We start from the raw sequence: 71,029 nt of genomic DNA on the forward strand, positions 1-71,029 counted from the left end.
CTGCAAGAGCCTGCCCCCCCATAAAGATCCCACTCCACAACATTCCTATATCTAGATTTCTAGAAAGGCAGGAGGACCAGTTGCAGACCATTGATGATGTGCTGGTGGTGAAAGAAAGCCTACAATATCATTGGCTACAGCCAGCTACGAAAGGGGTGTGTGGGCTCACAAAACAATAAACAACAGTTAAGCGAAATAAGGATGTTTGTTGCCCCCCCCCCCCAAAACACGGTCTTAAATAATGAACAGATCAGTTAAAACATTTCAGTACTTTTTTCCCATTTCAAGTACAAAATTGAGGGGAAATTAGAAAAGTAAAGTTCTATACACTACAGGTGCTGGGGCTTTGGAATTCCAGATGTAGTAATCTGAAGAAAGCAATTCTCGAGCTGAAATTGAAATAAACACACACACACAGAGAGAGAGAGAGAAAGAGAGAGAGAAATAAGCTACTATACAATATCTCAAAACACACAAAGGCACAAATGATTAAAATACATTTGAGATTGTAATTTCATCATTTAAAAAAACATGTTTATACTAGACATAATAAATATATCATATAGTTGAAAGCTACATTTTGGAGCGTGTTGGCAGCCATATGCTGATGGCACACAGCTCTATTTCTCCTTCACATCTGCAGGTGAGGCAGTGGAAGCGCTGGACCAATGTCTTCCCTCGGTAATGGACTGGATGAGAGCCAACAAACTGAAGCTCAATCCAGGTAAGGCTGTGGCTCTGTTAGTGGGCAGCTCCCTAGACCAGATGGATGAGAGGTGCCCAATTCAAAGTGCTGGCTTTGTCCTATAAAGCCTTAAATGGCTCAGGACCGCAATACCTAAGGACTGCCTCTCCCCAGATGAACTGACCCAGACCCTGAAAACATCGGAGGCCCTTCTTTGTGTGGCCCCTCCCCGAAAAGTCCGGAGGGTGGAAACACAAGAACGGGGCCTTCTCTGCAGTGGCTCCCTGCTTGTGGAATGCTCTCCCCAGGGAGGTTTGCCTGGTGCCTTCATTATATATCTTTAAGCGATGGGCAAAACCTTCCTTTTCCCCCAGGCTTTTGGCTAATTAAATCTATGGCCTTTTAATCTCTCTGTGTGTTATTGTTTCTGTTGCATTTTGGTGTTTTTATAATGCAAACTGCACTGTGATCATCGCATGACGGGTGGTGTAGAAATTTAATTAATAACAATCATGATAAATTCTGCAGAAGGCAATTTTGAAATGGAGGCCCCACGGCAAGTTCACCTAGTTACACCTTGCTAAAGGTGTCCTTCTGTTTTAACGTAAAACCAGCGGCAGATGTGACCCTGCTCACCTGTACTGATCTTTGGTTTTCCTGAGGAAAAGACCTGGATGGAATGCTGGTCTGTGTAACATCCGGTCAGTGTGAAATCCAGGATTCTAAAATAAAGCTAAGCGCAGCCAAGCAGAAAACAGTAAGATGTACAGATCCTCATTTCTGTTCAAACACCTCCCTGTCCCCATAGACTAGGTAGCATATACCGTATTTTTCTGTCTATATGACGCCCCCATGTATAAGTCCCCTCTATTTTTGGGGACTCAATTTTAAGAAAATGAGGGGAGGTGGTCCAAAGTTGTTGAGCTTCTCCCCCCATGCATCTGCGGGCAGGAAACACTCCCTAGATCGTTTCTCGCGCGCAGCGACATCGGAGGAAGTTGCGCTCCCAATCGGCTGGCTGGCGCGCTGCTTCTCCCCCCCTCCCATGCCACTATCTGTGTATTGGACGACTGTAGTTTTTTGACATGATTTTTGAGTCAAAAAACCTCGTCTAATACACGGGAAAGTATGGCGGATCTAATCTTTGCACGGGGACGCGGGTGGCGCTGTGGGTTAAACCACAGAGCCTAGGATTTGCCGATCAGAAGGTCGGCGGTTCGAATCCCCACGACGGGGTGAGCTCCCGTTGCTCAGTCCTGCTCCTGCCAACCTAGAAGTTCGAAAGCACGTCAAAGTGTAAGTAGATAAATAGGGACCGCTCCAGCGGGAAGGTAAACAGCGTTTCTGTGCGCTGCTCTGGTTTGCCATGCTGGCCACATGACCTGGAAGCTTTCTGCAGACAAACGCCGGCTCCCTCGGCCTATAGAGCGAGATGAGCGCGCAACCGCAGAGTCGGTCATGACTGGACCTAATGGTCAGGGGCCCCTTTACCTTTACTTAATCTTTGCACAAGGAGGTAACTTCCTACAGCTAGTGAAGGCTCTCACACCCCTTGAACTGTTTTGGTATTCCTGCACATAAGTGAGTAGAATTGGATGACAGGAGCGGACAATGCCCATGTCCGTTTTGTTTCCTAACATCTACCCATATCCAGGTTGAAGGCCCTTACAAAGTTTCTTGATGAAATGTGCGCAAGTCCGTCCATTTTTTTTGAGGGGGGGGGGCGGCGACACACAACTGCACAATTAAGACCCAGCTTCTCTTGAAGCTGACGACTTACTTTGATGTAAGTGGTGCTTCCAGTACACACAGGGTCAATCTGCTGCTCCTGATTCAAGGCGCCAAAAGCGACAGTCCCAGAAAGGGAAATTTCCAATGACTTGGGGAATTTTTGTCCTTTAAAAGAAAAAGAAAGGTTTCAGAGTTGTAACAATAGCAATAGCATTTATGTAAGACTTCTAAGAAGGGACGCGGGTGGCGCTGTTGGTTAAACCACAGAGCCTAAGACTTGCCGATCAGAAGGTTGGCGGTTTGAATCCCTGCGACGGGGTGAGCTCCCTTTGCTCGGTCCCTGCTCCTGCCAACCTAGCAGTTCGAAAGCACATCAAGTGCAAGTAGATAAATAGGTACCGCTCTGGTGGGAAGGTAAACAGCGTTTCCGTGCGCTGCTCTGGTTCGCCAGAAGCAGCTTAGTCATGCTGGCCACATGACCTGGAAGCTGTACGCCGGCTCCCTCGGCTAATAAAGCGAGATGAGCGCCGCAACCCCAGAGTTGGTCATGACTGGACTTAATGGTCAGGGGTCCCTTTACCTTTACGACTTCTAAGAAGGGTGTGTGTGTGAAGCCCAGCATTTGGAGCCCATGAGAACCAGCTCCTAAAGGGACCACTTGTAACTTGAAAGAACTGTTGGGGCAGCCCCACCTGCGGTACTTTAAGTCCTGAGCGAAGGCTGAAAGAAGCCCAGCCCATCGATCTTTAAATCAGTCACCCTCCCAACTTCCTGTCTGGTTTAAACACATGGATCTGGCCACACCTGCACCTCTGCTTTGGACCTAAATCCAGTTTACAGGCAAATACTGCCCCAATGCTGTGAAGAAGAAGAAGAAGAGGAAGAAGAAGAAATTTTAGGAGTAACTGTTAGTGGTTCCCCCTGGCTTGAATGCACAGCTCATAACCAGCAGGAGCTCTGTGGAACTCCCTTCCAGTTGAGGTCAGACGGAACCCACTCCCTGTTTATTTATTTTATTTCGTAAAATTTATACACTGCTTGATTGTAAAAAAAGAACCACACACACACACACACACACACACACACACACCCTCAAAGTGGTTTCAAAAAGAGAAAACAATAAAACCAAGAAAAAGGTGCAGCCATACTTTAAAACGTACAAAAATTAAAATACTGAAACAGATTAAAATTTCCTCAACTTTCCAAGCTTATTTCTAATGTTTTTAGCAGGTGCTGAAAAGAGCATGGGGAAGGTCTCACCAGGCAGGGAGGTCCAAAGTTTAGGCACCGCAGCACTAAATGACCGAGTTCTTACAAATGCGGCACCTTCAAAACTTACTTTTTTTAAAAAATAAAATTTTTTGCAGGCATTTTAACTGAATTCTGATTTTGACACATTTTTGTCTTATTGTATTGGCTCACCAGTACGCTACTCCGAGACAACTGTGAGTAAGTGGTATACAAATTGTTGAAATAAATACATTGCATCAATTAGGAGTGACACCTCACATTGGAATATTCCAGGCGCTTCACATTGTTAAGGTTTATTTCAGTCCCCCTTACAGCAAGCTTCATAATGTAGGTCAGTATTTTTTATCCCCATACTGCAGATGGAGGCAAGAAGGACTGAGGCGGATAGAATTGTTTGTGGTTTGCCTGAAGGCAACATAGGAAGGGGCTGCAGGGCATAGAGGGAATTCGACAACCAAGAGGAAAATATCCTCAGGTGCCATTTAAGATTTTCCGAGGCTGAGCCAAGGTTTCAAATTTTGGCTAACCCAATTATCAGAATAAGCAGTTCCAAGAATTAAGTGTCCCGTATCTGACAAATGCAGCTTGGGAACTTGTTCACAAAGTGAGGCACCAAGGACGCTAATAAAGCACAATCCAGCTCTTTTCGTGGGAATCAGAGTAAATGGGAACTACAATAGGCCTGTGAAATAAATCAGACTGAGTGCTGAGAATTATTTGCTCAAGTCTATTCAAGGAGTCGCTGGCCGTACATGACATCATGGGCTGTCCCCTGAGTTCGCTAGATGACATCGCGGGAGACTGCTGCATCAGGAGAGCGAGGAAAATTCTTAGGGACGACTCACACCCTGGCCAGCACTTCTTTAAACTCCTACCTTCGGGCAGGAGATACAGAAGTATAGTCAGCCGCACCAACAGGTTAAAGAACAGTTTTTATCTGTGGGCTGTTGGGCTGCTGAATGGGAAAAAATAGTGGTGTAATTGACTTCCGACAAGCACACAGAGCGCAAACAAGACTGAGTGTATATGTGGTGGGGAGGGGGGCTCGTTTAATTTCACTGCACACAGGTGGTGTAGTGACAATAAAGGTTGTATCATCATAATCATCATCATCATCAGTCGGGTTACAGACGCTTCAGGTTGCGTTGTTTTGGGTTACAGACCGCTGAAACCCGTAAGTACTGGAACGGTGGTTGTGCATGCGCAGAAGAGATAAATGGCGCTTTGTACATGTGCAGAAGCGCCGAATCGCAACCTGCACATGCACAGACGCGCAACGCTGCAGGTTGCGAATGTGCATCCCGCACGGATCACGTTCGCAACCCGAGCGTCCACTGTAGTATTATTATTATTATTATTATTATTATTATTATTATTATTATTATTATTATGTCTCCATGGGGGCCTCTCACCCCAAATCCAGCTTTCTGGCTGGTTTTTCTTTAGATGTGGTGATAGAAGCTCTTGCCACCCCCACCCCCCGAAACTGTGTTGCCTCCTGTCTACCTGCAAGACGCGTGTGCTTTAGGCTCAGTGGCAGAGCATATCTAGGGTCGCTGGTTGAACCTTTGGCATCACGGATAACAGGGACCCAACTGAACTCCCTAGACAGCTGCCGCTACTCTGCAGGGTAGGGCTTTTTGCAGGCACAGTCTCACTAGAGGGTCCATTCCGCAGGATGTCCATTGCACATCTTGGCTGTGAGTCCTGGAAGACCCTGCTCCCTGCCTTGCAGGCCTTTTCCCACCTGGCCTGGGAGGGCCCGGCCCGGACTGACTCCAGCTACAAAAGCCGAGGCTGCTGAAATGACTCTTGGGCTGATTGCTTAGGGAGTTTTGATATTGATTTTTTTGTACCTTCATTATGATTTATGTGGAAATTTGGTTGTGTACTTTATTGGTGTTTTCTTCGTTGCTTATGACTCCTTCTCTTGTGTGTTGAATTCTGCAACATTTCCTCCCCGCACCCACCCACCTTGAGCATGGTTTTAACTACGGAAAGGCAGCATAAAAAGAAAATGTTGCATGTATGTAGAAACTGGACCTTTACAGTGGTCACACTTATACTTTAAAACTCCTTCCACTTACAGGCACCTATTCTCTACTGCCCTTTTGGTGCCTAATGAAGACCTTTCATTTTAAGAGGATATTCTTATCCCAGACTGCATCTGTATTGGCTCTGACATTGCTTTTATATGTGAAATTATTTTTTATACACAATGTTACTGTTGATGTTTTTCTCGTTGAACCGCTTTGAGATGCTTCATAGAAAGCAACTCTTAAATGAAAGGCAATAAGCAAAATCTGTTTGTGGCCGGGGCAACCCAGCCGGGTGGGCAGGATATAAATAATAAAATTATTATTATTATAAATTTAAAATGTCCCAAGGCTATTCCTTAGGAACATAGGAACCAAATAGAGGAGGAGAAAGGTTAGTTAAGGAGAAAGCAGGAAGGCAGAGCAGAGAATATGGAGGAGAGGGGCTGTGATGGCCGAGAGGAGGGATAGTGACAGTAATTTATGAGTGCGCCCTTCAAATACACTAGCTAAATAACCCTAATGATATCTCTGTGGGGAAGGTCAGAATTATCATTGCCCCCCACATTACAGCAGGGGAAACTGAGGGCCAGTTGGCTGCCTAAAGTGGGATGTACGGAGTTTTTGCCTGAGATGAGAGCATGCCTGGCCTGAGTTCAGAGCTCACACTCTTGGTCACCAACTCTGTGCTAGAGAAGTAAAAGAAGTCCTGGTTGGCAAAGCCCACCGGGAGGGAAAAGGCTTTAATGAGGACTTGGCTGATCTTCCCATGGCCCAAGAGTGGATGGAGCAGCCAGCAAGGTGGCTGTGATGCCTTTTCAAACAAGTTCAGTAAGCAGCCATCCTTCAGTAGGAAAGGTGTGTGTGTGTGTGTGTGGATAGGTTTTATCTTACCTATGACCCAAACCAGCAAGCTTTTCTCTTTCGCCACCTCCAGCTGGCCGTAGCTGACTTTGTATTCCAGGTGTGTGATGGGTCCCCTGTCGCCAACAGAAGAGCAAACCCTGTTACAGCAACCTGGGGCTTACCTGGAACCCCTTCATTAAATAACCAGTAACAGTACAGCCATGGTTTTCCCAGTAGTGATGTATGGGAGTGAGAGCTGGACCATAAAGAAGGCTGATCGCCGAAGAATTGATGCTTTTGAATTCTGGTGCTGGAGGAGACTCTGGAGAGTCCCATGGACTGCAAGAAGATCAAACACATCCATTCTGAAGGAAATCAGCCCTGAGTGCTCACTGGAAGGACAGATCCTGAAGCTGAGGCTCCAGTACTTTGGCCACCTCATGAGAAGAGAAGACTCCCTGGAAAAGACACTGATGCTGGGAAAGATGGCGGGCACAAGGAGAAGGGGGCGACAGAGGACGAGATGGTTGGATAGTGTTTTCGAGGTTACCAGCATGAGTTTGACCAAACTGCGGGAGGCAGTGGAGGACAGAGGTGCCTGGCGTGCTCTGGTCCAGGGGGTCACAAAGAGTCGGACACGACTAAACAACAACAACAACAACAACAACAACAACAACAGTACACAGTTTTTGTACAAGGTGAATTGGGTGCAAATTAAACATTTGCACCAGCAGATGACGTAAGCAGTAGCCTTCGTCACTCCTCCGTTATAAATGGTTCCAGCTGTAGGGTGAGTGGAGACACCTCTCCCATTTCCATCACATTGGTAAAAGGTGAACTGCTGGTCCAGTCCTTACTCATTGCCCATTGTGATGAGCAGCACTGAGCAACATCTGGAAGGTCAATGGTTTCCCAACATTGGGCTAGATATGATGTGTCCTATGCTCTATTTCAAGCCTCGTTCCAACGACACCCAAGGAGGGAAACATGTTGGTTCTTGAAAATCCCACTCCCAGAAAAGAGGGGACAAATGCATGATTCTCACCTGTTGAGGAAGGGAATACGGGCCTCACAGTACTCAAAGGTGTTTTTCACACTTTCATGAAGCTTCAGGTGAACGGTGAACTTCCACTGTGATTCTTCCTCTTTCAGCTGATAAAACCCCAAAATTGGTGGAACAGGCACCTGAGCAGGAGGAGAGAGAGTTGAAATCCTTATATTCATATTTTAAAACCATTCTTATGCGTTTTATCAATTGATGGTTGTAGGCTTTTTTATGGTTGCGGGTTTTCAAGTTGCCCAGAGGCCTCTTTGGAGGCATGATAGAGTGCAAATTCTAGAATAAAGTAAAATAAATAAAATTAAAATGGGTTGACAGCTTCCAGATGTCAGATATAAACTCTCTGATTGCTAAACAGTAAGATAATTAGGCAGAAAGTGCTTAATTCTGATGGAAAACAGGAATTAACAACTCATTTGCAAGCTAGATTCTCTAAACCACCGATCAGCAGGGTGCTGGAAATATTTCTAGGATGGAGGCCAAAAACTTGCCCAATGCCACACTCAAAGCATGTAATGAGATGGAGGGCCATTGCTAACTTGCAGATGAGAAGAGACCAGGCTTTGTTATGAGAGACCATGTTATTATACAGGAAGGTGTGATTGAAACTTTGCCTTCCGTAGATGTAAATCTCTGCACGTGCGGCTGCATTTAAAAACAGTCCGGAAACCGCAGTCGGTCCGGGAAAGGGGCGCAAGATTATTAACCGGGACTGATAATTTGATGATATTGCACCTGGGCTGTGTCAGTCTGACAGCGCCCAGCTTAAAAGTGTTGCTTTTAACCCTTAAACTTCACATTACGTGGTGCCATGCTGTAAATAAATGAACCAGAACAAGACGGGCACATTTGATAAGTATTTTTCAATGGATAACTGATCAGGCAGGCAGGTCTCTTGCTTCTGCAGCCTTCATAAATCTGGTAAGTGTGCCAGTCCAGATTCTTTCCTGCTCGTAGAATCTTAGACTTGCAAAGGATCCCAAGGTCACCCAGTTCACCCCTTGCAATGCAGGAATTACAGCTAAAGCATCCATGATAGATGGCCACCATCCTCCCTCTCCTCCCCCCACGTCTTCCTTCTCCGGATCAGGTCCTGATCACTGCCACTTCATCACCAGTGGTGCCAGCTGCTTCTTATCTTCACTGCTCTTGCTGCTCACTTGGTCATCCTCACCAGGCCAGAGGGTGGGAGAACAGCGAGGAGGAGGAGGGCCAGGGGATCTTGGCGCTTCTTGCTGGGGTACTGACTCTGGCAAGTGCCTGACCCCGCTGCCGGATTAACATTGCAAATCGTGCAGCCTTACCTGGGAAGTATAAAAGCACAGGTCGAAGGGGTCTGCAGGAGGTATTAAAGGGAATTTGTAAGGCCCGCTGAAGGCAGAGTCGTCCATTACGTCAACGCTGCTGGAAGTCAGAACGGCGGAGTCGAGGGACGTAACGCAAGGGTGGGCCAAAATATCCTGGAGAGGAGAGCCGTTGGCAGGGAGGTTCAAGCTGATGGTCACGTTGGGAGCCGTGCCTTCGATGTCACACTTCAAAGACAAAAAAAAAAAGAAGTCTTCAAAGCATCCCTAGTTATCCATGAGAATGGAACAGACCTCCTTAGAGAACGGACCACTTCACAACCTCTTAAAAAGGCTTCCCTTTAAATAGCTATAATAGCGGGGACTCGGGTGGTGCTGTTGGCTAAACCACAGAGCCTAGGACTTGCCGATCAGAAGGTCGGCAGTTCGAATCCCTGCGATGGGGTGAGCTCCCGTTGCTCGGTCCCTGCTCCTGCCAACGCAGCAGTTCGAAAGTACGTCAAAGTGCAAGTAGATAAATAGGTACCGCTCCAGCGGGAAGGTAAACGGCGTTTCCGTGTGCTGCTCTGGTTCGCCAGAAGCGGCTTAGTCATGCTGGCCACATGACCCGGAAGCTGTACGCCGGCTCCCTCGGCTCGTAAAGCGAGATGAGCACCGCAACCCCAGAGTCGGTCACGACTGGACCTAATGGTCCCGTTACCCTTTAAGAGGAACCTCCGACCTTCCAGATGTTGCTGACTATAACTAGAATTGTATTATCCCTTTCATTACTATTCTTACTATTGTAATTTATTACAAGTACAACCTACAATGTCTGAACTGAGACAGTGCCTCTCAGCTCGCAGGGCTATTATGAGGATGAATAATGCAAGCACCACAGGATGAAATCTAAACTCTGAAAAATGATATCAAAATTAGCAGTGGCATCTTTTAACTCTTTATTCAGCCAGCAAAACTGGGAGGGAGATATGCAAGAGAATATCTGTAAAGCGAGATTTTCAGTTTGGTATAGTTCACAAATCTAAAAAAAGAAGCATTTCCTCTGCGGCATGCTGAAGCATTAAAAATATTAGGTTCAGCTTCCCCATATGCCAAGATAAAAATGAGCTGAATTTTTGCTTTTCCAGGGGCATTCATGTGTCAAATAGGTTAGAGAGATTTGCGCCAGAAAGTGTCTCACCTTGCAAGTTACAGTTCCATAAACCTGCCACATGTCTGACACGTCCCTTTTGTCATACTGCACAGACTTGACTTTTTCAGTAATGCAGACATTAACTTGAGGCTTTCCCTTGTATGTGCTAGTCCTCCAAGCTGGTGGTTTCTGAGGATGGCTACTTGGAGCAACGTGATTGCTTTCCAATGACGAGCCGTTCAAGTTCATATCCAGCGGGGTGCCAAGAGGACAGCTCTGCATGAGCAAGCCTGGGAGCTGGCCAATTTTGGAAGTCCTCTCTGCTTTGCTCTTCTGGCTGGAGTTCATGAAAGCCAGCAGCCCCGACAAGACCGCAAAAGCCTGAGAGACCCCGCTGATGCTGATGAGAGGTGGGCGTGGTGCCAAGGGCTGCTCTACCAACGGGAGGCCGACGTAAACCAACCCGCTCTTCTGGAAGGCCACCACAGGCCAAAGTTCTCCGCTTTCGGTCTGAAGGGCATAGACCGAAGTCTTGTTGATTCGGGAGCAGCCATCCCTACGCTCTATGAAGCTCTGGTCTTCATCGGCCAGTCTCAGCTCGAAAAGCAGCGCTTTAAGGAAAGGGCCGTCTTCAGGCACGGCCACATAACTTGCTCCGTTGAGGCATTTTGCTCGCTTTTCAACCGTGGGGTAACGCCTGCAATGTGGAAGCACACAGGTTGCAGGAAAGTTAACATTACGTTGCTTGAGACATTCAGCCCAAACACTGAGGCCCAGCTCCGAGGGCCTTCTGGCAATTCCCCCACTGTGAAAAGTGAAGTTATAGGGAACCAGGCAGAGGGCCTTCTCGGTGGTGGCGCCCTCCCTGTGGAAAGCCCTCCCAGCAGATGTCAAAGAGATAAATAACTATACGGCTTTTAGAAGACACCTGAAGGCAGCCCTGTATATGGAAGTTTTTAATGTTTGATGATTTATTGTGTTTCTTTATCTGCTGGAAGCCAGCCAGAGTGGCTGTGGCAACCCAGATGGGCGGGGTACAAATAATAAAATTGTTGCTGTTGTTGCATGCTCCAAATTTGTCTGAGCTGCATGGCACCAAACTGACCCAACTCCTAAGGGGTTGGTTCACCAAGCTGCTTGAGGTGGAGGCTTCATGAAGACAACTATCCGCACAATGGCTGTTTTGGCACAATCCTTTTCTGGGGAGAAATCACAGCATGAATCAGGCCATTGTACACACAGGCCTTCATCTGAAGTTCCACTTCACACAAGATGTTATCTATACCCAGGGGAATGAGGCTTTGCAAGCAGTCCAAGGCTTGAGTTGTGACCCAATACTTTGGTAAACCTGGAGCCCTGCCTGTTTACAGTTCTATTACCAATAAAACAGACAATTCACTTGTTTCTGTGCTCATGTCCTTTTCCAGCCCCTTAAATTTGAGAAACCTTTACTGCTGTTTGTAGGCTCTGATTTGTCAACTGATTGTCAACTGCTTCTGTATCTTCCTTTATTAACTACAGCTCCATAGTTAATTCTCCCCTTATTCAGAGGAGTAAAAGAAATATCAAACCCTTGTAATATCCACGGGAGAACAGAAAAACCTTTTTTTTTTATATTAAACAATTGGATTTAACTACTACGTTGCACAGCAATTATTTTTTAAAGACGCCACTGTCAGAAGCTCAATTTCCCCCCATCAAAATTAATTTAATTCCAAATATCAAGTTGACAGTGTCACTTTAAAGTACAGTAGGAATGAACAAAAGGGGATAATTGGCATTATGTGGAATCGGTGTTTGAACCTGGCATGGTGGAAGGTTTTTATTTGTTGTCTCTAATTCCCATTTTGGCTGAAGGATGGCTGAAGTATTCCTGAGTCTACAATGCAGACTACAATTACTGCTGAACCTCAACAATCTCAAGCACAGTTTGTGTAGAGATTTTACAGAACTGGCACGTGCTCTTTATGTTTCTCTTTTTAACTCTCCCAATGCTCATGCGAAAGTAACAGAGAACTGTGAGTGAAAGTGCGTGCAATGTTCACATGCTCATCACGACTTTGTATACTGGGACAGACCCGTCTTCTCCCCACATCCATAACATGGGCACTCCAGGCAAACTCTTCCCCTCCTTTCTGAGGAAGCAAAATTAGGTACAGTCATACCTCGGGTTGAAGTTGCTTCAAGTTGAGCGTTTTCGGGTTGCGCTCCACGGCGATCCAGAAGTAACGGAATGCGTTACTTCTGGGTTTCGCGCATGCGCAGATGGTGAAAATGACGTCATGCACATGTGCAGAAGCGGCAAATTGTGACCCGCGCAGACGCGGGTTGCGTTCGCTTCAGGATGTGAACGGGGCTCTGGAACGGATCCCGTTCATATCCAGAGGTACCACTGTACCTGCATGACTGCACAACCATGTGCCATATACATATTTTATGGAATGTCACATGCGTAGTGATTGGAGAGGAGCTCGCCACTCCTCCACCATGCAAAAGCATGCCTGAAACCCTAGACAGCTGCTGCCAAACAGTGTAGACAATATTGAGCTATGTGAACTAATGGTCTGACTCAGAATAAGGCATTTGTTCATATGTAAATGCAAGACCCAAGAATTTGGTCCCCGTGGGAAACAGGAGGAAAATGGTATAATATTGGAGGCAGAGTACACATTATGTTTAGGACACTTGATATGGTTTCTGAGGTCTTTCACTGCAATATGGAGGAACACGTCACCAACCTGTTTTATGCATTGTTCGGAGTGTTGCTATTCTCAATAGCCACTCCAGAAAAACGGGGAAGGGCTCCATGATTCTGCTTGCAACTGAGTGTTCCACTGTTTTCTGCTAAGCTCCATGAGCTCCAATCTCTTTTTTCCAGCCATGAAGCTGGAGAGGAAGCAGAGCTCATAGTCAATTACACTGGCCTTTGGAGCAGCTGAGACACAAATGCACAGAGCAAGTTGCCACTAGGGTTTTGTGATTGCAGCCTTGCACTGGTGACAACCACATTCTTGGTCCTGTTCAGGAAGACAATGCTGTATTAGAGAAATAATGCTAAATAATTGCCTCCTGTGGGCCCCACCAATGTACCTCACCACCCAAAATACAATGTTACTGTACTGTGCATCCGTCACACAGAGGAGCCACTATCAATGCAGTGTGCCCGCAACGTATGCACATTTAGCTTATGTGCATTCACCTTTACGTGCACATAATAAAAAGTGGATGTCCAGGAAAAAAAGTCTCTGGCAATCCTACCCACCATTGCACCCAATGTCTTTTGACTATAGGCGATTTTGGCTTTAGGCGCAGTCCCCAGGATGCAACCTGTGCGCGGGTTGCAGGCTTATTGTATAGGAAGAATATAGGAAGCAGCCTTTTTGCCCAGTATTGTCTTTTCCCCCAACACATTGACACTATAGAATTTTAACTGCCATGACTTTCGAAAAGTATCTTGGCAATTGTAGCTCGGGTTTGTTAGAGCGCTATCCCATGCAAACGCTCCAAACTACAATTGCCTGGGATCTTTGGGGAGAGGGAATGTAGTGTAAATACGCCCTTTGTTTTCAGATGCCTTGGCTCGCATGCTAGGAAACCAAAATCACAGTAAGTCACAATGTCATTGGTGGGCTGGTTCCTCTAAGGGAGATCACCCTCAGTCTTTATCTCAAGCTGGCAATCCCAGGGGAAACTGGGCAGCAGAAAGGCTACGCAGGAACAACAACCACAGAAGTTGTTTTGCATCAGTTCAGACTATTCGCCCATCCAGCCCAATACTGTCTACTCTGACTGGCAGCAGCTTTTCAAAGTTTCAGGCGGAGGAGGGTCTTTCTCATCGAATCTGCCCAATCTATTTTGACTGCAGATGCCCAGGTTTGAACCTGGAAACTTCTGAATGCAAAGCACGGCGTTCTGTCATCGAGATATGACCCATCACTTACAGAGATGCTCCTTACGCGATGGCTCAACTCACAAGAGGCCGTTCTGCTTCACAATGGCTGAGAGAGGGCAAGGAAACAGCCACTGGGTGGTGAAAGGAACATACTGACCAACTCTTACGCAGGTTCACTACAGCGTATTACCTGGAAAACAGCACGGTGCCGCAGGACCCTTGTTCGTGGCCGACGAGCCAGAGTCCCCTCAAGGCCATTGCGGGTGGCTTAATGGATCGCAAAGGATCACCACGTCCGTGACGGCCACGTAGCCTAGGAACGTCTTCTTGCAGGCATCATTCGGGTGGCAAGGGAAATTTCGGATCCGGAACCGCCCAGCTCCTCAACCCCAGAGCCACTGCTAGCTTCTCCCCTGTTCCTCAACCAGAATTTGGCCCACAGGTTAGGGCACCCTTCTCACTGGCCGTGCCCCAACCCCAAATCTACTTAAAAAACAACAACCACCCTCCGAAGATTCGCTTCCCCGGGGTAGCAGGCCTTCAAAAAGTCGCAGGCGCCCCAAACAACGCCCTAGCTTTGCAAATCAGCAAAGGCAACGCTCCAAAAGCGGAGACCCCCTACCACTTCCAGGCTGAGGACCCCCAACCCCACTATCCCCTTGCAATGGGGAGTGTGCACCCTAATTGCACCCTTGCAATCAGGAAAAAAAGCAGACACAAGGAACCAGATCTCTCTCTCCCTTTTTCTGTCCCAGAAGCTCTTGCACAAACCAGTGCAGAGAGTAGGGGGTCGGGACACCCCTTCCCCTATTCAGAGCTCCCCTATTTAGAGGGTCTTCCGACCCCTGGAGCAGATTCCTCCCCCCCCCCCGCCCTGCCTTAAACTCCCCAACAGTCTTTCAATATATATATATATGGAATATAAATATATATATATATATATATTCTCACCTTCCTACCCTTGTTACCTGAAGGAGACCCCCCCTCCCCACTCCACTCCGTGGGATACCCTCGCACCCCACTTTTCAAAAGCCCCCCACTGACAGGCCTGCGCCCCTCCCCTCGCCCCTCTCCTCCGGAGCGGCCTCCGCCTCCTCAGCCCCCTCAGGCCGCCTTCCTCCGCCGGGCCTTCCCGCTTCCTCCCAGGCACGGCTTTGGGGCCTAGCCGGCGGCGGCGGCGGCGGCGACGACAGCGCCGGCAGCAGCAGCAGCTGACTGGGGCGCCTGTGCCTGGGCGGAGCCGCCTGGCAGGCCCCGAGGAGCCGGGGAAGCGCCCAGCCGCGGCCTGGCGAGGGACGGTTTCCGGCGGAGGAGGAGCAGCAGCAGCAGCAGCGGGAGGAGGAGGAGGGCTCGGGACTCGGCCGCCTCCGCCGAGAGAGGCCATGGAGGAGGCCTGGTCCGGGCGGCGGGTGGCGGGCCTGCGGGGGCGGCTGAGGGACGGCGACGGAGCAGGGACCATGGCGGCCGTCACGCCCGAGCTCTTCGAGGTGAGGGGTTGGGGGGCGCCCCCCGGAGGTAAGGGGAGCGGCCCGGGGCGGGGTGAGGTGGGAGGAGAGAGGGAGCTGTCACTGGGGCAAGATGGGGGGGGGGCGAGAGAGAATGGGGTGTGTGGGGTGATGCCCGCTCCCCTCTTCTCCTCATGGGGTGGGGAATGTCTCCCTCTCGTGTGGGGGTATATTCCTCTCATCATGGGGGTATCCCTCTCCTTATGTGGGGGGCACAACCTTTCCTCATGTGGGGTGGCACCCCCTCTCCTCATGTGTGGGGGGGATATCCATCTTCTCATGTGGGGTGGCACCCCATATCATGTGGGGGGTATCCCTCTTCTCATGTGGGGGGCACACCCTTTCCTCATGGGGGGGATATCCATCTTCTCATGTGGGGTGGCACCCCTTATCATGTGGGGGATACCCCTCTTCTCATGTGGGGGGCACACCCTTTCCTCATGTGGTGGGGATATCCATCTTCTCATGTGGGGTGGCACCCCTTATCATGTGGGGGGCACACCCTTTCCTCATGTGGGGTGGCACCCCTCATGTGTGGGGGATATCCCTCTTCTCGTGTGGGGTGGCACACCCTCTCCTTATTTGGGATGATACCATGTGGGGTGATACCCCCTCTCCTGCAATGGGGCACCCCCTAGGGAGGGAGTGTTTTCTTTGAGGTGAGGAAATAGGCAGGTTGTTTCTTTGGTGGGATGGGGGGGTCTTGTCCCTCCGGGGAGTGAAGTATTGAAGGCAAGCAGAGTGACAAGGGGTGGTTTCATTGATTTAGTTATCGCATTTTCTATACTGCTTTTCGTTCACACGAATCCCGGAGCGGCTTACGGACAATGAGTGATAGCAGCGTAGAATGTCACAAACGCAGCATAAATCATATATTAACAAATCACCGGAGAAGCAGTCGCAACCTGCAAAAAACGCTGTTGACAAAGCAACAGCTAAGAAATAAACAAAACACCAGAATTAAAGCAAATGTCATATGATTAACAAATCATACGATCTGTCTATAATCTATTAACAAGCATTTATAATCTATACAATACTAACAACATAGCAAGAATAGCAAGCAAATAACAATAATAATAGTAGCAAGCAAAAAATAAGCAAAACCCTATTAAGTTCATACATGGAGATGAGGGGAGAGGAAGATTGGTGGGCAAAGTCCCAGCCTCAGGCGGCAAAGGGGTGCAAAAGGCATGCTCCTTTGTCTATAAACTTGCCTTTTTCTATGCCTGCTGAGGGAGGAAGAAGGTTTAGGTTGAGCTGATTTTGGGGAGGGGGAGTGTCACTGAAGGGGAGAGGGAAGGAAAGGCAAGGGGTGGTGGAAGGGAGCTGTCAGTGGGGCAGCAAGGGTCTCTGGGGAGAGCAAAATGGGTGTGTGTTTTGCAGGGAAAGGTGGGGAGGGGCAGCTGTCAGCGATGTAGTGGGGTAACATCTTGTGTCTGTTAGGTCAGAAACAGGGAGGCATAAGGTTGGTCGTAGAGGGAAAAGGATTTTTTTTGGGGGGTAAAAGTGTCTAGTACCTGGACTTTCCCCTCACCCCTTACTTTGACAGCCACGTGAAATGGAGAAATGACCCCCCCCCCTCCCTGAGATGGAGATGCAGCGACAGGCAAAAGATTCTCCTGCTGGGTTATTTGCTTGTCATGCAGCTGTTGGTGTTGATGCTTTACTAGGATTAAGTAATAATAACAAATTGGGAAGCCTCATATGTGGCACAGGGCGAATGAGATGGGGAGCAAGAGATTGTGAACGGTGGGTGGAAATTGGGGAGCCACTGTTTTGGAGGTGTAGTAGGGTGGGTGAGATGCTTCATTGGGTTGTGTCTGCAAAGATGACGAAGTTTAGCCAGAGAGACAAATTCAGAACAATAATAGTAACAACAACAACAACAACAACAACAATAATAATAATACAGTAATAGGCAACCCCCCCCCCCCTGGAACTGGTGGCATTGCTGCTGTTCCCCCCAAAATACTGTAGGAGAACTTCTAAGGTTATTTTTATTGGAGGGGAAAGGTCTTAAGAGTTTGTTTGATAAATGATGTCTTAGCCCACTTTCCTCCAATATTGAGGTAATCAGGGCATTGAACAATCCCTGGTCCAGTGCTGACGGGACTGAAAGGGCAGAAAGCAAGGAGGCCAGGGTCAGAAAGAACCAACAAATTCCATTTTCATCTCCATCCTCTTTCCTGATGAGTTCTCCTAAGGCAGCAGACTAAGGAGGAGGAGGCTGACAGCCAGTGCTTGTAAATAAGAAGGCTGGCAGGTGGGGGAGCGCCCCATCTGCCCTGTTGGAACAGCCTCCACTGCTCTAGCCCTGAATATTCTTTGCAGCCCTAAGCTGCCGAAGAAGTCATATACTGATTTGTATTAAGAGATGGTCTATGGTTGCCACTCTTTCTTTTCTTGGCATGTTTTTCCCCTTGGGCCCATAACAGCTGCATTTCAGGCAGAAGTGCAGCCGGCATGGAGATGGGATTTCATTTGCTGCATTTCCTCCACTTCTGTAGCTGTTCAAGGACAGGAGCCCTGCTAGGAAAGAGACTGGCTAAAAGTGACCAGTCGCACCTTAGGCCGGACACGTTTCTTTGAAATACCCTGCAAACGGATGCATGTGTTTATGTTTACAGGCCACAAGAAGCAGCTGCCATATTTTATTAACTTTTGTAAACATTTCTCCTCCACCTTTCAGCCCATGAAGTGGCCCCAATCATCTTCCAACTTAAAGATAATATATACGATAAAAGCATGGCATGTTAAATAGCCTCACTTGGTCTGTTAAATTTATATCCCTGTGTTTCAGGTTGTGAGGTGGTTTTCGTTGTGAACAAGTGTGAAGATGCACAGGGGTATTTTTTCTTTGGAAGAACCCCCAGTTCCAGAGCCTGGCTGTAACTGTGCCTGTAACTTGGCCTAAGCACATGCGACCAAAAAAAACCTTGAATTCATTCCTTGTTTTACCCTGCCTCCAAATTGATTCCTGCGTAGCAGAGGGTTGGAATAGATGACCCTCGGGATCCCTTCCAACTCTACAATTCTATGATGCTGTGAACGCTGCAATATTTATCTGTAAATGGGAGGCATGCTAAGGAAGCATAATCACCAGGAGAAGCAGCAGTGAAAGGAAGATTGCATTCATTGTGTGATGGTTCAAATGGCAATTCAAATGCCTAGGGACTGGCCTGCCAGGCAGTTTGAGTAACCCAGACATAATGTAACACTGGCATGCACCCATCGTACTGTAACATGACCTCTGTGATTAGTGGAAGAGAGGGGGAAACAGATGATTTCATCTGTGCAGATCTATCAACCATCCTTAAATACAAAGAGGTTTCCAGAGAATGTGAACCTTGGATCTCCAGGTCTGTGGCGCTCTGCGTACTTAGCTGGAGAGTGTGTCTCCTGAATTCAGTTGGGCTTAATTTCTGAGTAATGGTTAGGGTTGCACTGTAAATGTACCACTGTGGTAGACAATTTGCCACTTGCCAAAAGTTTTTAAGAACTTTTGGCATGATTACTGGCTTTACAGTTAAGTGTAGGCCATACAGAGTCTTCCAGTTTTGCAGGCAACCCCATTAGCTAGCAATGCAATATGTATTGTTATTAGATTACAGAAAAAGTGGGCAGTGTAGAATGTTCTCACAGTTGGCAGGTATGCAGAAGAAATTGACCTTCCATTTCCATCCATTTCACGACCACAGTGGACCTTGCCCAGCACATTGACTATCATTTGGTGGCCTGCTTCCCACTTCATTGTGCTTCATTGTACTTACCTGGGAATAAGTCCTGGGCACTCAGTAAGGTTGGGTGCTTCTGTAGAGGTAAAGGGACCCCTGACCATTAGGTCAAGTTGTGACCGACTCTGGGGTTGTGGCGCTCATCTCGCTTTATTGGCCGAGGGAGCCGGTGTACAGCTTCCGGGTCATGTGGCCAGCATGACTAAGCCACTTCTGGCGAACCAGAGCAGCGCACGGAAACGTCGTTTACCTTCCCGACGGAGCGGTACCTATTTATCTACTTGCACTTTGGCATGCTTTCGAACTGCTAGGTTGGCAGGAGCAGGGACCGAGCAACGGGAGCTCACCCCGTCGTGGGGATTCGAACTGCTGACCTTCTGATCAGCAAGTCCTAGGCTCTGTGGTTTAACCCACAGCGCCATCCGCATCCCTGGGTGCTTCTGAATGGGGACTTAATATTGTAAATGGGTATTTGGATATTGCAGATGGGTTGCTGGCAACAGGATTTTTTTTTAGCATGTTGGGTTTTCTTCAGAAAGGGTAAATCTGGCTTAATTTTGGGGTGGAGGGAAGTACAGGCTGGCTTTTATGCTAATAATGTTGTTTGGACACTGTGAGCTTGCACACTTGAGGAGCACCAATCTAACAATAAACCCAGGTCTGGAAGCAACCTTTTTGCTTTGTCGACTCACATGTGATTGTGGTGCATGTCTCTCAGAGTGGCATGCTACGCAAACAATAAAACACTATGTTAAATCTGTTCAGATTTTAGGGGCCAGTGAAATCAGTAAATCCATAAAACTACAACTGGCTGATATAAAACATGCCAGATTGCCCCTAGGAAAACAAAAAAGCATTTGCCTGCTGCTGAAAATACATCAAGGTTGGCACCAGGCAAGTGTCTCTGGGGCGGGCATGCTATTGACAGAGCTTCACAGCCAAGAGCACTCTCTCCCCAGTCACCACCTGCCTAGCGTCACATAGCACAAGGACCAAGAGGAGGGCCTCAGAAGATGAACAAAGGCTCTTGCTGAAATGAACTGACAGGTAGTGTTGTCTGTTTAAGAGACCTGCTGAGCTACCTTCCCTAAAGCTGTTCCCAGTTAGCAGCGTGGCAGCTGCACTTTGTGTTAACTGAGGTTTCCAAGAAGTCTTCAGAGGCAGTCCCATATAACAACACATTGTGGGAGTCCAGTCCATAGGTTAGTAGAGTATTAATAATAGTGATCAGACAATCTCTGTTGAGGAGGGAATTGCACATCACACTTGCGTGGTGAAAGATTCTACGGGGTGCAGATGCCACTTAGGCAATACACCTTGTTCAAGAGACACGTTGCAACACTTTGCTTGTGGGCGTCTGGTTGGGAAACAGGATACAGGACTAGGTAGGCCTGTTGTCTGATCTAGCAGGTTATTTAAAACGGGTCCAGCAGGTACCTGAACTATAAACAGAAAATTTTGTAAATGTGATCAAAGAGCCTTGTGGCTTCTTAGAGACTAACAAATTTATTATGAAAATAATAGAAGGATTTATTAATAATAGAAGGATTTATTAATAATAGAAGGATCTGGCAACTTCTGTTTCAGTGTATCTGAAGAAGTGTGCATGCACACGAAAGCTCATACCAAGAACTAACTTAGTTGGTCTTTAAGGTGCTACTGGAAGGAATTTTTTTTGTTTTGACTATGGCAGACCAACACGGCTACCTATCTGTAACTAAATTTATTATGATGTACAGTCATACCTCGAGTCGAATGTGCTTCAGGTTGAGTGCGTTTGAGTTGCACTCTGCGGCAACCTGGAAGTAACGGAGCGCGTTACTTCCGGGTTTTGCCGCTCGCGCATGTGCAGACGAGCAAAATGACGTCACGCTTGTGCGGAAGCAGCGAAACGTGCAGACACGCTGTCGTATCTTGCGTTCCATTCAGGATGTGAATGGGGCTCTGGAACGGATCCCGTTCGCATCTCGAGGTACCACTGTAGTTTTTACGGTGCTACAAGACTCTCTGATTATTTTTGCTGCAAGAGCCTAATATGGTTATTCCTCTGCAAACGTCCATACCAAATTTCACAGTGGTCTCATGATCTATATTGTCCCTTTGAATCAGATACGAAATTCATAATGGGTTTCTGAACTTGTGATTTAAAACTGTGTGGCGACCGTGTCTACCATTTTTTTTAAAAAAATCTCTATGCCGCTTGGAACAATCGCATTACAAACAAATGTAGCAATGGAATGCTAAAAAGACAAGTTAAACCAAAGGAGAAGCTTGGCTTTGCCACTAAACAGAACAAACTTGTGGTATAACTTTGGTGCACTGTAGGCGTGGAATAACTTGTCTATCTAGTCAGGTATTGTTTTTCAAGGTGCTAACACTTGGCACTGATATTAAAAATGCCTGGAATAAAAAAACTGCTTGTGGCCTCTGAGCACTTTGGATTTGGAAAAAGATGGCTTATTGCTATTGCCCTCAATATCATGTTTTTAAAACCTCATATCACTTTCCAGTAATCTAGGTTTTTAAATTAGCTCAAAGACATAAGATTACATTTTCTTTGCTTTTTTTCATTTTATTCCTTTTTTGAAAAAAAAAATATTGCAATTATTTTTTTAAAAAACCCATAAGATCTATTCTTGATGAGCTTCTACAACTCTGTGTAGGACTGATCTGTAATTTATTTTAAGCTGTTTTTAATACTGACTTTTGAATTGCTGTAACCTGCCCTTGGACCTTGTGGTGAAGGGTAGATTAGAAACCTATTATTATTATTATTATTATTATTATTATTATTATTATTATGAATTTTGTAAATGTAAAAACCCTCTAAAAGTAAACAGAGTGTGTTCCTGGTGTCATACAGAAGGGATACAGTCTTCCTATGAAGTCTACAATCCACATGAAGATAGGAATGTGCTCAGGGTTTGGGACAGATAAATGAATAATGTGGGGTGGCAGATGAGACTCACAGTCCTGCTACCTGAGATCTTTGTAAACGGAAATGGTGGCACTGAGCCTGGCCCTTTGCGCATTCAGAGCATGCCCCCCTACAACTGAGATACGGCCTCTCCACCCATAAGGAGCTGCATGGCAGAAAGGCACATGATTAGAGTGTGGGAAGTTGATAGCGGAGGCTGACGAACTTAAGGGAACAGCTTGCGACTTTCCTTGTCTAATCCAGCCTCTCTCTGAGCTGATGGATTGGAAGGTCCCTGTGTGCAAATCGCTAGCGTCACCACTGGGTGAGCACACTCTTGAATGCAGTGGGCCTAGATCCTGATTGGGCTTTGAAGTGAATGACAGGTCCTGGAGTGTAAAAGGCTGGGAGCCGCTGCTTATAGCGGGCCAGTTCTGCAAGCGCTGAACGAGGTGTTCACTATATTCAAAATGCCTAATTTTTAGATTACGTGCACAAATGTGTAAAGTGCCGCTGGCCCTATTATCTATGGTTTGTAAAGCATTCACTGCAGAAAAAGCTTTTAGCCGCTTTCACTCAGCGAGGTGTAAACAATATGTATCTTGCACTTCCTGCTGTGGCTTGCTGTAAAAAAGTGATTTTTTTTCTTGTGTGGTTAGGAGCCCTTTGTGGCAGATGAGTACATTGAACGCCTGGCGTGGAGGACTCCTGGCGGAGGTTCCCGAAGTAGCGTGGAAGCTTTTGATCCCAAAAGGTAAAATCCAGCCGCATAATCCAGCCGCACAATGAACACTTTTAACCATCCCTTAACAAAGAGCAAGCACTGTGCGAATCATATAAGTACCCAGTAAACACCAGCTGTGAAAGCCGCTGGATCGCTATGACACCCCCTCCTCCATGCCCCCCATGCAAGCTCCTTAGGTGGTTTTCATAATAGCGTGTTGAGGGTAGAAAGGGGGTTGAGGAAGTATAACGTAGAAAGAAAGAAGTAAACAAGGGAGAAAGGGAGAAGTTTTCTTCTGAAAGCCCATACTGGAGAAGGAACGGGTCTTACGTGGCTTATTGACATGGCCATTTTGGCTTCTACAAGTAACATTAAGAGCATGGTTAAGGAACTTGGAGGATTAATCCCTAAACTGCTATACTTGACCAATTCTTGCAAGTTGCTAGTTTAGTATAGAATTCAATATGACATAATTGCTAGGTGTTGGTGCAATGGAGTGAATAGGGGTATTTTGATAAGGTTAAGTGCCATTTCACAACATTCTTTTAATCCATTTTAATAAGCAGATCGATTTTCTCATGGCTGTCTTATTTTCCCAATTCCTCTAGAGTTTGTTTTTGCTGTTTTTAAGGTTGGCAGGGTAGCTTATTCAGGTGCATAGCTGGGCATAAAGGCTGCCAGGCTTTAATGGCTTTGGACCTTGAACCTAGTTCTTCACTAGGTCCAGAGGCCTTTCTAAATCCTGTTGAAATCCTTTAACTGGGACGTGGGACTCTGTGTGTCTTTTGCCCAGTTTGGGATTCCTGTTTTATACAACTGTGCACCCACATGTTTGCATGAAAGGTCTTTGGGTGTCCCAAGGTGGTTCCTGGTCTATGTACTTGCTAGACTTATGGTGTGGGGGTGACCAGTTATGTGAAGCCTAGATTTGTGGTTTTTTTATGGGGTAAACTTGTATGGTTGTCTTTATCTAAACTCATTCACGGCCAGAAGTGTGCTGTGAAAGTATCACTTTATGGGACAAATTAGGATCCTGCAAGAAGACTTCAGTTAGACTAGGGACTGAAGTTTTTGGGATACAGGGGAAGGGTTGGACAGAAATGCTTATAATAAAATGAAGATATGCTGTAGAAGTTAGGTTGTGTGGTGTGTTTTTTTTAAGCATTTCAGTCTTAGTACTGATGTACCTTCACCAGTGCCTTCAGAACTATTTGGTAACACCAATCACACAATGTCATCACGATACTGCAACCTGCTTTCTCAAACCCTTTATACAAAACCCTTCAGATTACAAGAAGAATTTGTGAATCATATCAATGAACTCAAGTTGCTAGATGAAAGAATCCAGAGACGAGTGGAAAAGTTAGAGCAGCAAGTCCAGAGAGAAGCCAAGGAATTTGCCAAGAAGGTTCAAGAATTGCAGAAAAGCAACCAGGTAAGTCAGGGCTCAATCCACATCCTTGCAGTACATTGGCACCTTGGCTTACATACGCTTCAGGTTACATATGCTTCAGGTTACAGACTCCACTAACCCAGAAATAGTACCTCGGGTTCAGGATGAGAACAGAAATTGTGCTCCGGCGGCGCGGCAGGAGCAGGAGACCCCATTAGCTAAAGTGGTGCCTCAGGTTAAGAACAGTTTCAGGTTAAGAACGGACCTCCGGAACGAATTAAGTACTTAACCCGAGGTACCACGGTACTCTCTCGTCATTTCAGTTTATTTTGCATGAGAGAACTTGTGCTAGATTGTGTCTTAAACTTATACATCAGGTTTTGATGTAATTTTTGTCCTTTGAATGTCCAACCTAGGAGTGGTAGAGGCACACACTAACAGTCTCTCTGCAATTGCCACTGCCTTCCCACACACCTAACTGCAAACAAAATTTGAAGGGGTGGTATCTGTTATTTATTGTAAGGGAAGGTGTGTGTTCAAGACGTTTTATTTATTTGGACAATTTATATAGCATTTATATTTAATAAAATCTCTTAAGCGATTTACAGTGCAGTTGGAGACATCTTAAAATTAAAAAAGCAAATGCAAAAAATTCTAGAAAATATCCATGTTCTATGAAACACTATTAACCTCTTTAGCATCAGAATAAACATTGAGCATAAAAATCAGTTATAGATATACAAGGATATTTCACGTTATAAAACATTAGTAAACACATAGATATAATATGCTTTAAGGATCAGTGTTACAAATGGAAATTAACTAAAACAGTTATATTTGACATTCTTCAGTAACAAAAATTGGCAACTAGGCAAAAGAAGGCCTCTTCACTGTTCTGGGTAGGTAGTTACAATGATAGTGGGATCAATCTCTTGCCTCTCGTCAGCCAGCATTGGGCAGGAATGGAAGGTGAGAGAATGGCAACTCAGCTTACCTTAATATCTATCTAAGTGTACTGATATACAGTGGTGCCCCGCAAGACGAATGCCTCGCAAGACGAAAAACCCGCTAGACGAAAGGGTTTTCCGTTTCGGAGGCGCTTCGCAAGACGAATTTCCCTAGGGGCTTGCTTCGCAAGACGAAAACGTCTTGCGAGTCTCACCATTTACCCCCCGCTTCCCCCCCTTTTTCAAAGCCGCTAAGCCGTTAATAGCCTTTTAACAGCTTAGCCGCTAAGCCTTTAATAGCCGCTAAGCCGCTAAATCGCTAATAGCGCTAATCCGCTTAGCCGCTAATGGGGTTGCTTCGCAAGACGAAAAAACCGCTAGACGAAGAGAATCGCGGAACGGATTCTTTTCGTCTTGCGAGGCACCACTGTACAAGCGACTTTTCTCTAGTTGCTTTGAGTGCATTAGCCTCTATATCTGCAACCATTACCTATTCCTGCTGGTTATGCAGCAATCTGCAAATGGGGAACTCCAAATTCTAGCGCTCAATAGTGTGTGTGATTTAGCCAGATATAGCTGCTTCTATATAACACAAATTTAATCTTAAGTGGAATAATATGAATTATTCCGGATACTTCACCAAATGGTTGGAACCAGTCTTTGTGAGCAACTAGGCAAACAGTCACTAACCATACTGAATCTTAAGATCCGCACTGGATAACAATGGAATTAGCTCAGTTAATGCAACTTGATGCACTTTCATCAACTTGATTTATGTGGATGCTTCTCTGTTTTACTGGAGAGGGGACGAGTACTGAACCTTTCCCTTTGTTGGCTTCTGTGCTTTTGCTCTTTAGAATGTTATTGAATAGCTTGACTTTCCTTAATTACAGTAAACACAACCGCTATTACTTTGTCTGCCCGCTTCTCCCAGGTTGCCTTCCAACACTTCCAAGAGCTAGATGAGCATGTCAGCTACGTGGCAACTAAAGTCTGTCACCTTGGCGACCTGCTGGAGGGGGTAAACACGCCACGGCAACGGCTAGTGGAGGCTCACAAACTGATGAAATACTTTAATGAGTTTCTAGATGGAGAGCTAAAGTCTGACGTTTTCACCAACCCTGAAAAGGTAAGGCCCGTCAGCAGAATTGAAAGAAGTTGCACGCCATAAGCTGAGTTGCCCTAATTACAACCCCTTGCTGCAACTTTTCCATGCTCTGACTCCCTAGCGAGCGACTTGTCCAAGCGCCATTGTTCTGGAGTACAGATTAACTTCATTTGCCTGCAGATTCAGCCGTTCTCAATGTGGCAAGGCTGTCACTTTTTCATTTTGCAAAAATCATAAGCGACTTGGAAGAATGCTGAGAGAGTAACTTTTTAGAATACCTTGGAAATCTCTTGTGTTTTCTTCTTCCTCCTCTCCTTCTTCTGAAACTCTTGCCCTAATTCTTCTCACTTGTGAATGAACATTTCCCTGTTATATGTCTCTTGGGTAATCCCTCTTTGTAGCTTGAAGTATTATCAGGTTGCGTCTTTTGGCTCTGCAGAATGGTTAATGTGCTCCTCCTCTTCCTGGGGACATACAGAGAAAACTGAGGTGTGTTAAAATAAATTTTGCAGATAGGTATGTGTGTGTCCTTTTCTGCAAATCTGACTTCCCTGTTTTGCACCAGGATGTTGCTTCGAAAGCTTTACTGTGGCCTGGTTTAAGTGTTGCCATCTTGTTTGATAAACTATTTTTTGCTGGATTGAGAGTGAGCTTTGTGCCTGAGCACTTAACTCCTCCCCTCGCACCCCTGGCTTAGGGACAGATAACTGGGGTTTTGTCAAACCACAGTTTCCCATGAAGTTCAATCAGATCCTAGTTTGATACCCTGGTTTGCAAACCACTCTTATGCCAGTTTCTCGGTACAAACATCAAATACCATTGAGCTAACCTTTTGTAGCAATTTTCTTTAAGGGCCAAACATACAGAGTTACTCTCTTCCATGTATATTTCCCAAGTCTTTTCCTCCAGCATTATCACCAACTTTTTTTCTCATTTTAATACATAGATTACTTTTTATTGTCCTTTTGTATTAACAGTTTATATATCTGTAACAGTACTTGAGTGTCTTTTTTTATATCCTTCTTTTATGTTATGCAAGGTCTTTCAGCATCTTATATTTTCAATTAAGAAGTTTCTGATATGAAATAATTCAAACAAAGGTGGCTTATTTTCTCCTACTGCTTCCTTAATCTGATTGTATGTTCTCATGCAGTTCATACATTTCCATTTGGGTTCATGTACTTATTTATTCCAAAACGTTCTCACTTTTTAAAGCATCCACTACTCCCAAATTCATTGAAATGTAGATTGAGTGTCAGTGAACAGATTTGGAGATAGCTGTTACCTAAACTTATCCCACATGCTCTATATGGAAACTAGAAATGTATTTTTCCTAAGTTCTAAGGGGCTTTTAATTAGTTTTTAATCATAACAATGTTGGGAATAGCATCCTGATAAAAGTATACAGTACTCTGATATTTTGAACAGTGTTTTCTCCTTTTCTGCCTCATTCCAAAATTTAATGTTCATCATAGTTCTTGTTATCCTCCTATCAAAAACAAGTTTCAGCAGAGTTGAGTTATCTAAATCTGATTTTCTTTTTCTTTTTAAGCTTCCATAGTTGTTCCTATAAAACACCAGGTTTTTGCTCTTTCTAAAACCTGAAATGAGTTATTTCCAGTATATTACCATCTTCCTCTTTTAGTTAAATGTAAGCATGATACCTCGGACCTTACTGTTGTTCATTTTTAAACTTGATTGGTGTTATCTTTTAATGACTGTTCTGGTTGAGTAGGAAATAACAGCAACGCTGTCAGCATATGTGCACACTTTAAATTCTTTCCTGCTGATTTCTAAACCTTTGATCTTTAGAATGGTTTCTTATCATAACAGCAAGGAGCTCTGAATTTCAACAGAAGTGAGGACAAGGGGCCGCCTTGTCTAGTCCCACAAGTAAATTAAGTTGTCACTGTTAAATTAGCATTTATGACTGTACATATGTGGAAGAGGGCAGTTGATAAACCAGTTGATAAATGTTCCAGTGCTAGCAGCTTTTAATCCATGAAAGTCATGCTCCCATTCCATGCAGTCAAAAGCCTTTTCCCCATTAGTAAATGCAGTAACCCCCTGCCTTTACATTATGTATATATACGTGTGTGTGTGTGTGTGTGTATAAAAATAAAACAAACTCGCTTCTCTGTTTGCTGGTCCTTTAGTAGCTAGAACAGCCTGATGCATGCACAAGAGGGAGGTCAGTGGTGGACCTTGGGGTCTCAAATTTCAGCAGTGCCCTGTGTGATGCCAAATTCGGCGCCTCTTGCCTTCCATTCTACATTATAGTTGTGGTGCCCCCTGCAGCATCTTGAAGGCTCCATGCCCAGTGTGATCAAACTGGTTACACTCCCCTAAATCTGCCTGTAAGGAGGTATGAATAAGTGTAGGTTTGCAAAAGTGGAAAAACAGCTAGTAAACAATCCCAGGGGTTACAAGTTCTACATGTAATCTATAAGACACTGATAGAAGGCTGGTAGGGTCCTTGAGAGAGAGTATTTCATAGTGGAGGGCCTTCCTCCTGGTGGATCAGGGTTGGGGAACCTGGTGCCTTCTAGATGTTGCTGGACTACAGCTGGACTACATTGGCTGCAGTGGTCAGGGATGATTGGAGTTGTAGTGCAGCAACATCTAGAGAGTCACAGGTTCCCACTCTTGTAATAGATTATAATACTGCCTTCAAGTCCCATCAGCCAGTGCATCTGGAGTGCAAAAGGCTGGGGAAGACTGCCCTAGGAGGTGGCCTATGCTAGCAGGTGCTCTTTGATTATACAGTGGTACCTCGCAAGACGAATGCCTCGCAAGACAAAAAACTCGCTAGATGAAAGGGTTTTTTGTTTTTTGAGCTGCTTCGCAAGACGATTTTCCCTATGGGCTTGCTTCACGAGACGGAAAGGTCTTGCAAGTTTGTTTCCTTTTTCTTAACACCGTTAATACAGTTGCGACTTGACTTCGAGGAGCAACTCATAGAACGCGGTGTGGTAGCCTTTTTTGAGGTTTTTAAAGACTTTGGTGATTTTTGAAGCTTTTCCAAAACTTTCCCGACACCGTGCTTCGCAAGACGAAAAAAATCGCAAGACGACAAAACTCGCGGAACGAATTAATTTCGTCTTGCGAGGCACCACTGTATAATCCAGAAATCCCTTTCCATCCGTAGCTATATAATTTACTAATTTCTTTTGCTTGCAATGCACCTACAACGTGACCTGTTTGTACTGCTCCCACAGCATCCTCAGAGCTCGATAGAACTGCATTGATCTCTTCCCCTCTACTCCCATGTTTGAATGGGTGTGTGTGAGAGTTTTGTGTGCTTCAAACGATTATCTTAATGTACCTCTGCCCGATTCAAGATGCTTTTGCTCTGAGACCTGGCAAAGTACGGCTGGATTAGGGGCAAAATTCCAAAGCACAGACAAGGGAGAATGGCTCTCCTGCCTCATCCTCCCAGCTTGTTTCCCAGCCTTGCGAGATCAAACCCTTCTGAGATCTTGGCAACACATTTTCATCACTCCCCACAGGATGCCCATTGGGTTTTTGTCCACAACCAAATCTCCAATCGTCTCTGTGTTCGCAGGGCCACTTTATACTTCAAAGGGTTTTGATTGCCTACTAAGCAGTTTTCAGAACCGTAATTTTTGCCTATTTTTAGTGCAGCTTTAGAAATCTCACTGAAGTTTACTAGCCTGAGTGATAAAACCTGCTCAGCTGCCTTTGCCTGTCATGACAAGCAATCATGAAGAGATGAATCACGGGCTTCACCTTGTCAGGCAAGGCCATCTTGCTCTGCGCCACACAGACTAGAATTTTGCATAAACTGCTTTATATACATAGTATGTTTTTAGCGCTGGAGTTTTTGGTTCAGCCTTAGTTGAATGTTTCCTTCATACAGGCCCAGGGTTAGCTCTTTGCTTTTAAAAATTGGAGCTCTGGGGTTACTCTTATTTTGAGAACTTCTCCTTATTAAAGATTAAACATTTGGACATTTGAATCATGTTCTTCTTCCATGGAGCCCAGGGTGGCTTACAGTGTTCTTTCTCCTCCCATATTTTATCTTCACGACAAACCTGTGTGGTAGGTTAGACAGGGTGAGGTGAGTGGCCCATGGTCAACCAGTGAGGAACATAGGAAGTCACCCTCTACCAAGTGAGACCATTGTCCACATCGCTCAATTTTGTATAGCAATAATAATAATAATTTATTATTTAGACCCTGCCCATCTGGCTGAGTTTCCCCAGCCGCTCTGGGCGGCTCCCAATCGAGTGTTAAAAACAATGCAGCATTAAATATTAAAAACTTCCCTAAACAGGGCTGCCTTCAGATGTCTTTTAAAAATAGGATAGCTGCTTATTTCCCTGACATCTGATGGAAGGGCGTTCCATAGGGCGGGCGCCACTACCAAGAAGACCCTCTGCCTGGTTCCCTGTAACTTGGCTTCTCACGGGGAGGGAACCGCCAGAAGGCCCTCGGCGCTGGATCTCAGTGTCCGGGCTGAACGATGGGGGTGGAGACGCTCCTTCAGGTATACTGGGCCGAGGCCATTTTGGGCTTTAAAGGTCAGCACCAACACTTTGAATTGTGCTCGGAAACGTAATGGGAGCCAATGCAGATCTCTCAGGACCAGTGTTATGTGGTCCTGGTGGCCGCTCCCAGTCACCAGTCTAGCTGCCGCATTCTGGATTAATTGCAGTTTCTGGGTCACCTTCAAAGGTAGCCCCACGTAGAGTGCATTGCAGTAGTCGAAGCGGGAGATAACTAGAGCATGCACCACTCTCACTTTAGATTGGGAGAAGGCATACAGAGGAAAGGATAGCATGACCCAAGGTCTGTCTGCAATGCCTACAGAATAATTTACCTCCTGACTTATCAGAGAACCATTATACTCCACTTTAGCCTGTCCTGGCAGCTTCTATGCCAAAGGGAGCAACAGATTGAAGAACTAGAGGAATGTCCCAAAAAATATTGTTCTGGTCCATTTCCACAAAGGAGATGATTGCAAGTTTCATGAATAAAGGCAAGAAACTAAAGCTTGAAATAAACTCTTAGCAAGTCATTTTAGGAAGAGGATTCAGAATATTGGAGTGCAGGAGCAGAGGGGCGATGGAGTTCCAGGCTACTCATTGGATCGATTGTGGGAATTTTCAGAAATAAGTGATGGCTATCACTTCCATGCATTAAGAAGGGCATTAGGAAATGATTTCGGTTTGAGGGAGCAAGTGATCTGCTTGCATGGTTTATCTCTTGTGGTAAATTGTACGTCTTCTCCCAATAGATTGAAGAGGCAGCTGATATTATCCAGAAACTGCACCTGATAGCACAGGAGTTACCTTTTGACAGGTGAAGTATGACTGACAGCTGTAAAATGGTCTTTGTGATTTCTGATGGATTTCAACTGACTCTTGCTAGCATTTTAAAGGGCGGGGGGAAAGTGGGGTAGGGGAGTAGTCATGAACTGAAATCAAAACAGTACATTTCAAGTGGGGAAAAAATCATTAAAATACAACTAACTAGTTCTGCTAGCAGAAGCCCACATAAGGACTTCTGCCCACATGGGGGGAGGAGAGGGGGGATAATTCTGTCTGGCCAGCTGAAAAGCTTGTGCTGACAGGACAATTGCCATAGTGTTATATTGATTTCCTGCCAAAATATTTTGAGGGCTGCACCTAAAAATAATTACAACTGTAACTCTGCTCTAATTTTTCCATTGCATTTTATTCTTGTATGTTGATATTTTGATATGCATTTTAATATATTGTATATGAGATTCTATGATAATATTTTAAGATACTGCTGTGTACCACCTTGAAACTTGGGGAGGTGGTGTAGAAATCATAAATAAATGTAAAAATGTGATGTGTGAAGCTAGCTCTTTGCTAGAAGGTTGAAGTGCAAGCCTTTAATTTTAATGTTATTTTGTCAATAGGTTTTCAGAAGTAAAATCGAAAATAGCAAGTAAGTTCCCCTCTCTGCTGCCCTGAATTTCTTAAATTGACATGAAAATGTCCTTATTGCTCCCTTTTCACTAACTTGTGGACTGTTATTTTATACCCCCACCTCCTTTCCCCTTGCATGCAGGTAAGTATCACGATTTGGAGTGCCAACTGATCCAGGAGTTTACCAGTGCACAAAGAAGGGGGCAGATCTACAGGATGAGAGAAGTAGCTGCAGTCCTGCTTCACTTTAAGGTAAGAGGCGAGAGTCTGTTTCTGAGGTTTGAATCCTGTGCACACTTACCTGGGAGTAAGCCCCATTGAACTCAGGAAGACTTACTTCTAACTAGCATGCGTAGTGCTGCAGCCTCAGCCAGTCAGCCAGGGTTTTGAAGAATAAGTATCCGAATGATTTGGCTCAAAACAAGGCCTTCCAGATTGCAGCCATTGCTTAATCCATCCAGATGATGTGGCTACAGCAAAGCGATTCCCAGCACATAGAACATTGTGACATTGGAAAAAGCAGTTTGTTTTGCCCCCTGTATGTTTGACTTTTGTACCATTTACCTGCATGGGTGGCAGTTGCACTCAAGTTTATGGGTAGCAGGGAATGTCCATTGCAAGGCACGTCACAAGGCTCTCCCTTCCAACTCTCCCTTTGAAAGCACGGGCCATTTTATTTTCTTAGCTTCTCTTCCAGCAGCCTCTCCATGAAAACTTCACTCCTTCCTTGTTTCTTTACATACACATGCAAATGTGCAACGGCCGTTTCTAAGAGCCTCTGCCACTTCGTTGTGATTTCTACAGTTGGCAGAGAACTCCGTTATTTGAGTCAAACTTATGTGTGCAAGTTCAGACCACTGGGACCTATAGAAAGGAATTGTCAATGACCAGCCCACAACTGCAGGCTTCTTTTCCTCTAGAAACTTTCCGGGGCTCAAAACTGTGTATATTTTGGAAGTGCTTTGTACGATCACCTACATGAGCTCCAGTGGGTGGCCAAGACTACACCTGGTTGGAAGCAGGATGGGCACATACATCTCAAGGCATGTGCTAATTCCTCTCTTGCCTGTCTCAAGGCAAGTTTGGAGCCTCAAATATTTTGTATTAAAGGCCCCACTCTGAATGGGTAGTGCCAGGTCTGCTGCTTCCAATTTTGTTAAGCAAATAATGTGCCTGAGAGGCTGTTGAGTTCGGCAGATTAAATAGCCATTAGCATGTGCAGTGAAGTGCCACTTTTTGGGGAGAGACCAATGGTCCATCCAGCAGACCCATCTGTTCTCCTGGTTATTTTGTACTCCCGGTAGTATGTTGCTGGCAAAGTGGAGCTCCCCAGGGGCCAAGCAAAGAAAGAGAGCTGGGAGGCAGAGAGTTCCTCCCCCAGTGCCCTTGTCAAAACAGGATGTGAAACAGTCATTAACGGTAGTCGCAATGTGCCTAAATTTCAATTCCTTTTTTTGTTTTCAATAGGGCTATTCCCACTGTGTCGATGTGTATATAAAACAGTGCCAAGAGGTAAGGTTTTGCTTACGAAGGATCTATCTAAATAACATTGTTTTACAACTGTGGATATTTTAATGGCGGCAGCTCTCTCCTAACTTACTCAGGGTGCCTACTTGAGGAACGATATATTTGAAGATACTACTGTCCTCTGCCAGAACGTGAACAAGCAGGTGGGCGATATATTTAGCAGCCCTGAGACAGTGATGGCCAAACTTATCCAGAACATCTTCGAAATCAGGCTTCAGGTGACTTGAACTTTTAAAAGCACATTATAAGTATTCTTCAAATACAAACAAGTTACTGTTGTTTCATTGTGTTCTTTGTGTAGTCTATTCCTTTTCAGATTGGTTATCTGTAGCAACCTTAATTACTACACACCTTGAAGTATTTTGGTGCAGGAATGCGTTGTTTGATATATGCTGTCCAGTTATGGCTCTGTGCTGTGCTTACTCCCCCAATGCTATAGAAGTTGTGTGGGAGAATCTTTTTGCGGTACAAGGTTTTGAACTCCACAGCCTGGTTCTAATCATTATAATAATATATAGTAATAATTTATTATTTATATCCCGCCCATCTGGCTGGGTTTCCTCAGCCACTCTGGGCGGCTCCCAATTGGATATTAAAAACACAGTACAGCATTAAACGTTAAAAACTTCCCTAAACAGGGCTGCCTTCAGATGTCTTTTAAAAGTAAGATAGTTGCTTATTTCCCTGGCATCCGATGGGAGGGCGTTCCACAGGGCAGGTGCCACAGCAGAGAAGGCCCTCTGCCTGGTTCCCTGTAACTTGGCTTCTCACCGTGAGGGAACTGCCAGAAGGCCCTCGGAGCTGGACCTCCATGTCCGGGCTGGACAATAGGTGTGGAGACACTCCTTCAGGTATACTGAGCCGAGGTCATTTAGGGCTTTCAAGGTCAGCACCAACACTATGAATTGTGCTCGGAAATGCACTGGGAGCCAATGCAGGTCTCTCAGGACCAGTGTTATATGGTCGGTGTTATGGGCCTTAATGGGCAAGTCACAAAAACATAGCTTCAGATTCCCCTATGTACACTGAAAATAGTAATAGCCACCGCACAGAATCTTTATGGGCATGAGCAACGAAAGGATTGTGGGACGTTTTGCTGCTGAGAATGGGACGGCACCTCAAGCAACTGCCAAGTGAGCATCATATTCCACAGAGTGGCTCCTTCTGTCCCTTGCCTGTTGCCCATCCTCCGCTTTTTATGAACTGTGGTGTTTCCCCTCTGGGACCAGGGATTTTCCACCTGACTGGATCCCTGAGTGTGGTGAAGGGATGGAGGAACAATCTGTGAGTAGGCAGGGCCCCCGGTGCCTGTGCTGGCAGTGTGTATATCTATGCTTAATACCTCATCCAAGTACTTTGGCACCCCTTCTGTAATGGGGAGGTGGGTGGTTCAAGGGGAAGTTCATACAGCACATTAGTGGAAATGATAGAAAGGGGATCGGGATAGCCACTTCTCCATTCCCACTCTCTCCAACATGTAGAAAAAGAGGCAGAATTGTGGTAGTTAGGTTACAGTGAAAAGGCAATATCAGAACAACACAGAGATGGCAGTGCGTGTTGCTTTGAAATGACAGAGGGGTAAATGGAGTCAGTGTGATGTTGACATTGATTATGCTGGAAACTTTGCTTTTCTGAGAACTTCCATTGTATTTTAATATTTTGCTGGAAGCTGCCCAAAGTGGCTGGGGTAACCCAGTCAGATGGGCAGGGTATAAATAAATTATTATTATTATCATTATTAACCATTGACTTGGATGGGAAGTTTCTCAAAACTGGATTATTATATATGAATGTGTTTGAGAACTAGCAGTGCTGGTCTTCATTTCACAGAGTTATATAAAAGATCAGTTGGAAGAGCACAAGAAGTCTGACGCAGAGCAGTATCTTCAGAGCCTCTATGAACTGTATACAAGGTTGGTGCTGTACATCACAAATTTTAAAAGTGGGCATGGGCAAGGTCTGTTGGTGTCCCCCTCCCACCACTCCCCATTTTTTGTCCTTCTCCAGCACTTTGTGGATATTCTGTCCATAGATGCTATTTCCTCCCAGAACTGTGGGCTGCTGCTTCTTTTTAAAAAATAATGTGTGCTTATAATATGTGCCTGCTGACCTCTGTGCCTTCCTACATGTGCACCCATGCCTAAATTTGCTGTAATACGAAAGGAGAAATTCAGGGCCGGGGAGCAGGCTAGATACCTCTGCTTCTGTGTGGTGTTCAGAAAGTGCCAATAGCCAGGGCTTTCTTCCATCACAAGAAATGTGTCAAAGAACAGTGACTGTTACTGGTGGCCCCAGGTGAATATTTGATCCAAGTACATTCAGTACTGTTTGTACTCAGGGCTTTGATTGGTGGTGAAGGGGGAGTGACAGGAGGGTGACTGGGATGAGAGGATTGCACTGTGTGAAGGTGGATGCCTTCACGCTAAATAATCAGGGAGAGTAGCACTAGTTCCTGCATTGCAGGAGTGAGCTAAATGACCCTCGAGTTTTTTCCAGCTCTACACTTCTATGATAACAGGGTATGGGGAGCCAAGTTAGTAGACTAAGTAAGCTATCCCTCTTCCAGTAAAGTGAAAATCACCCGGGAAGGGTTGGGGTTGACATTCTCAAACTGAACTGTAATAAAATGAATAAAAAAAGTAAAAAATTGTCCAGTAGCACCTTAGAGACCAGCTAAGTTTGTTCTGGGTATAAGCTTTCGTGTGCATGCACACTTCTTCAGATACACTGGAACAGAAGTCACCAGAACCTTATACAGTGGTACCTAAGGTTAAGAACTGAATTCGTTCCGGAGGTCCGTTCTTAACCCGAAACCATTCTTAACCTGAGGCGCGCTTTCGCTAATGGGGCTTCCTGCTGCTGCCGTGCCGCTGGCGCACGATTTCTGTTCTCAACCTGGGGCAAAGTTTGTAACCCGAGGTACTTCGGGGTTACGGGAGTTTGTAACCCGAAGTGTTTGTAACCCAAGGTACCACTGTATATAGTGGAAGGGTGGGGTGGGGTGGGGTTTTTCTCAGAAGGGTAGTAGGAGATGGGTTATTGACTCAAAGGGTATGGTAAACCTGTTGACGCCTGTTAACGACTTGTCTCATTACATATGCTAAAGCTATTTTTGGTCATCTGCATACGATCCCTTGCTTTTTTCTGTAGGACTAATTGGAGTCATTAACAGTCTTCAACAGGTTTACCATACCCATTGAGTCAATCACCCATCTCCTACTACCCTCCTGAGAAAAACCCCACCCTCCCACTATTGGTGACTTCTGCTTCAGTGTATCCGAAGAAGTGTGCATGCACACAAAAGCTTATACCCAGAACAAACTTAGTTGGTCTCTAAGGTGGTATTGGAATTTTTTTAAATTTATTTTGACTGTGTCAGACCAACACGGCTACCTACCTGAATCTGTAGACCAGGTCCACACTTGCTTAGCCTTGGCAGTGCTGTAGCTGTGCCCAGACCCCTCACTCCAATCCCTTAGTGAACGCTGCAAATACTTTATACCTGAATGTTACCTCCTGATAATGCATTCCTTCTTTCCTTCTTGCTCCCTCCCCTCTCTCCCTTCCTTAACATAAAGGACTACTAATCTTTCGAGCAAATTGATGGAGTTTAACTTGGGCACTGATAAGCAGACTTTCTTGTCTAAGCTTATCAAATCCATCTTCGTTTCCTACTTGGAGAATTACATCGAGGTGGAAATTGGTTATTTGAGAAGCAGGAGCTCCATGATTTTGCAGCGCTATTATGAGTCGAAAAACCACCAAAAGAGAGCCATTGGAAGTGGAGGGTAAGGTTTGGCTTCCAGTTTTGTTTACTGTGCTTCTTTCTTTCTTTCTTTCTTTCTTTCTTTCTTTCTTTCTTTCTTTCTTTATTTCTTTCTTGATTTTAAGTTTGCAGTATTCTCAAATCCACATTAAGGACAAGTCCTTTGTTTAAGATACTGGTATGCACACATTTAGGGATGCGGGTGGTGCTGTGGGTTAAACCATTTGCCGATCAGAAGGTCGCTGGTTCGAATCCCCGTGACGGGGTGAGTTCCCGTTGCTTGGTCCCTGCTCATGCCAACCTAGCAGTTCAAAAGCACGGCAAAGTGCAAGTAGATAAATAAGTACCGCTCCAGTGGGAAGGTAAACGGCATTTCCGTGCGCTGCTCTGGTTCGCCAGAAGCGGCTTAGCCATGCTGGCCACATGACCCGGAAGCCGTACGCCGGCTCCCTCAGCCAATAAAGCGAGATGAGTGCCACAACCCCAGAGTTGGTTACGACTGGACCTAATAGTCAGGGGTCCCTTTACCTTTACCTTTTATGCACACATTTATAATTTTGTTGCAATGGTTGCTTGCATGTCTTAATGATGCAGTCACAAAACCAAGCTAAAAACTTTGCAGGGATGTTTGTTGTGTGAAATAAACGGAACACCGCGACAGAAACCAGAGCACACAGCAACACAGTTCACCTTCCTGCCGCAGCGGTACCTATTTATCTACTCGCACTGGTGTGCTTTCGAACTGCTAGGTTGGCAGGTGAAATTGCCAGCTGTATACCATGTATACCCCATAGGTTTACAATATATGCATTGCCTGTGGATGCTAGAAGGATTTTGTCCAGCCCATAGCGATACTCCAGCAGAAGGTTGTTTCCTTGCTGTAGCTAATAGCCACCAAGACCACCTCTCTGTTTCCTGGCTGTGCTAACTTGGCATAAGCAGTAGCTTTTAAGAGAGTGTTGGAGGCAGCACGAGGGAGAAGGCATCCCCTGTGGTGTACACATGCATACCTTTTGCCCTATTATTATTCCTGGTCCAACGGGCTTTGCTGGTTTTGAAACACTGCAAAACCTCTTGTGCCAGAGACGATAGCAGGACAAAATAAATGGTTCTGCATCCCACAGGCAGGCTTGTCTCTGCTGTACCAGCTTTAACTTTCTTCATATGAGTTGCCTGTCTCCAATTCTGTCGTATTGATGGTGTGGCATTTGTTGTTCTTTCTTCAAAAATCTGAGGAATTTGCATTCTGTATTTAAAATGTCTAGCATTGTTCTTCATGTGGCTGAAAAGTTAACCCCGGTTTGCATAACCAGACTTCACTGGGATTAATGGCTCCTGCTTGGTGCATCTCTTTCTAGCATTCAAGAATTCAAAGAGCGAATACGGCAGCGGACAAACCTGCCATTGGGCCCCAGTATTGACACCCACGGCGAAACTTTCCTGTCCCAGGATGTGGTGGTTAATCTTTTGCAAGAAACTAAGCAAGCCTTTGAAAGGTGCCACAGGGTGTGTACACTTATTAATATAATTATTATGGGCTATCTCTAATGATTTATCAGAATACACTGTGAGTGTTGCTGTGTGGGCACAAACATTTTCTGAGTGTGTGCTCCCATTTTGCTGTTTTTTACATCTAATATATTTTTTTTAAATTATCTTAGTTCTTATGCTGTTTTTGAAAACTTTTTTTAAGTAAAAAAGTGGCATAGAGATGCATGAAATAAGTGTTTCTTCCTGAGCGCCTATATCCCAGCTCAGTCCCTGAGATAATCTGGAGGAGCTTCAACTAGTAGCTGGGCATTTACCTGTGGGTATAGGGTGGTATTTAAATGTAATAAATTATTATTATTATTATTATTATTATTATTATTATTATTATTATTATTATTATTATTATTATTATTATTATTATTATTTAATGCTGCTGGTGACATGCTTCAGAATGCTGTTCCAGCAGAGATTCAACAACACCCTCTCTTGACTTTCAGGCATCTCTAAGTACAGTGGTACCTCGCAAGACGAATGCCTCGCAAGACGAAAGGGTTTTTGGTTTTTTGAGTTGCTTCGCAAGACGATTTTCCCTATGGGCTTGCTTCGCAAGACGGAAACGTCTTGCAAGTTTGTTTCCTTTTTCTTAACACCGTTAATACAGTTGCGACTTGACTTCGAGGAGCAACTCATAGCGGTGGTGGTAGCCTTTTTTGAGGTTTTTGAAGACTTTGGTGATTTTTGAAGCTTTTCCAAAACTTTCCCAAAACCGTGCTTCGCAAGACGAAAAAATCGCAAGACGACAAAACTTGCGGAACGAATTAATTTCGTCTTGCGAGGCACCACTATATTCATTAATAAAGTTTTGCTGTTGGGACTAGAGTGAAATTGACGGGAGCTGCAAGACCGTAGTTGCCCCTTCTGGATTTCCTTTTGCAGTACGATAGTGTTTTTTCCGCTCCACCTTCCCTTGGTATAATAGATGTGCCTTCAGTCCAGATTGCCAAGCTCACTTCCGTCTTTGGTTGCTCTCCTCCATTTCCCCCAGCTTCCAATAGCATTTTCAGAAGTTGTTGGGGGTAAAGGACGATAGCACTGGAGTCTGGAGAGAGGGCGAGAAGGGCAAGAGGAGCAACAGGGAGGGTTGTTTCGTGAAAGATGCAAGGAGCCGCGAGGGGCCCAGAAGGCGGATGCGCAGGAGTGGGGAACCCTGGGCCCAGGGCAGAATGCACCTCCCAGGCCTCTCTATCCGGCCCAGGGAGCTCTCCCCTCACCCAGACTTCCTTCACACCTTCTGTGGCGATCACACAGGGCCCCCGGACGTTTGACGGTCTAATTGACCCACCACTGCGATTGCTTTTTCCGCTGCCACCACCCCGTATCTCACGGGGACACACGGAGTCCAGTCAGTAGTTAACATTAACAAATAATCTAGTTTATTTTTAAATGGAGGAACAAGCTTATGGTTACAGTTAATTTTTCTTGGCAGTTTCTTCTTCTTAGTTCCTAAAACCTTCAAACTGATTAGTCCCAACTATCTGACTCCACCTAATAATTCCCCTCACTCTCTCACAACGCAACTCGACCAACCCACTGCCTATTCCTCCCTCTTCCTTCTCCAACTCTCAAACCTCAACTGACTTTCAAAACCTCCCACTCTAACTTTTACTCCTCCCTTGCATGGCCAATCACATCACACTCATTTTAACCCTTTCCTTATGACCCACCTAGGAGGCAAACGCCACACCTTCCTTCAGTGTTTTTACCTGACTGGAATGTGTCCTTGAACTCTGATCACGCCTCCTGCTTGTCTGAAAGGGGAACAGAGAGAGACCTGTGCAAAAAACCTATTGCACTATACAAGGGCAACGTTTTCCAATCATTGCTCTACCTGCTACTGGCCCCACCCACAATTGGCATGTTGCTTAGAAGGGAGTGGCCCTCAGTACCCCACCCCTTCATTTTCAGAACTTTCTTTTCAGGAAATAAAGGTAGGGGTCCTTAGTAAGGTTGGGTGATATATCGTCCAAAACAGGTTTGAAGTCCATATCGTGATACCATAATTTTTGACCTGGCAGTATATCGCCAGTCATGATATGTGTGTACACTATGCAAAAATCACAGTGTGGGAAAAGACATGGAGCCGGCCAATGCTTCTCTCGATTCCCGCAGCCCCTGTTAACTCTGCTGGCTCAGCTCTCCCTGCCTCCTGCAGGGGGCAGCAAATCACAAGAGCAGGCGCCGGCAAAAATCACGATGCGGGAAAAACCGTGAAGTCAGCCTGTGCCCCTGCATAGCTCCATCCTTATTTCACACATAGTGATGCTTAGCTGGTGATATATCAGGATGTTGAAAACCAGATATCGCCCAGCCCTAGTCCTTAGGATGGCCAACAAAAACTTGTCACTTGCAAGTCGCTCCAACTCTTCATAATTACGTGGTTTTGCTTGGTCTTTGCATGAATCCGTGCAAAGTGGTCTGCGTTTAAAATAGTTTGCATATAATTCTTCACATCTCAGTGCCAGAAAGGTCCTAACAAGCTCTTTCCACTTTGAAAGCTTTCTGACCCTTCAGATCTGCCGAAAAACGCCTTCAGAATTTTCTCTTTGCTCGTGGAGTTCTTATGCATCGAGCACATTGACTATGCTCTGGAAATTGGGTTGGCTGGTAAGTGCAATACTGCCTTTATTCCCATTAAACATTGCACTGTAACGTAGCTAAAATATGTGACCCTTCATTGAAACAATACATTTTTGGAAACTACTTCATTTAGTTTGAGGCTGCAGTATTCTGCTGTAACTTGCCCTAGCGGTTTAGGCTCCAAACAAAACAGCATTGTAAACAAAGAAACAAAATGTAATGTAAACACCATTCTTAAAATTGCTGATATGTATATAATTAAGAAGCAACTCTGATGAAATAGATTGGAGTGGTCCCATTTTCAGCTTTTAAAGAAATGGAAATATCAAACACTTAACCTTCATACAGCTTAAAGTCAGTGCCCTTGTTATCGCTGGCGACTCTGCTAACTGGTCCTCAGGATTCCTGGTGCTTGTTGGATGGATTGTTTCCTTAGACTCATTCAGAAGTTTTTACTGGTTTCATTATTTGCTTTCCTCTAGGAATTCCTTCTCCAGATGCCAAGACTGCAAATCTTTACTTCCTGGATGTCGTGAACCAGGCTAATACCATTTTCCACCTCTTTGACAAGCAGTTCAATGATCATCTGATGCCATTGGTTAGGTAGGTTACCTGTTGTGTCTTCAAGCCAAGAAGCCATGCAGAGTTTGCATTCTGACTCGTAAATGTTCCTTCGCAGGGGCAAAAAGTGTTATGCTAGAATCATCTCCTGTCTGTGGGCCACATAAAAGCTCCAGAATAAGCAGTCCACAAGCTCCAGCAGGGCAAGGATGCAGTAGGAGTCAATAGTTTGGTTGCTCTTTCTGCAGCCTAGATTCTCCATTAATAATCTCCAGGCTATTGCCATGTGATTATTATGCCCGTTCACATGCAAGGCCTGATTTATCGCAGAGGCTGAAGTAGGAAGCATTGGAATTGGATTTGAAGGAAAGAAATAGAGGGTTCTGGGGCTTCTGAAGGAGGACATGGAGGCAGACACTGTGGGATTTCTTGCACCCTGACCTACTGGAAGCCGCCATACTGACTTCTGAGAGATCACCTATTTCCATGTAATCCTCTGGAGGTTTAAAAACCTTCTTTTGCATTTTTTCCAATTTAAGTTAGTTAACTTAGTTTGCAAGATTTTCAGTATTCTGTTGGCTACCGAAGCCCAAGAATAGCATTACATGAGTGATAAAAGGCATTAGTGGCTATTAGACATGATGGCTGTGGGCTAACTCTGAATGACAGTCACTGGGGAACAGCAATAGGAGAGGCCTGTGGCCCTCAGGTCTTCTGCTGGGCTTCCCATAGACACCTGGTTGGTCACTGCAAGAAAGAGGTGGGCTCCCTTTTATCTGATCCAGCTGGGCTCTTTGGATATTCTGCATATGTAATACTTTTCCATACTTGCCTCCACACTGCACCCCCAGCAGTTGCACGGCCAGGTTCTCCCTCCCATGTAGCTTGTTCCACACATAACTGCGACTAGGAGGCATCTTTCACGAGAGGCGAAAATGACAGGGTGGACGAACTGGGAAACCCTTGCAGATTCATGTGCCCTGGGACCGAGGGTGCTTGTGTAGCCTTATTGGAGTTCACCGATTGGGTCTGTGTTGCTCCCGGACAGGAGGAAGGAAGTCAAATGACACCGAGGGTTGGTTCAGAGAAAGAGTTCTTTATTTCTGCTCTCCGGAACAGCAGAAAGGCACTTGCGTGGTCAGTCCACAGCAAGTCCAAAGAAATGAGAGATTACATGCAGTATATATATTCTCCAGGCACCCTCTCTCCCCTTCCCCAGAAATCCAGCCACGTCAGCTTGTACATGCAGGTGGACATCACAGATGTTCCTGCTCCGGCACTCTTCACCATAAAAGGGTATTCCTTCCTGTACTCCTGACCATAAAAGGGTATTCCTTCCTATACTTCTGACCATAAAAGGATCTTCCTGTTCCTACTCTTATCTTGGAGCAAGAGGTCACCATCTCCAAGAACACCCTCTGGCGCTATTCCCAGACTAGGTCTGTGTGTCTTTTGTGGTCAGGATATAAGATAAGGCACAGACGTGTCTTCCCTGTTCTACTGGTACAGTCAAGGCCATCCTTGCCGTCACAAACTGATAAAGGAGAGGGCTCTGAGCACTTGTTTATACAGCTGGGTTTCGGCTCAAGAGCTCAAGTTAAAGCATGTTAGCTAAGGAAAAATAGGGATTTTGGTGCAGTTTCAAACTGCCTGCACAGTCAGTTTTGGGTTTGGGAAACCCATTCCTTCACTTGGAGTCGATGTGTGTGCGGCAGAGAATGGTAACTAACAATTTCCCCTCCCTCCATTTATCACAGCTCTTCCCCCAAGCTCTCCGAATGTCTTCAGAAGAAAAAGGACGTCACAGAACAAATGGAGGTGAAGCTGGACATGGGCATTGACAGGCAAGTGGAGGTTCCATCACCTTTCTGAACCATTACTCTAGTTTCCCCTTTTGCATCAACTGTTCGTGGTATGGGACACTTCATTATTCCGGCAAATAATGAAAATTTAGGGGTGGGGAGATTTGTGGACCTGTGCCTAGCCATCCCTCTATCCCAGTGCCTAGTTCTGATTGCAAGTCTCTTGGAGGAAGGGACAGCCATGCTACTGCTTTGTGAAGTGCAGAGTATCAAGATGGTGTTATATAAATAATGTGCGGGTTAATCTATAATTTTAAGAGCGAAGTTTTAAATCGCCTCTGCTGCTCTTTAGCGGCCCACCATTTCTGGAAGCCCAGGGGAGTAGGCCTGCGACGGCACACTTCACCGCAAGTTAGCGGTCGCTTTGAGAAGAGGATCGTGTTGGCTTGGGCTTTGTGGGGCTCAAAATGCTAACTTTAAAACAGCCACCTGGTATTTTAACTTTAAAGGACGCTGAATTGCATGATTGGGCAGATGAAGCACATCTTGGCGGCGGAACAAAGGAAGACCGATTTCAAACCAGAAGATGAGAACAATGTTCTGATTCAGTACACTAATGTGAGTAACTATATATAGATTAGTCAATGACAAGTGACACGGCAAGTAATTGGACTGCCGCTGGCGTTCTTCCCTGCTGACTCTGCTCAGCATATGCATTTTATCACACATGCACCTCCCTTAATAGTCAAGTTTTCTTCACTCTTCTAGGAATTCTGATGCATTTCCATTGTGCAATTTCAGCCTGGGCGAGAACAATAGTGGCTCCTAAATGCTCAGCGTTTTTAGTCATTGGTGTCCTGTTGTGCTGTATAGAAATCATAAGAATGTGGAAGCGTAGAGTGGGGGTGAGGCTTGCAGATAGTTTAGTCCAGCCCCCTTCAATAAGGCTGTATCCTCTTATGTACTAAGCTACGCTGTATTGATGACTGCAATTTAGCATTTATACCGCACCAGCAGCCAAACCCACCCTCCCACCCTGCGGAGTAGCTCCCAGCACCCCAGCTGAAGTGTGCCGCGTTCAAAAAGCACGGAGTAAAAATGAATACATTCCTCACTGTGCCCTTCAGGCTCCTAGATCTTCGCGGTTGCCACCAACAGAGCCACAGTGTATGAAGAAATCCAAATGTTGCACATGGAGCAAAATGCTTAGAATGAATGATGCCTAAATTACCAGGGAACTTATTTTAATAGCGGTGCACCTTTTGAAGGCATTACATAATACAGTGGTACCTTGGGTTACATACGCTTCAGGTTACATACGCTTCAGGTTACAGACTCCGCTAACCCAGAAATATTACCTCGGGTTAAGAACTTTGCTTAAGTATGAGAACAGAAATTGCGCGGCGGCGGCCCAGCAGCAGCGGGATGCCCCATTAGCTAAAGTGGTGCTTCAGGTTAAGAACATTTTCAGGTTAAGAACGGACCTGTGGAACGAATTAAGTACTTAACCCAAGCAGCCAAAGTATTGGGATAATTGTAGCACATGGATTCAAGTTACGAGAGATTCTGACTAGACATCAGGACGAACTCTCCGACAGAAAGAGCTGTTTGACAGTGGAACGGTCTCCCTCGGGAGGTTGTGGACTCTCCTTCCTTGGAGGTTTCTAAGCAGAGGTTGGATGGCCACCTGTCATGGCTGCTTTAGCTGAGATTTCTGCATTGCAGGGGGTTGGACTAGATGACCCTTAGTGTCCCTTCCAGTTCTACAATTCTGTTGTTCTATTTGTTTATCTGAAGTGTGAGTGCATGAGAGAGAGAGAGATGGGTGCCCATCAAGACCGCTACTGCGGCTTACTTAATATTACCGTTTGAATAACATCCGTGGAATTTACTTTCAGATACTTCCACTGGGGTATTTGAATGCTTTTTAAAATAAGAGGCATGTAATAGATGTAGTGAACCTTTTTGTTGCATCAGCATCTCTCTGCATGCAAACTTCTGGGTTACACAGAACTACTTGTCAGACTGACTGGAAAAAATGATTAAATCACAAGTATGATTCTTGTACATTAGTCACTTAATAACTGCCACATCAATATTTTTTTTCACTTTAAACAAGTGTAATATAGTGATAAGCAGGGATTACAAGCCAATTCTAGAAATGCTTCCTTATGAGTGAGTCCCATTGAGTTAAATGGGGTTTACTCTCAGATAAGTGGGCACAAGAATGCAACCTGTATTTTGTTGCAGCTTTTGGGAGTTTCACATACCAGGAATGCCATCTAAAAGTATTGAACTCATTTTCTTCCAAGAGGGCAGCCGAGAGGTTTGCGAAAGAGTGAAGTGTCCATTCTTTATTCAGTTGAAAAATGTTGTATGAACACAATATGTGAGGTGTCCCCTTTCCCCAGTTGTCAGTTCAGAAACCCAACACACGCCCCACAATTTCCACCCCCAGTGGCTGTCAAGACTGACAGAGCCCTTTTCTTTTTCTCCTCCTAACTTTCCTACTTACTTTCCAGGCCTGTGCCAAAGTCTGCATCTATGTCAGAAAGCAAGTGGAAAAGATCAGGCATTCTATGGATGGCAAGAACGTGGACGGTGTTCTGACGGAGTTTGGAGTTCGCTTCCACCGACTCATCTATGAGCACCTGCAGCAATATTCCTACAGCTGCATGGGTGGCATGTTGGCAATCTGCGATGTGGCTGAATACCGGAAATGTGCCAAAGAGTTCAAGGTATGCCCAATGCAATTTGAGATGCAGCACCTTGTCATTGTATTTGACTGGGTGGCCTAATGTTAAAACGGGATTTACCTATTTGTAAAATGGGAATAGTCAAACTGTCAGCCTCAAAAGGTTTGTTTCGTTCATGAACAAAGGTGAGAAAAATATCTGTGCGTTGGGTGCATTATGTAAATAATGTTTTGCTAATACAGTGGTGCCTCAGTTTTCGAATGTAATCCGTTCCGGAAGTCCGCTCGAGTTCCGAAACGTTCAAAAACTGAAAGCGGAAGCCTCAAAATGGAAGCCTCAATACCAGGCATAGGCAAACTCGGCCCTCCAGATGTTTTGAGACTACAACTCCCACCATCCCTGACCACTGGTCCTGTTCACTAGGGATGATGGGAGTTGTAGTCCCAAAACATCTGGAGGGCTTAGTTTGCCTATGCCTGCTCAATACGGAAAACTCAAATCGGAAGCCGTGTTTCCTGTTTGACTTCTGAGATGCGTTCAAAAACCAAGGCATTTACTTCCGGGTTTTCGATGTCCGAGTTCCAAGACGTTCGATTACGGAGGCGTTTGAAAACTGAGGTACCACTATAATCTCTAGGCCTGTGGTATATTTAAATTGATCATGCTCTGCTTTCCCCCCATTGCTACAGATTGCACTGGTACTGCAGCTTTTTGACACGCTCCACTCCCTTTGCAACCTCCTTGTCGTCGCTCCGGATAACTTGAAGCAGGTCTGCTCAGGAGAGCAGCTTGCTATTCTGGACAAGAACATCCTCCATTCCTTTGTACAGCTCCGCCTTGACTACAGATCCGCTCGCCTCGGCCGCCACTTCAGCTGAGAGTGCGGAAGAAGGAAAACCCAAGTGTTTGCTGGGACTTGGCCTCCTAGAGAGCATAGTGGCAGCTTTTTCTGAGGGTGGGGTGGGGGCCGGATTGGGGAGGGGGCTAGAGAGAGAGAGAGAGAGCTCTTGGTAGAAAAATGTCCAGGTGTAACTTAAACTGGTCCTTTCCATTTGTCCTCTTTTCTTCTTCCGTGTAAAATAAACAGCCTCCAGAAATTTAGATTCTGCAAAAGCACTTCCTATTGCCTGTTCATCGGAACGCCACGTGGCCAGTCTTTCTGAATTGCTGTCTTCTGAATGAATTAAATAAATGAAAGCAAATAAATACGTTTTCAGCACTGGTTCAAAAATAATGACTTGTATTTCAGAACATCCGAAATGGATTCCTTTGCCCGTGCTGCAACCTGACACCTTACGGTTACCCAGTGGAGGGAAGGGAACAGAGGCTTTTTGTAGATGGGCGTTCCTTAAAACCGCTTTGTGCTCTCTCAAAATGACAACCGCCACAGATGTAAAGTTTTGCTTGAGGAAACTTGGGAAAGCATCAGGAATCGTCTGCCCTTGATGTTCCTGAGGCAGAGCTCTCATTCTATGGCTGGCATCTCTCTTCAGCTGAGCAAGTCTCCTTGCTCTTCCTTTCTCTTTTCCATTTTCTTTCTTGCCATGCCTTTCCTTGCTCCCAGTAGCCACCAGCGGCCCCCATCTCGCTGCCTCCTTTTCCTTCCGCTGATAGGCTTGTGCACATCTCTGCAGCATGATCCTGATGAAACATAGTGATGAGGCTTAGTGTACCTGTGGAACAGGTGACAGCTTGCAGGGTTGCCCCACTCCCTTTCCCCCCTGGAAGAGTGTGGGAATGTTAAAGACAGTAGGAAAGGATATATTGGATAAGTATTATCCGTCCTTCACACACACTAGTAAGTGATGTAGCCGAGCAGATTCCCTTCAGTATAGCTGGAAGCTGGTTTGCAGATTCGTTTGAATCGCTTAGTTAAGATTATTTCCTGGTGTCCCCTTTAATCCCCCTCAAAAGAATAAAGACACAAGAGTCCTTCTGAGTAAAGTAACAAAAAGTTTACTCACATTTCAGTTCACGGTTTGATCCCTGAAATGCAGGCTTTGCTTAATAATTACATAACAAAGTCTGGGTTTGTCTCATATGGAGGCTGAACTCATGTGTTGCTGGCTGAGAGCCAGCAGACAGCAAGACTACATTAAGATAACAAAATGGCTGCAGGAGAGCAGCATGGCAGCAAAATATCAGCAACCCACTCTAGGGAAATAAGGAGTGTTGCATTTGACTGTATCAATGAATTACATCCCACAAAGAGTTCCTGAAGCTTTGACAGCGGCTTGATGCACTGAACTTCAGCAGCTGAACCTTTTCCCTTCCTTGTGGGTGCCATGATGGGAAAAGCTTTGCACAGATGACTTGTGCTTGTTACGTGGGTGTTAAAAGAATCGTGACACACACATGTTAGCAGCGTGTATAGATGGAGAGCGGTGCTGAACCCTCCAGTAACTGACTTAAATCTGTGTAGTATCCTCACAGTTTTCACAATGCTCCTAAGGGAATACAACTGACTACACTTTGACTTAGTTCTTTCTGGTGAGATCTAAAAGCCCCATGAAACTGTTAACAGGGCCTCTTTCCCCCATTCATAAGACCATGTTCAGAACATAGCAAGACAACATGCGGTCTTCATTTTACTAACTCTAGAATCATGTATACACAAACTGTGAGCCAAATCCAATGTGCTTAATACAACCTTCACAGGCAAAGTTTTAACTTCTTCCCTTTCTCAGAAGTGGCATGGAACTTTTCTGTTTCTGTTTTAATCAGAAAACATCTGTTGGAAATACCATATTTTTCGCTCCACAAGACGCACCTGACCATAAGACACACCTAGTTTTTAGAGGAGGAAAACAAGAAAAAAAATATTCTAAATGAAACAGTGGATGTATGATTTTTGTGGTTCATGCTGTTGCCATAGACATGTGATTTGACGGTGAGTTTGGGGCGCTGTGGGTTAAAGCCTCAGCGCCTAGGACTTGCCGATCGAAAGGTCAGCGGTTCGAATCCCCACGGCGGGGTGAGCTCCCGTCGTTCGGTCCCAGCGCCTGCCAACCTAGCAGTTCGAAAGCACCTTCGGGTGCAAGTAGATAAATAGGGACTGCTTACCAGCGGGAAGGTAAACAGCATTCCGTGTGCTGTGCTGGCTCGCCAGATGCAGCTTGTCACGCTGGCCACGTGACCCGGAAGTGTCTCCGGACAGCGCTGGCCCCCGGCCTCTTAAGTGAGATGGGCGCACAACCCGAGTCTGTCAAGACTGGCCCGTACGGGCAGGGGTACCTTTACCTTTACCTTTTTGGGGTAGCCCAATGCAAAAATCCTGAGAATCCATGTGGATCCGTGCTTTGTAACCACATTTTTGCGCCACTGCAGCCCCATGAAACAGTGGATGCATTTATTTATTTATTTATTTATTTGGTGCAGGCTGTAGCCATGGACATGCTATGTGACTCAATGGAAAAATCCTGAGGATTTTTACCTCCCCCCTCCCAGGCAGCCTCCTTTATCGCTAGCATCCCTTATCTCACTTCCGATTGCTCGGCGATCAGCGGCTTTGTTTCAACACCCACGTTCCTCTTTCAGAAAAAAAGAGCATGATCTGCTTTTTGCCCCTGGGCAATTCGGCTCCAGGGACCACACATTCGCTCCATAAGATGCACAGACATTTCCCCTTACTTTTTAGGAAGAAAAAGGTGCGTCTTATGGAGCGAAAAATACGGTACTTTAGGGAAGTTTCCTAATTTTTTTGGTACATGTGCATCTTTATAAAGAATTGCCAGCAGGGCAAATTTAGTATGACAAGGAGCATCTCTCGATCACCTCTTGCTCCCTCTGGTTTAGAACTGGATCCCTTCTCCATTCTGTAGGGCAAATGAGATGATGGGGGGGGGCAGCTGGGGCTGGGCATACCTGTGATTTTCATGCCCTGAGGCTGGTAAAATACAAATAAAACATTTTGAGTCACAGCGTATGCACGTGAGGGCAGTTTGCCGTGGCAAAGACGCACACCGGTCGTACTATTGGGACCAAACCATCCCTCTTGGCTCACCCCCAAGGAGATGACTGGCCTGTGGTTTTTAGTGCATCTTACAAAAGGTCTTTTCTCTCAGGCCTGCACTTAGCACTTCAAGCCGCAAGGATCTTCCTGCAAACCTTTTTGAAGGTCTCGAGGCCCAATAAGTACTGCCTGATTTATAGCGCTGTAGTTTTTTATGGGTTTTTTTTAGGGGGGGTGAATACATACAAGCTCAGTATTATTGTGATAAAGGAGCGAGGCAGAGCCATGCCAAGCTTTCCCAAAGCATTCTGGGAAAACGGCTGCTTTGTTCCCTTGCATCGCTCTCTTCGCTGGCCATGGCAGAGGCACAAAGCGTTCGGTGGACACCGGAGAAGGAAGGCGCTAGCTGTACAGCTGCCATTTTTTGCGAGCTGTGATGTGGATTCCAAACATACCTCTCTGATACCTCGGAATCTTAAGTGCCAGCATTGCTGGTGTGTTGTTGTTTTAAAAAAGCAGTGGTTCTACTCACCAGTATTACAAATCATTCTGTAAAAAAAAGGAGGGGATTTAGTCCATTTGTGAAAGATTTCAGAATGGCAAGCGAGAAGCGTTTGGCATCATCGTATGTCTGCAAATCGCATCAGAAGAGTACTTCAAAACTTCCTATGGTTGCGCGCGCACACACACACACACACACACACACACACACTTTTAAAATAAAGTTCTAATGCTGTTATAGATGTCCCTTTACTCGGCTTGGCCACAAACATCAATACTAACAGAGGAAGTTGTGGATGGTTCCTTTAAACTCAGTCATACAACCATCGCTGCACCAGCCTTCTCCATTCTGGGGTTCTGTTCTGTTCACATGTTTTTGTTCAATATCTCCATCTGCAATCATTCCTGCTGCAGAAAGCAGACGATTTCCGGGTTCAAAATTGAGAGAAGCCAGAACTTGCTGCCACCAGAACTTACTCTTCAAAGCCGTTTGCTGCGGTACCATTTTGTGAGCAGCGCTGAAACTTGGAGGTGCATCACATCAGGTCCTGCAAAGATGGCAAGGGGTCCTTTCCCCTTTGCACTGCCTCCTCTTGAACCAGTTTACTCCAATCTGAAAGAGGAGAGGGCAAAATATGGTTTGAAGCTCAACATCAAAAAAAACAAAGATCATGGCCACTGGTCCCATCACTTCCTGCAAATAGAAGGGGAAGAAATGGAGGCAGTGAGAGATTTTACTTTCTTGGGCTCCATGATCACTGCAGATGGTGACAGCAGCCACGAAATTAAAAGACGCCTGCTTCTTGGAAGGAAAGCAATGACAAACCTAGACAGCATCTTAAAAAGCAGAGACATCACCTTGCCAACAAAGGTCCGTATAGTAAAAGCCATGGTTTTCCCAGTAGTGGTGTATGGAAGTGAGAGCTGGACCATAAAGAAGGCTGATTGCCGAAGAATTGATGCTTTTGAATTATGGTGCTGGAGGAGACTCTTGAGAGTCCCATGGACTGCAAGAAGATCAAACCTCTCCATTCTGAAGGAAATCAGCCCTGAGTGCTCACTGGAAGGACAGATCGTGAAGCTGAGGCTCCAGTACTTTGGCCACCTCATGAGAAGAGAAGACTCCCTGGAAAAGACCCTGATGTTGGGAAAGATGGAGGGCGCAAGGAGAAGGGGACGAAAGATGACTAGATGGTTGGACAGTGTTCTCGAAGCTACCAGCATGAGTTTGACCAAACTGCGGCAGGCAGTGGAAGACAGGAGTGCCTGGTGTGCTCTGGTCCAGGGGGTCACAAAGAGTCGCATATGAATAAACGATTACACAACAACACTCCAATCTGACCCCCTCCAGGTATCTTGGGCTTCAGCTCCCCTCTGCTGGAGCCAACACAGCTGCGCCAGCTTGGACTGATGGGAACTGTAGTCAGGCAATGTCTGGAGGGCATCAGATGAGGAAAGGCTACCTTACACCAAATCGGACCAATGAGCCATTGAACTCAATTGCCTACTCTGACTGGCAGCAGCTCACCAGGGTTTCAGACTGGGAGTCTTTCCTGGTCCTACCAGCAGATGCTGAGGACTGAGCCTGCGGCTTTCTGTATGCTCTTGGGCTTGCCGATCAGAAGGCTGGCGGTTCGAATCCCTGCGACGGAGTGAGCGCCAGATGCTCTGTCCCAGCTCCTGCCAACCTAGCAGTTCAAAAGCATGCCAGCGCAAGTAGATAAATAGGTACCGCTGTGGCAGGAAGGTAAACGGCGTTTCTGGCGTTTCCGTGCACTCTGGCTTCTGTCATGGTGTCCTGTTGCATCAGAAGCAGCTTAGTCCTGCTGGCCACAGAAACACGGGAAGACATGGAAAGCTGTCTGCAGACAAACTCCGGCTCCCTCAGCCTGAAAACGAGATGAGCGCCACAACCCCATAGTCGTCTTTGACTGAACTTAACCGTCCAGGGGTCCTTTACCTTTTTACCTTTTACCTAGATGTTGTTGAGGAGTGAGAACACATTGGAGGAGTGGAAGAGCACATTGTTGCTTGAGAGTCTGGAAAGAACAAGCTGGCCCATTGTCAGGGAACTGACATCGTAGCGAGAGGCGAAGGGGAGGCTCCCAGATGATGCTGGTGAAGGACCCAGCAGCAGGGGGAGAAGCAGCTCAGTAGAGGGGGAAGGAAATCAGCGCAACACCAGGGATAAAGGGGAGCAGATGGGGGAGCAGATGGGACTCTTCACTGGACATCAGTGAGGAGAGCACAGGTCCTCCGCTACCCACGCCCTCCTTGCGCAGAAGACTCCCGCGCAGTGAGAGGAGGAGGAGACTGGGAGTCAAACAGCTTTTATGTTGGAAGAGGTTTAAGAAACGCCCACTGACGGATTCTGCTAGCGACTGAGGCAGCCACGATGAGAAGGGCTGTGCAGTCAGAAAGGTTTAACAAGGCAATTTAGCCTAGAGAGGCGGCAGTTTACGCACGAGTAACTCATACCCATTACACCCATAATCCTACAAAGCAAACTTCGGCTAACGTCAAGGTGGGAGTGCCAGAGTTGAGATTCTCAGAACCAAGATGACCAAACTGGGCACCTTTGGCTATTCCTTAGCCTTCCTTAACCTGCTGCCTCCGCAGTCAGAGGTGGTCATGCTTTTGAATCCCAGTTGCTGGAGGCCACAGGAGGGGAGATGGCGCTCTCATGCTCATGTCCTGCTTGTCGGTTTCCCACAGGCATGTGGGCAGCAACTGCAAGAACGGCATAGCTGTCAACTTACAGATTTGAAAATAAGGGACCAGCTGCCTCAAAATTCAGGGATCAGCAGCCAAAATAAGGGATTTGAGTCAACCAGCTGAAATTCGAAGTTAAAAGGGACCAGATAATTTGGGAGAGCAGCGCCGGTTTTGGGCCCTTCATTTCCAGAGGTTGCTGCTCAAGACACCAGCCAATGAAACGCTGCAATTAAATAACTACAAGCAGCAACCACTTTTCACGCAAAACGAAGTCCAAGCTACGAAGATGCTGCTGCAGTTCTGTATCTTTTCTCTCGTGCTCCATCTGCAGCTCTCAGTTCCATCAGGCGGGGCAGGATGAAGAGGGGGGAGGAAAGTGCCCAAAGTAAACCCGCAGATCAGACCATCTATGCTAGTCTATCACTACAAATCTATGGGAGAAGCACTTGCGGTCCTTCCCTTGTAGCCCTTGGGACACCTGCCCATGTTGGTTTCTGCTTTCCTTCACTGTGCAGCGAAAGGGCTTGTCACGAGACAGGTGTTTACATTCCACAGTCTGTACTGTTGGAGTTTCTCACGGGAAAGGGAGACTGGATGTGACGTACACTGGTTTCCTGTTTTTCACTGTGTGATTCTCTCCAAGCTGTCGAGGAGAGAGGATGCAGAGGCAAGATGTCTTTCTGTAATATATCTGCTTTGAACTGTAAATAAAGCAATACTGAGTATGTAGTACGTACTCCTCATCCTTCCGCTGGGCACGGAACTCTGCTTTACACCAACACGTGGTTATGGGCTCCAGAACTCGAGTCGGAGTGCCGGCAAAGCATCGGAATGCAGAGGGACAGATCGGATTGGAATCTGCTCTGCGCGTAAAAGTGATTGATGAGGTATGTACTACTGCTCCGGGCAGCCTGCCAGCTTCTAGTTAATGGCTTTATGGCTGGACTTTGAACTTTTAAAGCCGTTTTGCCGGGAATACGCAAAAGGCTCCCAGGCACAAGTTACTATGCTGGGGAAATCGAAAGTAACTTTTAAGTGCGCCTTTGGAATAAAGCAGCTGCAGCAGTGACGCAGCAAGATTTAAAGCAGCATATATGACGCTGAAGGCTAATGCCAGAGTCATGATGGCCCTTCAGGATGCTTGTGGGATTCCTAAGCTCAACAAGAGAAATTATGCGGACTGGGTTTTGTATGCAGAGGCAATTCTGCGGAAAGAGGGTTTGTTTGAGGTGATTACAGAACCCCCCCCAGCTCCAGTTACAGATGCATGGAAAGCTAAGGATTCCAAAAGCACGGGGAACACTTACATTGATAGTATCCCCAGAAGAGCTCTGTCTATTGCGTGATAAGACCTCAGCCAGAGAAATTTGGGAATCTTTGAGAGAGGCTCACTTAAGGACAGAAGCTGGATCTACTATGTTTTACTTCAACAAGCTGCATAATATGGCTCTTGCTGAAGGTGGAGATGTGCGTTTACATCTGATGGAGATGCAAAATCTGAGACATGAGCTGCAACAGAGAGGACTCAACTTTCCAGAGGCTGTGTATTCTTTCATGATACTACAATCTTTGGGTTCAGGTTGGGAGTCTGTTGCAACCCAGATTGCTGTGCAGCCAACAGCTCAGCTGACAGTGGACTTTGTTACTGCCGTGATTTTAAATGAAGCAGATCGCCGGGGTGCTAGCTGCATGGGCAAGGGGGAGTCTTCACAGACGTCATCCCATAGTGCAGTGGAACCACCAGATGGCGCCAAAGCTTTGAAGGCAGTGAAATGCTACTCTTGTGGACGTCTAGGCCATATGAAGAGGGAATGCAGATATCCCAAGGCCAAGACAGAGCAGCGCAGCGAAAGCTTATCGCGCGGAAAAGGCCGAGGCAAAGGCAAAGGTCCGGTGTCTAGGACAACGCAGCACAAGGCTATGGTTTCACGCTTCACTCCAAAGGTTGCAGAGGTCCGGAAGACGTCTAGATCTTTCTTCGTTGTTGATTCGGCGGCGACCCACCACATGTGCAACGATAAGAGACTGTTTGTGTCTTTTACACCGCAGGAAGGTGCGATTCACCAGGCGGATGACCACACGATTCCCAGTAAAGGCTACGGAACTGTTGTTCTTCACAGTTTGGACTTATCGATACAGAATGTCCTTTACGTGCCAGACGCCAAACATAATCTTCTCAGCGTTGGACAGCTGAATGAGCGGAACATTGACGTGTCCTTTAAGAACAAGAAGTGCATCATCACAAAGAAAAATGACTATGAATTGCATGCTGAATATGTTGATCGTTTGTTTGTTTTGTATTATGATGATGTTGTGCAGGATGACACTTGTTGCATTGCAGGTTCTAACAAAAGTTTGCATGCAGAATGTATTCATGATTTTCATCGAAAATTTGGTCATTTGCATTTTGAGGCAGTATCTAAAATGCCTGCCTTGGTTGAAGGTATGACTATTAAACCCTGCAAGTACCACATGAAGTGCAAAGCATGCGCAGCAAACAAGGTGAAAATGGCTGCGAAAGGTAAGGTGTCTAGTAGGCAAGCTACGGAACCATACCAGGTTGTTCATGCTGATTTGGTTGGACCACTATCGCCCTCTTTGGGTAGAAATAGGTACTTCATGGTTCTCATTGACGCATTTTCGAGGTATATTTTTGTGTACAATCTCAAGCAGAAATCAGAGGCTTTTCCTAGGTTCAAGGAATTCTGTGCTTGGTTGGAAAATGTGCATGGTAAGAAGGTAAAGACTCTTTTCAGTGATCGTGGGGGAGAATTCACTTCTCAGCAGTTTGAAGCTTTTCTGACTGAGAAAGGAATTCAACACGATTTGTCTAGTCCTCGCTCGCCATGGCAGAATGGACTTGCGGAACGGGCAAATCAGACATTGCTTCAAGGGTTAAAAACCTTGCTGCATGATGCCAATCTTCCAGAGAGTTATTGGGCCGAATCTCTCTCGTGTTTTGTTTACAGTTACAATCGCAGGTTATCTTCAGCGATTGGTTGTACCCCCTATGAGAAGATGTTTGGCAAGAAGCCATACATCAAACACATGAAAATTTTTGGTTCTGACATGTGGGTTCATTCACCACAAAACTCCAAGTTAGACAAGCGTGGATTGCATGGTATCTTTCTAGGTTATCAGAAAGGGTCTTACAGAATAATGATGACTGACTCTAAGACAATTAAGCTCACGAGAAGTGTTGAGTACAATGCAAAGTGGGGGGAGAATGTGGGAATTTTCCAATGTTATCCTGATGACGGTGATGAGACTGAGGATAGTCAAAAGCAACCACAACAACCCACACCCACTGATGAAGGTTCTGAGTCTGAATCTGAAACTGAATCGGGTGATTCAGAGGATTTCAAGAGTGCGAAAGCCTCTATGCGACCCTCTGAAAGCTCTGATCGAGAAGAATTGGAGGAACCATTGTTCACAGTAGGTCGTTTTTCTCCTAAGAAGGAAGAGGAGAGTGTTGAAGACTTAAGGCTAATTCGTAGGTCACAAAGAGCCACAAAAGGCAAACCTCCAAAGAGATTTGCTGATGAGTTTGCTACGATAGCAGTAACAGCTGTTAAAAGCTCCAAGAAGGTATTTGAACCTTCAAGTTTCCAAGAAATCCAGGGTTTGGATTCAAAGGAAGCTGAGCCATGGTTAAATGCCATGAAGGCTGAGCTTGATTCCTTGGAAAGGAACAAAACTTGGGAGCTAGTTCCAGTAGTTCCAGGAATGAAACTGCTTGGAAGCAAATGGGTCTTCAAAGCGAAGACTGATCAAAATGGCAAGATAGTCAGACACAAAGCCAGATTGGTAGCCAGAGGTTTTGCACAGGTACCAGGTGAAGACTATCACGAGACCTACTCACCCACAGTGAGGTATGAAAGCATTAGGCTTATGCTCAAGCTAGCTGCAGAGGAAAATCTACACATTAGTCACCATGATATTAATACAGCTTTTCTGTACGGATCTCTGGATGAATCACTTTATATGCTTCCACCTGATGGCGTACAGGTAAAACAGGGATTTGTTTGTGCTCTGAAGAAATCCCTTTATGGTCTCAAACAAAGTGCACGGTGTTGGCACACAAAACTCACTGAAGTATTGTTTTCTCTAGGTTTTCAGCAAGGGAAAGCTGATCCATGTGTATTTGTCAAAGAGGAGGGGCAAAAGAAACTGTACTGTTTATTTTATGTTGATGATTTATTATTCTTTTGGAAAGATGTCGCAATGTACAATAACGCCCTAGCTCAACTGAAAGAGCACTTTGACATGAAAGATCTTGGTGAGGTAAACAACTACCTATCTCTGGAAATAGAGAGAGATCAAGATGGAAACATTCTTGTACACCAGTCACGGAAAATTGCTGATGTGTTAAGCAAACTAAACCTGATGGATGCTAACCCTGTAGACACACCGATGACAACAGGTTATCAGGTAGATGACACTGAAGAAGCATTTTCTGACACTACACTGTACAGAAGTGTGCTAGGCAAGCTAAACTTCATTGCCAGATGTTCAAGACCAGACATTGCTGTTAGCTGTAATTTGCTAAGCAGACAAGTCAACAATCCTAGTGTCAAGGATTGGAAAGCTCTGAAACGCATAGCGCGGTATTTGAAAGGCACTATGCATTACAGACTGAGATTTAACAATCAGAAGTCTGGTGGTCTTGAGATATTTGCAGATGCAAGTTTTGGAAGTGACACTACAGACAGGAAAAGTACGTCTGGAGTTTGCTACATGTACAATCAGGGTCTGTTTGATTGGTCATGCAAGAAGCAAACAACAGTTAGCTTAAGTACTTGTGAAGCTGAACTGAATGCACTGTCTTATTCACTTAAGGATTGTGAATGGTTGTTACAATTGTGCAAAGAAATGAAAATTCCTGTCAAATGTCCAATCCAGGTTTACCAGGACAACAAAGCATGTTTGGCTTTGCTGAAGTCTGAAGGTTGTAAGCAAAGCACGAAGCACTTGCAATTAAAGTTGCAGCATGCTAGGGAATGTATTCAGAAGGGACTCGTAACGGTGTCCTATATGTCAGGTAATGAAATTCCTGCTGATGTATTGTCCAAGGTTGTATCAAGGGATCAACACTGTACCTATGTGCAGAAGTTGGGTTTGTACTGATATTGTACGAACACGCTGCCCAGTGATGTTCACAGAAAGGGGGAGGATGTTGGTTTCTGCTTTCCTTCACTGTGCAGCGAAAGGGCTTGTCACGAGACAGGTGTTTACATTCCACAGTCTGTACTGTTGGAGTTTCTCACGGGAAAGGGAGACTGGATGTGACGTACACTGGTTTCCTGTTTTTCACTGTGTGATTCTCTCCAAGCTGTCGAGGAGAGAGGATGCAGAGGCAAGATGTCTTTCTGTAATATATCTGCTTTGAACTGTAAATAAAGCAATACTGAGTATGTAGTACGTACTCCTCATCCTTCCGCTGGGCACGGAACTCTGCTTTACACCAACAGCCCGCGCCTCTGCCTCCTCCTCCTCCCTCTGAACTGCTTTCTCTATGGTTGCCCTCACTCTCCTCTCAAGGCTCCTCAGCAATTCATAGGCCACGCCAGGCTGCCCATCTCATCCGGGTCCTTCGGTGGCGCAGCTGCAGTACAGCTTAGCGGGAGTGGCGGCAGCGGCGGGCAGAGGGGAGGCCCCAGGCAGAGACGCTCAGTTCAGCGGCCGCGAGGAGGATGGCGGCGGAAGGGCCCAAGGCTCCCGCCAGTCCCGGCGGGGAGGGGCTCCCGGGGGCCGAGGCTGGTGAGAGGGGGCCGGAGGGGGCAGGCCGGGCAGCCAAGCAACACAGTTGGAGCCTCCCTCCTCCCTGGCCGGCAGGGAGGGAGGGAGAGGAGCTGCTTCCTTTGAAACCCGGGAAATTTAAGGGACATCATCAATAAGGGACAGCAGCGGGACACGGCGCTGGGATAAAGGAGTGTCCCGCCAAATAAGGGACGGTTGACAGCTATGAAGAACGGGCTGCTGGATGAGACGAGCCATTGATCTAGCAGGCCCTTCTTATGCGCTTATGCGTTTTCATGTACAGTCTATATTTTCCCACCAGTGGGGCCCAAGAGAGCTCGCTGGTGGAATATCCCCTCCCCACTCAAGCAAAACACAAAAGTAATTTGAAGAACAAAATTTGCACTGGGGAGGGGGGGAATTTAAACTCGCTGTGCGTTTCAAAGTATTATAGCTATTACGGCGTGCAATTTGGGAAAATATTTTCCAGTCACACCTCAATATAATTTTAAGTACTATCCACAACTAAATTTCAAAAATGCCTTTTTTATTTCCAGGTAATGAGTTAAAAGTGCTGCCTTTCCACGGCTCCCTCTTCTAACGTTGGCATTTAATGAGCGGCAATCAAGCGAGGTCTTGAGAGGGGGGCGGGTGTAATTATACGCCCTCCAATTGGTTAAAATAGGAAATTGCCAATAGGGCAGAAAATAACAGATGTGTTTCCCCCCTCCCCTCCCAATTTACAAGTCCTATAATTTTTTAACACAACTTGGCGTTTTGTATTCCGTTTTGCTTTCCAGCCGAAGGGGTGACGATAATGAAAGGGGGGAAAGCAGAGTAGTTACAACTCCATCCGCGCAACTTGGGAGGGGGGAAAGAAGAAGAAGAAGTGTGCATATTGTGAAAAGGGAACCTGGAGGAGGATTGCAGAAAAGAAAGATATTTAAATGCTTAGAAACAAGCTGATGGGGAGTCATAAATGGTGAAGGCAGCCGTAACATTTTAAGAGCAGCGGAAACACTTGGGAAGCTCTTTTGAAGCCCTGAAAACACAAACATACAAATTTCCACAGTCCTGGGGTGAGCTCAGAATCTGGAGGGCGGGGGGAGCACACAAATTGCTTTGCGAGTTTCAGCATTGCTCAAGCTTCAACCACACATAAGAAGCCGCCTCATCCCATAATGTAAAAATATAAAAAGAGCATTCTCTCCAACATTTCTCCAATGAAAATAGGGACATCCTATTCTATGATGATGATGATTCTATTTGTACCCCACCCATCTGCCTGGGTTCCTCCATCCCATACCCTCCAACATTTCTCCAATGAAAATAGGGACATCCTATTCTATTATTAGGGACGCGGGTGGTGCTGTGGGTTAAACCACAGAGCCTAGGACTTGCCGATCAGAAGGTCGGCGGTTCGAATCCCCGCGACGGGGTGAGCTCCCGTTGGTCGGTCCCTGCTCCTGCCAACCTAGCAGTTCGAAAGCACTGCAAAGTGCAAGTAGATAAATAGGTACCGCTCCGGCGGGAAGGTAAACGGCGTTTCCGTGTGCTGCTCTGGTTCGCCAGAAGCGGCTTAGTCATGCTGGCCACATGATCTGGAAGCTGTACGCCGGCTCCCTCGGCCAGTAAAGCGAGATGAGCGCCGCAACCCCAGAGTCGGTCACGAGTGGACCTAATGGTCAGGGGTCCCTTTACCCTTTACCTTTATTCTATTATTATTATTATTATTATTATTATTATTATTATTATACCCCACCCATCTGCCTGGGTTCTTCCACCCACTCTGGGTGGCTTCCAACATATATAAAAACATAATAAAACATTAAACTTTTAAAATTTTCATTTCACTTTTAATTTGTATTCCGCCTTCTTATATTACTATACCAAGGCGGTTTTTACAAGCTGAAGAAACAACGAAATAGACAGCAAAGGTCACACACCTAAAAATCAATCTGACCCAGTACAGAAAACGTCACAATAACTTTAACAATAAAGCAACATTCAATGATCCATTAGAATATAATACAGTTCCGGAGCCCCGTTTGCATCCAGAGCAGAACGCAACCCGATTCATCGCTTCTCCGCATGCGCGTGAAGTCATTTTGAGCATCTGCGCATGTGCAAGTGGCGAAACCCGGAAGTAACCCGAAAATGCTCAACCTGAAGCAACTTCAACCCGAGGTATGACTGTACTAAACAGTAAACGGCCTCGGCCCAAGATACCTGAAGGAGCGTCTCCACCCCCATCGCCCAGCCCCCTGAGGTCCAGCTCCAAGGGCCTTCTGGCGGTTCCCTCACTGCGAAAAGTGAAGTTACAGGGAACCAGGCAGAGGGCCTTCTCGGTGGTGGCACCCGCCCTGTGGAACGCCCTCCCATCAGATGTCAAGGGGATAAACAACTATCTGACTTTTAGAAGACATCTGAAGGCAGCCCTGTTTAGGGAAGTTTTTAATGTTTGATGTTTTCTTGTATTTTTAATATTTTGTTGTAAGCTGTTTCTGTAATTATTCTTGTTCTTATTCTTATTCCCTTAAGTCATGGGTAGGCAAACTAAGGCCTGGGGGCCAAATCCGGCCCAATCGCCTTCTCAATCCGGCCCACGGACGGTCCGGGAATCAGTGTGTTTTTACATGAGTAGAATGTGTCCTTTTGTTTAAAATGCATCTCTGGGTTATTTGCGGGGCATAGGAATTCGTTCATTTTTTCCCCTTCCCAAAATATAGTCCGGCCCCCCACAAGGTCTGAAGGACAGTGGACCGGCCCCCGGCTGAAAAAGTTTGCTGTCCCCTGCCTTAAGTCATTCATTCGCCCTGCACTTCTCAGACCATTTCACTCTCCAAACTGCAAAAGGTCTGTTTTTTTTTTAAAAAAAAAAGTAAAGAGAGGCAGAGCACTTTAATCCATTCTAAATGTGCAGACCTAACATTCTGGCATGTGAGCAGACTTTTCTGCGCAAGCTTTGCTGGACGTTGAACCCTGGTCATCATTTGCAAGGCCCCTGTTGAGTATTTTGAGAGAGGCCATCACATTTGGCTGTCCATATGAAAGGTGACATTTTTCCCTCTCCATTTTGTGTGTGGTGGTAACATTCATTTGACTGTAAACAATTCATTAAAATAACTAGCTAAGTCTCAGACAAGTGGGTTTTTGAAGGTTGCTCAATCTCCTTACTTATCTATCCAAAGTCAATTTGAGTGTGAATATGGTGCATTGTCCCCATGATGGCAAACAGCGTCTCCAAAGAGACGTTTATTCCGCAGGCATGGATTCCAACTAGACAGCAATGATGCATTACAAATATATAATTATTTGCACTAATATTTGAGCAGGTGGAATGGATTAGTAGACAGTCAACAGTACAGTGCTGATAACATGTATTTTTCTATATTAATATGTACTGTGCAACATGTATTAAAATTGTCAATAATTCATTTCCACAGCGTTAGCAGTATTTATATTGCTGTGTTCTGCCAAGGGGGGGCCAGGGAGGGGAGAGGGCAGAAACAAAGCAAATTGGGGGGGTGGAATGCATGACGAAGATGAACTTTTCAAAAACATTTAATGAGTGGAAGTTTTCCTACAGGGAGGGAGGGAGGTCAGGAAGGAAAGAAGCAGATGATGCTCATCTTCCGTTTGGGTTGAAACAACAGTTTCCTAAACCATGGATAGGCAAACTAAGGCTCAGGGGCCGGATCCGGCCCAATTACCTTCTCAATCCTGCGCGCGGATGGTCCAGGAATCAGCGTGTTTTTACATGAGTAGAATGTGTGCTTTTATTTAAAATGCATCTCTGGGTTATTTGTGGGGCATAGGAATTTGTTCATTTTTTCTTCAAAATATAGTCCAGCCCCCCACAAGGTCTGAGGGACAGTGGACCAGCCCCCTGCTGAAAAAGTTTGCTGACCCCTGAATAAAAGCACTCTTTTAACTACAGTGGTACCTCTGGTTACAAACGCTTCAGGTTACGACAGGCATCCCCAAACTTGGCCCTCCAGCTGTTTTGGGACTACAGTTCCCATCATCCCTGACCACTGGTCCTGTCAGCTAGGGATGATGGGAGTTGTAGTCCCAAAACAGCTGGAGGGCCCGGTTGGGGATGCCTGGGTTATGAGCTCCGCTAACCCGGAAGTAGCTGCTCCTTGTTGCAAACTTTGCCCCAGGATGCGAATGGAAAGCGCGCACCTCTGGCGGCCCCATTGGCGAAAGAACGCCTCACAATAAGAATGGTTTCAGCTTAAGAACGGACCTCCAGAACGAATTAAGTTCATAACCAGAGGTAGCACTGTAATGCTAGTACAGTGGTACCTTGGATTAAGAACTTAATTCATTCTGGAGGTCTGTTCTTAACCTGAAACTGTTCTTAACCAGAGGTACCACTTTAGCTAATGGGGCCTTCTGCTGCCACCCCGCGATTTCTGTTCTCATCCTGAAGCAAAGTTCTTAAGCCGAGGGACTATTTCTGGGTTAGCGGAGTCTGTAACCTGAAGTGTCTGTAACCTGAAGCGTATGTAACCTGAGGTACCACTGTATACGTGAAGGAGCATCTCCACCCCCATCATTCAGCCCGGAAACTGAGGTCCAGTGCCGAGGGCCTTCTGGCGGTTCCCTCACTGTGAGAAGCAAAGCTACAGGGAACCAGGCAGAGGGCCTTCTCGGTAGTGGCGCCCGGCCTGTGGAACGCCCTCCCATCAGATGTCAAAGAGATAAACAACTACCTGACGTTTAGAAGACATCTGAAGGCAGCCCTGTTCAGGGACATTTTTAATGACTGATGTTTGAATGCATTTTTAATCTTTTGTTGGAAGCCACCCAGAGTTTCCCCAGCCAGCTGGGTGGGGTAATAATAATAATAATAATAATAATAATAATAATAATAATAATTATTTATTATTCTATTGTCTGAAAGAGAAGAGGAGGACCAGCCCTACCATTTGGCAAGGGGAAGCAACTGCCTCGGGCGGCACATGCTGCGGGAAGTGGCATCCCCCTAAACCAGGTACAGTGGTACCTCGGGTTAAGAACTTAATTCGTTCCGGAGGTCTGTTCTTAACCTGAAACTGTTCTCAACCTGCGCTACCACTTTAGCTCATGGGGCCTCTCACTGCCGCCGCGCCGCTGGCTCGCAATTTCTGTTCTCATCCTGAGGTAAAATTCTTAACCTGAGGTACTTCTTTCGAGTTAGCAGAGTCTGTAACCTGAAGTGTTTGTAACCTGAGGCACCACTGTATGGGGAATCTTCAGCCTTCCAGATGTTACTGAACTACCGCAGACATGAATGAAGGGAGTCATATAGAGGCTCCCCACGTTGGCCATGCACTGGTCATATTTATTATGTGGAAATTTTGAGTCTCCCCCTCTTTCTCCTTTTTTTGCCTTTCCCCCTTCTTGTCTTTTTCTTTTTCACCTTCCTTTTCCTGGTGAGCCTGTATTTTCTCCTAGTTAGTTCCTTGGCTGGGAGCTATTATCATCCATAGTGAGAAAGGGACAGCACGTTCCTTTTAAAAAATATAAATCTGTCAGAAACAATTATACCGCAACACTCCGCTGCAAAATGTTGCATATGAGGCTGTGTGTATGTGTGAGAGAGAGACTATAGCCATACAAACACAAATTACCAGAGCCTCCTCTAGCCCGTTCTTGAAGACTTCATTGGGCAAAAGATAGTGCAATGTGTCTGCAACAATCCTGTGCAAAAAAAAAAAGGGGGGGGGGCAGGAAGCAACCCAGAGAGGAACGGTAGCCTGATATTGCTACCACCTGCTACATCCAGTGTGAAATAAGAACCCCATTGAGACAAAAATTAAAGACTTAGCTTAGCTGAGGCGAATTATCTTCCTGAACCTGCTTGCTTTCTTCTATTATGGAAAAGAAAGAATAAATAATATCCCGAATATGGGCCCCTCCACCTGAATTTAAGGAAACATGCAGTAGATTTAGCTTCTGAGTTTGCCTGAAGTTCAGGCAGGGTGGAAGTTGCGGTGGCCGTGTGGCCTATTTTTACAGAGGGCAGTCCTCTAGTTGAAGGTATCCAGTTTAAAGATGGGGAGCAAAGAGGATGAAGAAGAAGAAGAAGAAGAAGAAGAAGAAGAAGAAGAAGAAGAAGAAGAAGAAGAATTATTTATTACTTGCATGCTCCCCATTTCACTGGGTTGTCCCTGTGTTTGCACTTGTATTTAAATTGTAGCGTTTGTTTCCAAATTTGCCCCCTAAATTAACACCTGAAAGTTTTATGCAAATCAGAATACCCAATCTTCGTGACACATTTCCTCTGTCTTGGTAAGTAGCTGCCCTCTATTGAGATTTGGGGTCTGTAGCAATACTATTTAGCCTGCAATCAGTGGATCTCTGACCCTACCAGTTGTTTTGGTGCTAGCCACCAAGGCCCAGAAAGCCATGCCACCCCGGACCCCAGGGCTTACCAACCTTTTTGGACCAGTGAGCACATATCAAAATTTGAGCGAGTGTTGTGGGCGCCAGTCACAAAATGGCGGCATTGGGAGGGGGCGTGACATTGCGCAAAATGGCTGCCATGGAAGGGCATTTCTGTTCCTCTGGCAACCTCTTGCTTCTCAGGGGATTTTAGCTATGTCCTGCTGGTCCTGATTGTGGAGATACGGCTGTTAACTCTGTCCGAGGGCCTTCTGGCATTTCCCTGCTGCAAGAAGCCAAGTTACAGGGAACCAGGCAGAGGGCCTTCTCGGTAGTGGCACTCGCCCTGTGGAACGCCCTCCCACCAGGTGTCAAAGAGAACAACAACTACCAGACTTTTAGAAGACATCTGAAGGCAGCCCTGTTTAGGGAAGCTTTTAATGTTTAATAGGCTATTGTATTTTAATATTCTGTTGGAAGCCACCCAGAGTGGCTGGGGAAACCCAGCCAGATGGGTGGGGTATAAATAAATAAATCAATAATAATAATAATAATAATAATAATAATAATAATAATAATAATAATAATAATAATAATTTTCACCAAATGGTAACCCTAGGCTGCCATTCTTTAGCCACTTACCTGGGAGTGTTGTTGTTTAGTCGTTTAGTCGTGTCTGACTCTTTGTGACCCCATGGACCAGAGCACGCCAGGCAATCCTGTCTTCCACTGCCTCCCGCAGTTTGGCCAAAGTATTGGTCTCTCAGCTTCAGGATCTGTCCTTCCAGTGAGCACTCAGGGCTGATTTCCTTCAGAATGGAGAGGTTTGATCTTCTTGCAGTCCATGGGACTCTCAAGAGTCTCCTCCAGCACCATAATTCAAAAGCATCAATTCTTCGGCGATCAGCCTTCTTTATGGTCCAGCTCTCACTTCCATACATCACTACTGGGAAAACCATAGATTGAACTATATGGACCTTTGTTTGCAAGGTGATGTCTCTGCTTTTTAAGATGCTGTCTAGGTTTATCATTGCTTTTCTCCCAAGAAGCAGGCGTCTTTTAATTTCATGATTACCTGGGAGTAAGACCCCTTAATCACAAAATACATGTCTGAGGAGTATTATACTGTACGTTAACTGCACAGTTATTAATGAGTGGCCACCTTCTGGCCCCATGGTCTCAGCAGGACACATGGCTGATGCCTGCCCCCCTTTAGCTCTGAGTGGTTCAAGGAAGCCGCCATTTTGATTTTCCACAATGCGCTGTGGAAAGGCGCTGGCCAGAAGGCACTTTATTGCTGGTGGCTTCAAACGTGCGCCTGCAAATCCTCTTCTGCATTCAGAAGTTTCTTGGCAGGAAAGCGAATAGTCCCTTGAATTGGAAAGCTTGCAGAGACCCTGGCTGCAGCAAAGAAGCAAGTCAATTGTTATGTACTGAGTTGAATAGGATCCAAAAGGCAGCAGTCTGATTGATCCTAGAACAATAGGATTCAGAATGCAGCAGTCTGATTGGTCCTAGAACAATAGGGTCCAGAATGCAGCAGTCTGATTGGTCCACAGGAGCCACCCAATCCAGCTCCAGGTGGAAGTGAATCCGCAACCTGATTGGCCTACAGGAGAATCCTGGAATTAGCCAATCACGTGGGGCCCATTGTGTAAATAATGTATATAAAGCAGACATCCTGGGGGAACTTCCCTTCCTCCTCACCACTATGAGCTGAATAAAGAGCATGAAATCTACTCTTGACTTCGAGTATATTTCATCAATTATTCTTTCTGGAGAGGAATAACGGAAGCTATCTTGCTCTTTGCATCTCTGGCCTGCCATACGAGGCAGACAACCGCGGGAAAGTGGGCAGCTTTGGGTGTTGTTTCTGCCGAGTGGTATAATTTAGATAACATGATGGGGTGCTCGGTTAAAAGTTGGAAGGGGGCAGTGCATTTTTTCTGGGGGGATGCATACCCCTAAACATTATTTTTTTTTAAGGAAAAAAGCACTGGAAGGGGAAAAACATTTCTAAGAAATGTACAATGACAGTACATCATCATGATCATCATAATAGTAATAATATAAAATTTTATTTATATCCCGCCCTCCCCAGCCGATGCCGGGCTCAGAGCGGCTAACAACAGTAAAATAATACAACATTCTAAAATCATTTCATTATAAAACCAGTTCAAATCAAATTAATGGCAACCATTGGGCTAGAGTTCTGTGAGGATTGCCAAAGGAGGGGGTCAGACTGTGCCTTGGCCAAAGGCCTGGTGGAACAGCTCTGTCTTGCAGGCCCTGCAGAAAGATGTCAAGTCCCGCAGGGCCCTAGTCTCTTGTGGCAGAGCGTTCTACCAGATCGGGGCCACGACCGAAAAGGCCCTGGCTCTGGTTGAGGCCAGCCTAACCTCCCTGTGGCCTGGGATCTCCAAGATGTTTTTGTTTGAAGACCGTAAGGTCCTCCATGGGACATACCAGGAGAGGCGGTCCCATAGGTATGAGGGTCCTAGGCCGTATTGGGCTTTAAAGGTTAAAACCAGCACCTTAAACCTGATCCTGTACTCCACCGGAAGCCAGTGCAACTGGTATAGCACCGGGTGAATGTGATCCCGCCGCGAGGACTCTGTAAGGAGTCTTGCCGCAGCATTCTGCACCCGCTGGAGTTTCTGGGTCAGTCTCTAGCACTATCAGCAAAAGGCACAGCCCATCCTGAATGATTATTATGCCGTTTGTTTTACTTTTCACTCAGGAGAAGGTTGAATCAAATCACAGGGTTAAAGCCATCGTGTGGCTACTTTGAGTAAGAGACTGGCAGTTTTTTGAGGCAGCCTCGGAGCCCCTCAGGTTTTGATTCTCTCCAGCTCAACCTGCCTGTTCACACGGCTGGCAGCAATTACAGGTTCTCTGCCCAGGTGTGCCTGCCCCACCTTGAGACTCTGCTCACCTGTTCATTGCCCGGAGGCAGCCAGGTGCGATTTGGTCCTTCTAACAATCACTGTAGGTTTGAGTGAGGCCTCTTTCTGCGTTGGATTGCATTGGCACGAGCTGAAGGTTTATTCTTATTCTCTTTCCCCTGCAGAGGAAAGAGGGAAATCTCAGGGTGAGAGGGGCAGACTCAAGGATGCCATAAGTTTAGACAAGTTGCTGGGACAAGTTGCAAAATGAGCCGGGTTGAGAAGGCGATTGGGCTGCATCTGGCCCACGGGCCTTAGGTTGCCTACCCCGATGTAGCTTGTTGAAACCAGGCCTGAATATTCCATTTGCAATGACTTTTTAAAAAGTTTATTCTCTGAAACAACAATGCAGTTTCAGATATGAGGGAAGAAGTGTGCATATGTGTGTGGGTGTATCTATCTATCTACAGTATCTATCTATCTATCATCTATCTATCTTTTTTTCTGGGGGGGACGCAGGGGTACACATACCGCTAACCATTTTGTGAATCAAAGTTTGGCCTCATTGAGGGGCAGTATTTCAATATGAGTAGGAAATTAAGAATACCCCTAAACATTTTTTTAAAGAAAAAAAGCACCACACACACACACACACACACACACACACACACACACAAATGTTTGTGTGCGCGCGCGCATGCATTTGCATAACACAAGCCAGGAAAGAGTTAAACTGATTAAGCTGGGCAAAGCATAAATAAATAAATAAACAAACCTGTTATTAAAAAAATGATAATCATGAAACCCTACAAAAAAACTTTGCCTCTGCCCCCCCCCTCTTTTGAGGGGGGGGTGAGGCAGCAGGGGTGAAACAAAAGATTTGAAGGGGGGGTGGTAAAAGACAGGCTGTTCTAGGTATGCAAAAAATGTTTCCCCTTTTATATATATTGACAGCCAGAGGGGTGTTATTATTGAGAATATGGGCAAAGTTGCTGCCAAGGTTCTGCTGGTACTCGTGTTTAAAAAGAAACTATGGAAACCAGGGCTAGGAATATTAATTAAGTCCAAATTTGGAATTTCTCCGCCAGGAGCGGCTGCAGGCATTCAATGAAGCGACCTGTTGAGTCTGCCATTCACAACGGTGTTAGCAATTTAACCAACTGCCAAACTTCTCCCCCTCCCTCAAAAAATAAATAAATAAACATGTTGTTGCAATAATCAGATTAAAAGGTTAGGTGTTGATAGGATTTAGCCCCCTTTCATTTCTTTGTACCCTTAACTTCTTTTCCCTCTTGTTTTAAAGGATATAGGACTGGGTTTCTCTTTCTATCTAGGGGCTCCTTTGTTTCAGCGCAGGAGGAGATTCTGGAAAGGTTTTTTTGCTGACAGCTGTAATGCATGGCAAAAACTGTAAAATATATGCTGTACATGCCGGGGTTCATGGACCTCAAGATTTGCCTTGTATCTGTTGTTGTTTTTTGTTTTAGTGTTTCTTTAAAAACCCAATCTGTTTCCGAGTCACTCTGTACTCGCCTTCCACTTTGATCTGTAATTGGGGTTCTGATCTGTAATTTGGGTCCTCTGAGCCACTTTGTATAAAAGTTCTGTATTCCCAATTCACGGTAAAAGGGATTTGAAAAATGGTTATACCTATCCCTGCTTTTGGCAAAAGTGGATGAAATTTTCAGGCACATGAGCCTCTCTGGCCAGCCAAACTGCAGATAAGCAAGACCAGGGACTTAAAAGGGATACACTTTCTTCCATAGCTCCTCGTTGGGTTGGAGGTAGCGTTTTAGACAACATCTTAAAAAGCAGAGACATCACCTTGCCAACAAAGGTCCGTATAGTTCAAGCTATAGTTTTCCCAGTAGTGATGTATGGAAGTGAGAGCTAGACCATCAAGAAGGCTGATCGCCGAAGAATTGATGCTCTTGAATTCTGGTGCTGGAGGAGACTCTGGAGAGTCCCATGGACTGCAAGAAGATCAAACCGATCCATTCTGAAGGAAATCAGCCCTGAGTGCTCACTGGAAGGACAGATCCTGAAGCTGAGGCTCCAAGACTTTGGCCACCTCATGAGAAGAGAAGACTCCCTGGAAAAGACCCTGATGCTGGGAAATATGGAGGGCACAAGGAGAAGGGGACGACAGAGGACGAGATGGTGGGACAGTGTTCTCAAAGCTACCAGCATGAG

General features: G+C 45.8%; 2 protein-coding genes across 3 annotated transcripts; one reads left to right on the top strand and one right to left on the bottom strand.

The window, feature by feature from the left end:
* Window positions 1-254: 254 nt before the first annotated feature.
* AP5M1 (adaptor related protein complex 5 subunit mu 1) lies at window positions 255-14,819 on the bottom strand. Of its 2 annotated transcripts, XM_028729563.2 has the most exons (8): window positions 14,128-14,817; window positions 10,094-10,742; window positions 8,914-9,141; window positions 7,595-7,734; window positions 6,598-6,683; window positions 2,466-2,581; window positions 1,322-1,418; window positions 255-389 (listed from the first exon to the last, which is right to left on the bottom strand). In XM_028729563.2, exons 1-8 carry the CDS (start codon window positions 14,193-14,195, stop codon window positions 307-309), a joined length of 1,467 nt encoding a protein of 488 aa, XP_028585396.2. In that variant the 5' UTR covers window positions 14,196-14,817; the 3' UTR covers window positions 255-306. The 2 variants fall into 2 exon arrangements, with proteins under 2 accessions (XP_028585396.2, XP_028585484.2); XM_028729651.2 differs by lacking the exon at window positions 1,322-1,418 and having other exon boundaries at window positions 14,128-14,819.
* A 323-nt stretch (window positions 14,820-15,142) lies between these two features.
* Window positions 15,143-47,885, top strand: EXOC5 (exocyst complex component 5). Its single transcript, XM_028729429.2, has 18 exons — window positions 15,143-15,424; window positions 22,756-22,850; window positions 24,108-24,255; window positions 26,095-26,289; window positions 31,529-31,593; window positions 32,180-32,208; window positions 32,332-32,441; window positions 33,657-33,701; window positions 33,794-33,934; window positions 35,547-35,629; window positions 37,295-37,504; window positions 38,841-38,988; window positions 41,529-41,637; window positions 42,093-42,213; window positions 43,929-44,015; window positions 44,483-44,591; window positions 46,496-46,711; window positions 47,359-47,885. The coding sequence occupies exons 1-18, from the start codon at window positions 15,320-15,322 to the stop codon at window positions 47,545-47,547; spliced, it is 2,205 nt and encodes a 734-aa protein (XP_028585262.1). The 5' UTR covers window positions 15,143-15,319; the 3' UTR covers window positions 47,548-47,885.
* Window positions 47,886-71,029: the final 23,144 nt, after the last annotated feature.

Source organism: Podarcis muralis, chromosome 1 (genome assembly GCF_964188315.1).
Source record: "Podarcis muralis chromosome 1, rPodMur119.hap1.1, whole genome shotgun sequence".
In the NCBI taxonomy this organism is placed as follows: Eukaryota; Metazoa; Chordata; class Lepidosauria; order Squamata; family Lacertidae; genus Podarcis; species Podarcis muralis.

What these genes read in the sequence shown, in the direction of transcription:
- AP5M1 (XM_028729563.2), bottom strand. Translation starts at nt 14,195, where the DNA reads ATGGCCTTGAGGGGACTCTGGCTCGTCGGCCACGAACAAGGGTCCTGC. An exon ending in ATGGAACTGTAACTTGCAAG is followed by an intron (nt 9,142 to 10,093) that starts GTGAGACACTTT and finishes TTGTCTTTGAAG; the next exon opens with TGTGACATCGAAGGCACGGC. An exon ending in TGTGCTTTTATACTTCCCAG is followed by an intron (nt 7,735 to 8,913) that starts GTAAGGCTGCAC and finishes CCTCCTGCTCAG; the next exon opens with GTGCCTGTTCCACCAATTTT.
- EXOC5 (XM_028729429.2), top strand. Translation starts at nt 15,320, where the DNA reads ATGGAGGAGGCCTGGTCCGGGCGGCGGGTGGCGGGCCTGCGGGGGCGG. An exon ending in CAGTCCTGCTTCACTTTAAG is followed by an intron (nt 32,442 to 33,656) that starts GTAAGAGGCGAG and finishes TGTTTTCAATAG; the next exon opens with GGCTATTCCCACTGTGTCGA. An exon ending in AGAGCCATTGGAAGTGGAGG is followed by an intron (nt 37,505 to 38,840) that starts GTAAGGTTTGGC and finishes ATCTCTTTCTAG; the next exon opens with CATTCAAGAATTCAAAGAGC.